The 72,089-nt window shown below is 45.8% G+C and overlaps 1 protein-coding gene and 1 pseudogene across 1 annotated transcript; both read right to left on the bottom strand.

The window, feature by feature from the left end:
* Nucleotides 1-45,996: 45,996 nt before the first annotated feature.
* LOC120837153 (long-chain-fatty-acid--CoA ligase-like) lies at nt 45,997-53,950 on the bottom strand. The gene is made up of 3 exons (XM_040206370.3): nt 53,894-53,950; nt 51,510-51,782; nt 45,997-46,251 (listed from the first exon to the last, which is right to left on the bottom strand). Exons 1-3 carry the CDS (start codon nt 53,948-53,950, stop codon nt 45,997-45,999), a joined length of 585 nt encoding a protein of 194 aa, XP_040062304.3.
* Nucleotides 53,951-62,766: 8,816 nt separating this feature from the next.
* LOC121836617 lies at nt 62,767-64,025 on the bottom strand (annotated as a pseudogene).
* Between the last annotated feature and the right edge of the window lie 8,064 nt (nt 64,026-72,089).

Genomic DNA, 72,089 nt, shown 5'->3' with positions numbered 1-72,089 from the left:
TTCTAGAAGCCTCAAAAAACATATTTTTTTAATTTATAATATATATATATATATATATATATATATATATATATATATGTGGGTGATTTCATCTCAACTCAAACACGAATTTAGGGTCGAATTTTTAATTGTTGTAAAAAAATACATGTTTTCCGGCAATTCCTATAATAAAAGACGCAAACGGCGAGTTCGTCGGATTTTTTGTTCTCAGTTATGGACCGTTGAAGCGGCCAACGTGGAAACTGGCTTTTTTCCAGCTTATCGGGGGTGCCATATTTCACTCCATCCTTATTCCCTACTTTTTACGTTACATCAATATAACTTTTTCGGAACACTCTCGAGATAGGATTTTTTTATGCTAATTAAGTGTCTAGGTCATAAGAGCCTTAATGTTTTTGTTATAATTTTTAAACCGCCTCTCTGCGACGATATTTGACGAAGTTCAGCAAGCTGTGCCGTGTGACCTAATCAACATATTTTTATGATTTCTACATCACCTTAAAGCTCCTATCAAGCTCTTTTTTTAGTATAATTTAAATATTTTGCGTTGAGTATATAAAGCGCAACAGGTGCCTGAAAAAACGAATATTTCGAAAAACCAAGTTTAAAGTCGATTTTCTAAAAAAAAAAAAAAAAAAAGCACACTTTATTTCTTTTAATTTTTATTTGCAGTTAAGTAATATAGTAGTCTATCAGGAAATACTAACCGAAATTGTAATATATTGTTTGAATGGCCGCTATTATGACTCGAATCTCGTGCTAGGAGTGTTTTGAGCGGGACTTCGCACAGACGCTCTGCTGAGCAGAATTTTAGCCTATGAAAGGTTTTTTTTTTTTATTTATCGTTAGCAGTTACCTGAATATTCAAGCATAAACATTAATAAAACTCGGACCAGTGACCTTAAAAAAAAGTTACTTAGAAGTCTGTATCCACAAGTGCGGGCATCAGCGCATACTTCCTCCCAATCCGAGGAACACTGATCGTTAGAGAATTCCTCTGGGGCCTTTTGCTTTCGGCTTTGAGTTTGAATTACCGAACTTGATGTGTTATTCTCATATTTTATGTCAAACAGATATTTAGTGCATATACATAAGCGCGATTTAGTATCTGACGTAAGGAAGTACGGTTTATTTTGCGCGCATACGGACCCTTTCGTGAGCATTTCGTAGCCTGTAAGGCTTCAAAGGAGTTAGTCATGTGTTTAGATTTCATTTCTATTTTCAGTTATTCATGCCGGGACTCTAGACGTTTCCCTCTTGACTTAAGTTTGGCCGGGAGTCTAGATGTTATAAGTATCTTCTCCGTCAATACATAGGGCGAAGCTCACACACCTTGCAAATCACCCCAGCGCCAAGTAAATAAATCTTGTTAGGATAAATATTGCTGCTTTACTGGCTTTTATGCTCAGGTGTTGAGGTAGGTACTAACATTAAATAGAAAACCTCACATAGGACAAAATTCTCCGCTCATAGCACAAGATTCGATTTCTAATAGCGGCCATACAGACAATATATTACGATTTCTGTTGGTAGTTCCTGACAGACTACTAGAATACCTAACTGTGAATAAAAAATGAAATAAATAAAAGGCGGGTTGTTTTAGAAAATCGACTTCAAACTTGTAAGTTTTTCTAAATATTCATTTTTCAGGCAAATGTTCTGCGTTATATGTTTAGCGCAAAACATTCAAATTATATTCAAAAGAAAGAACTTAATTGAAGCTTTACGGTGATGTAAAGATCATTAATATATATTGATTAGGTCACACAGCACAGTTTGCTGAACTTCGTCAAATTTTGTTGCAAAAAGGCGGTGTGACAATTAAAAAAAATACATTAAAGATATTATGACCTAGACGCTTTATTAGTATAACTCGCCGTTTGCATCTTTCTTTATTAAAGGAATTTACAGGTAGCTGCTAAAAATTTCAGAGGGGTTAATTATGAGTTAGTGCATTTTTGTGAGTCAGTTTTATTACTGGACGACAAGTTAGCAAAAAACAAAATGTAAGCTTTTATAGCCGCCATACAAACAAAATATTACAATTTCTGTTCATTTTACTTTATAAAATACTGCAATAGGTAGCTAGAGAAAAACAATTAGCAAAATAAAAGGTAGGCTTTTTAGAGACTCGACATCCGATTCACAAAATTTTTGAAATAGTCCTTGCTTTACGAGGAAATACTGCCCTTTCCCTTTGCACACAACATCAAATTTGTTATAATTAAAAGGATTATACTCTAAGCTTTCTGTAAATACTAAATATGTTAAGGTACCTCAAATAGGTCACACGGAAGAGCTGGTAAACTTTGACAAACATATCGTTCAAAAGCGTCAGATTATAAGTGTGTTCACATGTGCCTATTAAAAAAAATAAGAGGCGCCAATTTTGAATTCATGTATTTTTGCGAGTAAGTTCATTTAGAGACAAAACAGTCAACCAAATCAGAATTCAAGCTTTTGTAGCTGCCATACAAACAATATACTACATTTTCTATTTATATTACATTATAAAGCACTGCAAGAGCTAGCCAGAGACAAAAATATCAACCAAATAAAAGGTGTTTTTTTTTTAAATCGACCTCCAATTTGCAAAAAAAAAAATTAAAATATTCCTTGCTTTACGAGAAAACACTGCTCTTTCTCTTTTACATACAACTTTATATGCTTTATCAATAGAAAGAGTATACTCTCAGCTTTCTGAAAATACAAAATTTGTTACGATATCTTAAATAGATCCCACGGAAGAGGTGGTCGAACTTTGAGAATTATTGTCAAAGGGACACACTTTGACAATTTTTAAAACGAAAGTGATGATAAAAATTACAATAGAATTATTGACCATATATAATTTGTCTGTGACAGTGGCCGAAAAATTTACATTGTACTACCAAAAAATGGAAAAAAAACGTTGAAAGGAGTGAATCATGACAAAAGGTCAGTTTGCGCCTAGGCTGCTTAAAATGTCTATAACTCGAGAAGAAAGAAGAAAAAAATCGCGCGAACATGCGGTTTGCACTCCCTGTCACAAAAGAGTTTTCTTCAAAACATATATTTTTTTTTCGACAATACTAAAAATTCGACGCCAATCTGTGCTTGAGTTGAGATGAAATTACCCATATATATGACAGTCAAGCATATTGCCGCGCCCACAGTTGGCGAAGTAGGCAGCGCGGCCGTGGCCTGACGGTTATCGTACTTGCTCCCCTCGCGAAGAGCCAGGGTTCAATTCCTGGGAGCGACGCGTCTTTTATTTATTCTTGCAATTTAGTGTTCTGGTACATTCGAGAACTCTGTTGCATGCTCGAGGTACGAAGGTTTTATTCGCCGAAGCTTCTATGTGATTGTTCCAGAAGCCAGCGCGTGTACATAAGGGGCTCCGCGTGGCAATCCGTAGTCAGTTTCGCCTCAGCGTTCGATCCTGCTGTCTCGCCGACTTTGACGTTGTTATCTTCTCCCTTTTTGTTTTTGGCATAAGTTCGCCCCCTTAAACGTTTCGTTTCCCCAGTTATTCTTTGTTTCAGTAACTCTTCATCCATGACAAATTATATATATATATATATATATATATATATATATATATATATTGTTCGAAAGGAAGAAGTGAGGCTAAGCCAAAAAGGCCCCGCGCATCTCGAGCAGCAGCGGAAACGCTCGAGCTGCGCTCGGACGATTACTCCAACGATTCTCCTGACGACACCATCATAGTCAAATCTCTCTTCATTGTATTAATCTCATCTATTCACCAAGAGCCTGACAGATTGGTGGAGGTCCGTGGCTCCTTACCTCTTGTGATTGCCTTCAAGACCTGGAGCTTCGTAGCGGACGCACGGCCCGTCCACTCGCCATGCCCGATGAAGAAGGAAACGCGATCAGGCCCCGGGCTCCCACGGTAACCATCAAACACCGCCAGCGGGACCTTCCGATATTTACGGGATGTCCTGACTCGGACGTGGAGGATTGGCTAAAGAATTATGAACGGGTAAGCCAGCACAACGGGTAAGACGACTCATTTAAGCTCGCCAACGTTGCGTTTGCCCTCAAGGATACATCCCTTCGATGGTTCGACAACCACGAAGAAGCCATAAATTCATGGGACGGCTTCAAGACAGCTTTTGCGGAGGCTTTCGGTCAACCGGAACACCATAAACTAAAAGCACGAGATGAACTGCACCGCCGTTACCAATCGACAACCGAGACATCAACAGCTTATATTGAAGATGTCCTCCGACTATGCCGCCGAGTCGACCCCCACATGAGTGAAGATGACCAGATCCGTCATCTCGTCAAAGGACTTTCCCAACAATTATTTTCCATCGTTGCTCCGAAATCTCCGCAAACCGCGGTCCAGCTCGTCTCAGAATGTCGGAAATATGAGCAACTGGACAACGGGCGAATATTTAAGAGGCCCTTCGATCGTCTCCCTCAGGTGTCTCATGGGTCATACCCTGACACTACCCTTTCAACCATGATACGCACCATCATCCGAGAAGAGCTGAGATTTTTTCTGGGACAACAGCGTGGACCATCGCCCCCTTCGGAACCCTCCGGTCATCGCCTTGACATCCAGTCCACGGTTCGTGACGAGCTCCGTGCTGCTCTAGAGCCCCTGCCGAACGCCCCTTCTGTCTACACATCAGTCGCACCCCCTTCAACACCCCTGTGCGCATACCAGCCATGTCCACCTCCATCCGCCTCACCACCCTGGCAACCTCGTCAAACACGTCGCCGATCGGACATCTGGAGAACTGACGACAACCGACCGGTATGTTTCTATTGAGACACGCCCGGTCACGTTCTCCGGTACTGCCGACGCCGCATCGCCGACACTAGCCCACCAGCCCCTAACAACCAGTACACCAATAACTCCGGAGACCGCCGCTCTTTCTAAGAACACCGCCGCAATGATAACTCCTCTTTCCAGCCCTTCCCGGCTTCTCGTGGATCCTATTCAGAAAACATTAACGCCGGACAAGATCTTCATGACCGCCGCTCGCCCAGTCCCGTCACGCCAGCACAGTCCCGCCGTGGTCGTTCACCGTCACCCTATCCTGCTCGCCGCCGCTCAGTTTCGCCCTTCAATGACCCTTCCACCTCGCACCAGTCAAACTAAACCCCGCAGCCTGCATCGACAGTGGAGGTCAGGCTGCATTTTTACAAAATATAGAAAATCCTCCGTTTCTTGGACCGACGAACATAACTGCAGAAATTGGACGACAAACCTTTCACGCTCTGGTGGACACTGGAGCAGCGAAATCCTGCATTCCTGAACATGTTAGAAGGCGCTTGCGCAAGGTCCTCACTCCCCCCCTGGGGGGCACCTGTTGCGCATGGGAAATGGCGAACTGGTACAGCCGCTCGGATATTGTACAGCATCATTGCAGGTGGGTCGCAACCGATATGTGGTCATGTTTACCGTGCTCTCGACCTGCATCGCAGACGTCATCCTTGGATGGGATTTTTTATCTTCAACCGCCGCTTTTATTGACTGCGCAAATCGTGAAATTCACCTTAATTCCGCAGACGACCCCAGTCCCCATTCTGATGCGTCAATCGCTGCTCTTCACATCGACGATGATTTACTCCTACTACCTCAGTCGGCCGTCGCCGCGACACTGGTCATGACCAATCCAGTTCAAGGATCTGCTGGCCTCATTGAACCTATAGATACCTGTTTTAATAAGAAAGGAATCGTCATTCCCTATAATCTCGCCACAATCACAGACGACAGATGTCACATCTGGATAACGAACACTTCGACGCAGCGCCAAATCCTTCCCCGAGGTAGCCGCGTTGCCACTCTCCGGGTGCATGTTGAAGACGACTTTGCTGCACTTGCCCCCGCAATCTCCTGTACCAAACCATTAACTGAAAATAATTCCAACGAGGCAGTAGAGAAAATGATGGCTTCAACACTCGTCAAAGCCGAGCGTCACCAGATGCGCTCTCTTCTAACTTCATACAGAGATGTTTTCGATTTCGGGGGCCAAGTGTTAACCCGTACCACACTTGTCGAGCACCACATCGATACTGGAGACTCCCCTCCACTCCGAAGCAGACCATACAAAGTATCTGCCCCAGAACGTAGACTGATTCGAGATCACATCACCGACATGCTAGAAAAAAAAAATGATTGAACCTTCATCTAGCCCCTGGTCCCCCCCCGTGGTGCTTGTAAAAAAGAAAGACGGCACCTGGCGCTTCTGTGTCGACTACCGCCGCCTCAACAAAGTGACACAAAAAGACGTCTACCCACTGCCCCGAATAGACGATACCCTCGTCACGCTACAAGGGTCGTCGTACATTTCATCCATGGACCTCCGAAGCGGGTATTGGCAAGTTCCTCTTGCGCCCGCTGACAGGCCTAAAACAGCATTCATAACACCTGATGGCCTTTACCACTTCAACGTCATGCCGTTCGGCCTCTGCAACGCGCCTGCGACATTTGAGCGCATGATAAACGCCCTCCTCCGTGGCCTTACCTGGAACATTTGCCTGTGTTACCTTGACAATATTGTTGTCTTTTCTTCTACCTTTGACGAACACTTATCTCGGCTTCGTAGAGTTCTTGACTGCATGCGTACTGCTGGCCTGCTATTAAATTCCAAGAAATGTACTTTTGGTACCCAGAAAATCAAAGTCCTCGGCCACTTGGTCACCGCAGACGGTAAACGACCGGACCCAGACAAACTGCGGGCGGTATCGCAGTTCCCTGCCCCACAAAACATCAACCACGTACGGACATTCCTGGGTTTGTGCACCTCTTCAGAAAATTTATTTCGGGATTTTCCGATATCGCTGAGCCTCTCAATCACCTGCTACGGAATGGCATCGCTTTCACTTGGGGTCCCAACCAACAAACCTCCTTTGAACGCCTCAAGACGGCCTTAACCTCGGCTCCCGTTCTTGGCCACTTCGCCGAAGGTCAAGACACCGAAATCCGAACTGACGCCAGTGGCCATGGAATAGGCGCTGTCCTCGCCCAAACTCACAACGGACAGCAGCGCGTCTTAGCATACGCTAGTCGAACTTTAACCAAAGCTGAACGCAACTTTTCTACCACCGAGAAAGAATGCTTAGCCGTCAAATGGGCTGTATCCAAGTTTCGCCCTTACTTATATGGCTCCCCATTCCGTATTGTAACTGACCACCACGCCCTTTGTTGGTTGGTTAGTTTGAAAGATCCATCCGGACGTCTCGGCCGCTGGTCATTAAAGCTCCAGGACTACATGTTCACTGTCGTCTACAAATCAGGGAAGCGGCACCTCGACGCCGACAGCTTATCTCGATGTCCGCTTCCAAACGAAGCGCACCTTCCCCCTCATGCACAAGGGACAGATGACACAGCAACTGTAGACAACATCAATATGGCTACAGCGCAACTCTCAGACGATTCCCTGCAGCCATTGATTCATTATTTGCAAGGCCAACCAACATCGTGCCCTCAGCGCACCAAACGACGCGCACGTCTATTCACTCTTCGTAGTGACATTCTTTATAGACGAAACTACGAGCCCCAAGGACGACCATGGCTCCTTGTAATTCCAAGACACTTACAAAAGAAAATAATAGCGGCAAATCACGACGACCCCACAGCCGGACACCTTGGATTTGCTAAAACTTATTTCAGAATTCGTGAAATATTTTTCTGGACCGGCATGCACCGTACTATTAATAAGTATTAGCGCGCATGCCATTTATGTCAAGCAAAGAAACGACCAACAACTGCACCTCCTGGACCACTCAGGCCGCTTTCTCCGCCAAGCCATCCATTTCAGCGCATAGGACTCGACTTCCTCGGTCCGTTCCCCCAGTCGCAAGAAAACAGTCGATGGATAATTGTCGCTATCAACCACCTAACCCGATATGCCGAAACGCAAGCGCTCCCCGCCGCCACAGCTCTTCATGCAGCCCATTTTTTTCTTCATTCCATCCTCCTCCGACATGGCGCCCCCCAGTCTATTATCACGGACCGCGGTACGCCGTTTGTAGCAAGGCTCCTTCGAGAAGTCTGCCGCCTTGCAAACACAATTCATAACGTCACCACTGCATATCATCCACAAACAAATGGCTTGGTGGGACGGTTCAACCACACACTGACCGATATGATCTCCATGTATATCACAGATGACCAAGACAACTGGGATTTAATTTTACCATACGTTACATACGCCTACAATACGAGCCGTCAAGCCACCACCGGTTACTCTCCGTATCACCTCTTGTATGCACGCGAGCCACTGTCTACAATCGACACGCTTCTGCCATACATAGACGACTCTTCTCTGGATGTTTACACCCAAACCCTCCTTTACCGCGCGGAAGAAGTTCGGCAACTTTCCCGCGTTCGAACATTAGAATCACAACAGCAACAAACTATGCGTCACGCCGAGCACCACACTCCTGTTACCTACAACATTGGTGACGAGGTTCTCATTTGAACGCCCTCTCGCAAGCCAGGAAAATGCGAAAAGTTCCAAAAACATTTCCGAGGCCCCTTTCGCATCTCTCGCCAGCTGTCCACAACGAACTATGAAGTGACTCCAGTCATTCCCCCCCGGGACAACCGCTCCAAACCTACTGATGTCGTCCACGTCGCTCGACTGAAGCGCTACCACCGCCAAGTCCCCTAGCACCATGGCCGGCGGACCGGCCCTTTTTCAACGGGGAGGTAGCTGTTAGAAAGGAAGTGAGGCTAAGCCATAAAGGCTAAGCAGCAGCGGAAACGCTCGAGCTGCGCTCGGACGATTGCTCCAACGATTCTCCTGGCGAACCCATCATAGTCAAATCTCTCTTCATTGTATTAAACTCCTCTATTCACCAAGAGCCTGACAATATATATATATATATATATATATATATATATATATATATATATATATATATATATATATAATATTGATGTGATACAACGTAATATCTAACGACTATGACTCACGAACACAACATCACCTAGATTCCATACTATCGGGTGTCTCCACTAGCGGTCAGGCTCTTTAAATCGACCGCGAAATTCGGTTTCTTAACCTATCGTGCTACGATATCGTGCAGCGTTGCGCACAGGTGGTGCATTTTTTCTATAGACCTTCTCATTTCATCAGTTGCCTGACCGGCAGGTAGAGGGCGCTGACGCACTGGCCGACATTAGGTTGCTTCAATTAGGCTGTTTTCGGTTTGAACGTTCACGCGACTGTGCGCTAAATTTTACGGGAAACAATTTGGTGGGACATTTTTAGCGAAATGTAGCGGGGAAATTGTTCCGCTAAATGTAGCTTTTTTTCTGCTGAATTTAGCCACGGCCAACTCCACTGTCCGACGTAGTCAATTGAGTAGCGACAAAAGTACGTCTGCACGACGCTCGTCTTTGCGCGTTTGCTATTAACGGCTCAACCAGTCAGGCACAGTAAATCCGCAATAATCCTGCGTCTTCTTTTTTTTTTGCGCATGATTATTATTGTTGGTGATAGCGAGGGTTGTGACGACGTACGTTTGTCGCTACTTCATCGGCTACGTCAGATCGCATGTTGGCTGCGGGCGATAACCTTTTCCGGCGTTTATCGCCCAGGCGAAAACTGCCGAGTCACTGAAGTCTGGACGCACAAACGGCGTCTGATATTCCCCAGAAGAGAGCTATTGCGCATGCTCGGAACGCATTGCACCGCCCAGCATAGACGAAGATGGCAGGAATATAAAATGTCAATTGCCACCATTTGCTCCTCGTGTTCTTTTTTTTTTTTTTTTTTTATGCGAAAACATTATCTGTTTTATGGAGCGAAGCCGGCGTTGTCTGTAACCGTCTGTAGCAGAAAAGCGACACCTAAATTCCTATTTCAAATAAAACACAAAGAAAAGTACAGCAACGCAATGCTTCGTCACGGAAACCGTCGTGAAGGCGGCAGGGTTCGCCGCGCCTGTGCAGTGGGGGAGCGTGATATGACCGTCGCAGCGCCGTGTGCAGTAGGAAGACGTGGTGCGCTGCTTGTAGGAATGCTTTCGCATTCCAACATGCAAGCGGTCTTAAGTGTCTCTGCCGAGTTTTTCATCACTCGATGTTTTCGAAGTAATAGGCGCCGCATACAAGAATAGAGAGTGCCACTGGAACCAGCTTTGAGGAGTACGTAAAGACCGATGCTGGTGCTATGGGTCGCTTCAGCAGTCTGGGACCCATTTTGAATTCTGATTGACCGAGTCTGGCTAGCGGAAAACGGCACTTTCGACGGGAAACATCGGCTTTTTGTATAAGTATATTTACGCTCCCAACTTTCTCCTTGCAGTGATACGAAGGCGGTCGGCCAAAGAAATTCGGCGCTTTGCGAGGGAATCAAATGACAGAGTAAGCCACGCATACTGACCAGAGCAGCCTTGTCACCGAAGCGAAGGAGCTTCTGCTCGACGACGGCGTACAAAGAACAAGTTGGAATCTCTATCTTGGCGTAAGGCGAATACACGATGCCGTCTTTTATTTCCGCCTTCAGGCCGTCCTGAAAGATTAAAAAAAGAAAAGACGCTTGGGTGAGAGTTCGAAGAAGACGAAAATCAATCGGACTACGTTTTTATTACCATTCACCCTTAGAAGCGCTACAACCGTAGATTTGTTAGTTGTCCGAATGAAGAGACCCCGAGTCATCTTCCTGCTTTCAAACCCCGGAGTAACTGAGTACACCGCTATCTGTGACGCGTTCAATAGCTGGAGAACATACTAGGTAAATATTCTGAATTCGTATCTAACTCCTTTCTACTTTTACTACTTTTTTTACCGATTTAGACGAGAAGAATGGTGCCTGACAACTTCAGAAACAATCACGTTTCGTGATTGTTTCTTGGCGTCCCTATCGACTCAATGCTATTGCTGCATAACCGGTAAAAAAGCCCAAGATAAAAAAAAGAAGCTAGAGTTTGATTACAGGTGTTAGGGGTAATTCGTCGCATGTTGTTTCATCATTCATTTTCAAATCCCGCTTACGTTTAAATCTAAAGAGTATCTCCAGGCGGTCGATCACTTAAACTGGTCCGAACGTGTTCATCATGCATCTGTGCGTATGTTTATGAGATATTCATGTCTTGTAAACTAAGATTAATACTTTTTTTTGCTTTTGCTGCGCCTTATATTTATGAAACCGCCGTTGAGGCTAGCAGGACACGCCTTTCGTAAATCTTTTTTGCCAAATTACAACTTGCATTTTTCTGTTTTTTTTTTCTCCTTAATCATTTGGTGAACACACTTCTGTCGCTGCAAAATAAACTTGTAATGTCCTACAAGAATAAGTTATTATATACCAATCCGTTTTGCCCAGGTTATGCTATAAATATCCGTCAGGATAAAAGCAATATGTGTACATGTAATTATACTTCGTTCCAACTTAAGTCCAGGCGCAGCGGACGCTACGAGCTGATGGGGCCAAGCAGACAGCGTCAAATGGACACCATCATGGTGCTCGTCCTGTTTCTGCACATGTTCAATCATCGCTGAACTAATCCTAAGCAGAGAGGGCCCAGTGACTTACACTTTTCACGCTGCTCTTTTGGTCTCATTAGCTCGTAGCGTGGGCTGCGTCTGTACTTAAGTCGAAACCAGACTTGTGCCTATCTCAAATACTCTACTCAAGATAATGTATTTCAAATACTTTTTTAAGTATCTTGGTCTCTTGCAAAGACTTATGATCGAGAGTATTCAATACTCTGTTTTAATTACATTTCTGAGTATCTTGTACTCATTATCTCAAATACATTTTTTTACATCCCGCCATTTTCCGAGTTTTTCGGTATGAAGTGGCGTGGGCATGGCACGAGCAAACGGAAACATTCTTTCGAGCAACCAAGTCCTGTTGCTAACTCCGATTAGCTACGGTGAGTTTGATTGAGCTCGTGAAAAGTTCGCTTTTTTGCCGGTTGTGACTCCTATTTCAGCCCAAAGTTCGTACAAGGAAGGTTTTCCCCTCGCCTTCTCAAAGGCGCCTTTTGTTCCCTAGAGTTTCCCCTAAAAAATCCTCAAACAAAAAGGGTGGTTTTATGGAAGTAAAGATTGCCACAATGAGGCGCAACGCAGACCGGGAAACGACCTACGACAACAATGCAGACTTGAGTTGCAAGAAAATAACAAATAAAAGAAAATGAGGAGTGGACACACAAAAACAAAAAAAAAAGACATTTTTGTTTTGCTTGCTGTATATTTGACCCCGCTACGGCAAAACGCCGAGGTTTTGTTTTGTTTCTTTTCTTTTTGTTGCCAGTCTGTCACTTATTGCTCTCGCGAACACTGTCTGTAATCGAACATTGATAAGCAGAGAACAGGACAGGAAATTAACTAAGAGCTGGATGTCCTCTCAAAATACCAACAAAGCGTCCCTCAACGTTGAGTGCCTTTCTGAACACAACCTACTTGAAGAAGGTGCGACCACTATTATGAGGGCTCTCTTTGTTATCCATCCACTCATACCCGTATCCCAAGTTCGTTTATAGTGAACTCTCCTAAAAGGGAATAAGAATTGTAGTTAAACGATGCGTCTAAGGTACGCCGCAGGACGTGCTATTAGCGATGTCACTATAGCTAGGCGCTCTGTCCCGTTTGTTGTCCCCACACCTCGGTGTTTACCCACCACAGGACATGTGCACATGCCCACAGGCCTTGTGAGAATGTTCATGTCATTTCCTTCAATATAGCGCGGGGCACAGTGTAATGTAAAAATACCAACAATAAAAGAAGTGCCGTTAAGTGCCGCATCTCTCCCGGAAACAGTCGTCAGGGAATGCGAGCTTGACCCACTTCGGCTTTTTTTGCTGAACTGGGCACCGTGCATGCTGCATTGTTCATGCAGGCCGGAGTGGTAACAAAAGAGCCCCTCCCCGAACTCACCTGAGAACACGAACTCTAGCCGAACGTTGACGCCGCATTCGGTCATGTCAGCAGAGCGCTGAGTCATTGTATTTTTTGACTCCATTCGTGCAGTTCTAAAGTTAACCGCTTGGGGCGCCACGGTCTGATTTCTCTCTATATTGGGGTATTGCCACGCGCGTTATCGAGCGAGCTCGTGGCCGAATGGTTGACGCGCTTCGCCGTCGAGCGGAGGCTCCGGATTCGATTTCAGGGGGCGGACTCCTCTTTTTTGTTTCTTTCAACTTGACATTGTCGTAAGTTCGAGAACCTTGTCGTCTGATCGAGGTACGAATGTTATACGAGCCGAACGTTCTACGCCCAATGTTCCAGAAACCCACGCGGGTACAAAGGTGCTCCGCGTGGCGATCCGGAGACAGTCTCGCCCCAGCGCTCGATCCTGCTCTTTCGCCAACATCAACGCCTGCGATGCTAGCCTTTCTCATATGTTTTGTTTTGGTCACAAGTTCTCCCCATTAAACGTTTCGTTTCTTCAGTTATTCGCCGCCTCATCATTTGTCATTCGTGACAATATCCTGCTCCTTATAGTTGAAATGCATAAAAATGCATACTATGTTTGTTTTTTTTCCGTTTTGTTTTGTTCCGTGCTAATAAACCATTCTGGTAAACCAGATTTGCGTAGCTGTATAATTGTCGTTGTCAATGACGTCGATACAGATTAAGCAATGCGGAAGTATCTTCAAAAATAACTCAATTACATTTCTAAGTATTTGTACTCTACTCAAGATACTTTACAGTGAAGGTAACTTGTGTAGTATTTTAAATACTTTATGAAGCAGGTACTTAGCAACCTAACTTAATTTTATCGAGTATTTTGTCCAACACTGGCTGAAACTACGTATAAAACGATATGGAGTAAAGTTCTGCCACGGTCTAATGTCGTCAGCACGCAAATGAAAACAGTTTCAGTCCCGGCATCTCACCGAACGTGTCTCAGTTTTCTCCTCCAGCCATGGTTGCAAAAGTCTGTTGGTGGACCTCTCGGCCGCGGTGCGAGTAGACATCAAAACGCAAAGAATGTTGTAAGCGTCTGAAACAGGAAATGAATTGCCTATAATCAGCTTATTTCAATGCTGTAATCTTCGAAGGTGTAAACTACACGACATTGTTAGCGCGAACACGGCACTTTTTCGCAGTTTACTCGGACATACTATTGATAGGCCCCTAGCTTTAGAAAACTTAGGTTACTGTTCTAAACGAAGACTTTTTGCAACACCAGTAGTTTTTTTATGGCAGCCATTTACTTTTAAGCTAAAATAAGTTCAGTTTTGTATAAAGTTCTGTATAAAGTTCAGTTTTGCATAGAAATACTGTGTAAATATATTGATTGACACTATACATGATATCATGGCGATTGGCCAACCTTGGGGGCGGAATGCAGGACATGCGAAAATTGTCGCAAGCTGTCTTCAAGAGACTAAGGTACTTCCAGAACTAAACTAGAAGGTAGGGGTTTTGCTTAAAGGGGGGGGGGGGGGGGTGCAACGATTTTCGGACTTTGGTCAACAATTTGTGAAAGTTGCCCTTTGACACTTCTGGAGTAAAGAACAGAAAACCGATTTTGCGTTGGTGTCCTAGTTGTTGCGTAAAAAAAGACAAATATTGACATTTCTGATGCCCCTCAACTCACTCCTAGTCTTCAGGGTCGCACCTGGTCCCACTCCTAGTGACGTAATTCGGGGTGCCCTGTAGGTTCGCGTGTGCTCTCTCGGAGGACGCTTCCTCTTCCTCTTTCTGCTGACATTAGCGGGTGTTATGATGCAGCTTAGAGCCGAGCGAGGTCACGCAAGCTTCTCGCCGTAGTTCCTTCGGCTGCCACTCGCGGCTGCAGGTGGGGGGAAAAGCTCAACTTTTGCTTTGCAATTATGCAGCGGAATCGCGAAATTTGTTTTAATGAAGGAGATGTTCTCTCTATCCTCCGGGACACGATAAACAACGTAAAAATGAAGAGATGCAAATTCTTTTAATCTTCAAAACGATACCCCCCCTTTAAAGCATATTAAAGATTGTTGTGCGATGAACACGAGCCTGTGGTTTGTTCTTCAACCAAACGTATGGAACAATTTTTTCATGGTTCCAAATTTGTGCGATTTCTGCATAGTTGTTCATACATGTGTTCCCGCCGACGAGGTAGAGGGGCTTAGAGTGATAAACCGGAGTTTCAGTCTGCACTCGGAAGTGACCACCCAGGCCGCTGCGATTGTACGCAAATGTGGTTACTCGTCACGTGACCAAACTAAACCTGTGATGTCACAGGAAAGAAAAGATGGCAGCGGCCAGGCAGCGGCTGGCCCCAGCTGGGACGGAGCATTGGCCGGAACTTGTCGAATGCACTGTTCGTGGTCGTTGGTCTCAGCGAGTTGATTTCAGATGCAGGAGCCGTCATATGAAGCCGGTCGAGGGCAGACTTGTGTCTATCTCAAATCCTCTACTCAAGATACTGTATTTCAAAAAATTTTTGAGGTATCTTGGTATCTTGCAAATTCTTTTGATCGAGAGTATTTGATACTCTATTTTAAGTACATTTCTGAGTGTGTTGCACTCATTATCTCAAATACCTTTTTGATATTCCGCCATTTTCTTAGTTTTTCGGTATGAAGTTGCGTGGGCGTGGCACGAGCAAATGTGAATATTCTTTTGAGCAACCAAATCCTGTTGCTAACTCCGATTAGCTACAGTGAGTTTGATTGAGCTCGTGAAAACATCGCTTTTCTGCCGATCGTGACTCATATAATATTTCAGCCCAAAGTTCGCACGATAAAGGTTCTCCCCTCGCCTTCTCAAAGGCGCCTTTTGTTTCCGCGAGTTTCCCCCGAAAAATCCTCAAACAAAAGGGCTGGTTTTACGGAAGTAAAGATTGCCACACTAAGGTGCAACGCAGACCGCGAAACAATCTGCGACAACAATGCAGACTTGAGTGCCAATACAATAGCAAATAGAAGAAAATGAGAAGTGGACACAGACACACACACAGACTAAGAACATTTTTGTCATGCTTTTGGTATATTTGACCCCGCTACAGCAAAACGTCGAAGTTTTTTTCTGGTTTCTTTTCTTTTTATCGTCAATCCATCACTTTTCGCTCTCGCGAACACTGTCTGTAAGCTAACATTGATAAGCAGAGAAAAGGACAGGAAACGAACTATTTGCTGGTTGACCTCTCCGAATGCCAATAAAGAGTCCCCCAACGTTAAGTGCCTTTCGGAACCCAACCTACTTGGAAAAGGTGCGACCACTGCCGTGGCTATTATGTGGATTCTCTTTGTTATTCATTCACTCATATCCGTTTCCCTAGTTTGTTTATAGTGGACTCCCCGAATAGGGAATATGGATTGTATTTAAGAGGATATAGCAGTATAATTTCATCTCCGATAGGAACCTTTCCAGAATCCAGATGGAACTGGGGAGGAAGCCTTTCCACTCACCTGCTTACGCGGTATAGTGTTACTTCCACATAAAAATAGAGAAAAATCTTGTCTTTGTGTTCCGGTTATCAGCGGATGGCTTGATCCTGAAAGCCCCCCACTTAACCCACCCATCCCGTCCCTCCGCCCTGCAAGCTGCGAGAATGGGTTTGTGGGCCTACGAGGCCATCGCGAAGGGAGCCCCTTGTCCGATTCTTACCGGATCAGGAAGAAAAAAACGTGGTTAGAGAACGCCCCTGTTGCAGATTGGAGAGAATTTGAGGTCCAGGAGAAAACGACAAGAAAGAAGATTGAAACGACGCGAGCGGAACGAGGCGAACGACAGACAGAAGCCGGTCGAGACACTTCAGTGTATTAAAATCAAATACCTCCAACAATTTATAAGTAGACGTTTCGTCTCCTATGCGGGAGACATCATCAGTGCTGCCTAAGAACAACCCGACTAGCTCCCAGCAACTAGTCACTAATTAAGCTACGCTTTCAGGGTACCGCATTCCTTTTCTTTGGAAATTTGCCGACAATGCAGTAGCTCTATTCAACAATATTCTGGTGTGCTGCAGCATTATTGGAGAGCGGCAGTCACGCGAGTCGCTATCATCATTATCGCGCTTTTCAACGCCACCATCTTGGGTCTAGCGATCCGCTGCCTGCTGCTGTTTTACTGTTTACTGCGGGCGCACGCTGAAGTCCGTCGCTCAGCACGCACTTTTTCCTTCTTATGTCGAGATACAAACAACACGACCTTGATTCGCTGCCACAGCTGCGGCTACGGCAGCTGGCGCAGGCGATGTCTACATCTCGGCTTGGCTCAGCTACAGGCGCTCGTCCATCTCCGCGAGGACCCAAGATGGCGGCGCCTGACGCACTTCAGACGCGTAGTTTGAGAGTTTCGGTACTCTTAAAGCGTAGCTTCAATTAGTGACTCTATTGTTACCTAAAGCCCTTTGATGTTTTAAAAGTAGCGCAAGGTGCGTCGATCCACGAGGCACTTGTAACGTGCAGCCCTTGGGAAAATCGTGGCGGCACAGCACACCACTCAGCTGCGCTGTGCCGCCAAGAAAACGTAGTTACAGATGCTTTTCGTTTTTCTATTCTTCAGATCTAATAAGTTTTGGAACATAACGTTAACTAGATAAAAAATAAATGATATACGCGAATATTTGTTTGTTATCTTAGTAACAATATTCTAAATGAGGCATTATTTCAGGAAAAAAGGCTTGTGAATCCAAAAGGCAACATTGTTGCCTTTCTTTCTTGCAACCTGTTTGTTTCAAGAAAAAAAAAAGCCACACTTATCTTTTTATCTGGGTAAAGTCATGTTCCCATACTTGTGCACTCGATCTCCCATTAAGGCCGGTTCAAACATACAGCGGAGCGCTAAGTTGGCGCTACGTGAGCGCTCGACGGAGCGCTCATGTGGCGCTTCCTAGCGCGTGACGTAGCGCTCGGTTGGCGCTTCAGTAGCACTCTGTTAGCGCTTCAGAAGCGCTTTGTTAGCGCGCTCACTCTCCTTATACCGTGCATGCTGCTGCGGAATAGCGCGTGCACGGCGATTCCATCGTTGTTGTTTTTCCCTTGGCATTTAAAGAAGAGGAAGTAAAAGAGCCGCTCTCCAAGCAAAAGGTCCGGCAGGTGATCCAGAGTCATGGACTTGGAGCAACTAATTGACTGAGTACGACCACATCGCTTTCTATTCGATTCGTGACCCTGGTTTCAAAGACACGCAGTTAAAAAATAATCACCTTCAAAAGAGCTCTGTGTCTCGGTCCCTCAGCCCAGGAACAAGGTTCGGCGGGTACCCGTCAGTATCTCGGGCGAACGATTTCGCGCACCCAGAAGGCTCTTCTGGGCGTTAAGCCGTCCATACACATATACACTAATCGCGTATGTAAGAGCATTTGTCGCGTTTCTATTTCAGCGTCCCACATGTCCGCCATGGTGCTGCTGATGCACACCCAACCACATGGAACCGGAACCGCAGTGCACGCGTTAATCCGCAGCACCGCGGTATAAGAAGGGCTATTGGAGCGCTAACGGCGCTATTGAAGCGCTAACAAGGCGCTACTGGAGCGCTAACAAGGCGCTACTAAAGCGCTAACCACGCGCTATATTAGAACGTAGTCACGCGCAAGAGAGCGCCAGATGAGCGCTTCTTTAAGCGCTCATGTAGCGCTAACTTAGCGCTCCTCTGTATCTGTGAACAGTCCTTTATATTCAAGCAGGGTTCCGGATTTATTCAACACTCATATAGTTTACTTATCATGAATGACAGGGATATAAATTTTTATGGAGCTCATAAAAAGCGAAGGGCGCACCCCAAAAAGCAATCTAAAACGGCAAAAAAAAACAAAAAAACTTCAACAATTTATTAAGTTGATATTTTTCTTCATAGTTTTTCAACGGTATACAACATATATTTTAATAGTTTATTGTCAATCGTTTACATGGAGGATTTCTACCGTTTCGTGATTGTTTTAAAATTTGTTTTAGATTGTTCTTCGATAATTATGCGAAAGTCCATAACTGCAGTTCTGTTTTTCTTCTAGCTACATGACATTTCCTGAACGTTCTCCGTTCGCCATCTAATAAATGCTCATCGATAGCATTACGGTGGTGGGATATTGCTAGTTTCTCGATATTCGACTATACACCATTTCAAGAGAGTCGACTATTGATAGTATGCTATCGAGTTTTACGATAATCGACAATTGATAATATACTATCGATAGCTGTATCGATAGTATACTCTCGATAGAGAGTATACTATCACTACCAACCACTAGGTTCGCTGATCTGTCAATGTCTGGTGCGGCACCCTCGGCAACACGATGCTTCCTTAGCACGCTCCAGACGGAAGTGACGTAGCTGCCTCACCAGGCGCATGTCTCTCGGGTGCTGGCGTGGGGGGGGGGGGGGGGGGGGGGATTTTCACGTAGGCAAGGTCCTCAATTTCATCATTTTCACTTAAGACAGCGGCCTTTTCGCGCCTTCTGTGATGCATAGAAACTGTATTCCGAAACTTTGTGAAGACACTCATAAACCGGGCATGTCGGGGAACCCGACAATGCTGGAAACGAGCAGTGTACAGCTGTGTGACCAGTCGGGAGTTGCCGTTCATCTCAGCGCATTCCAGGACCATTCTCACTTTTCTTGTGACTGACCGCCTAAAGCGCACCGGGGAAGCCGTTGCAGAACCGTTCTGTGGTACACTCAAGAAAGGACAGCTGAGCTTACAATAGCGACCATGCGTCGAAGACCTCAGAGCAAGAAGTAGATAGAAGCCGCCCTTGTCCTGAGCAGCACGATTTGCGACTATGCCACGATCATGGAAGGTCTGAATCACATCTCTGGAATTGAAGGCTTTCCGTGCGCATAAACCAGATATTCATGCGGACAATACGGGTGCGTCTGTATAGCGTCACTTTCCCGGGCTAATAAATGATTTCTCACTTTAAGATTATTCGCTTTTGTCTCGTTTAGATACTGTAGGCCTTTTCTAAATTGGTAAAAAAAAAAGTTTTTCAGGGATATTGCGCTGCAATGCTAAGCAACTTATCGCGGCCGCTGAGGTGGCTTATCGCTTTAGTTCGTCAGCCACGAACACCGACTAAAATCAGCTCCGGCGCACTTTTGACGCAGAACTGACGCAAATTTCGTCATCAGCATGGCGGCTTTCCGCCGTCAAACAAGGGTTTTCCTTCCCGCGGGCATCGCGCGTTTGGTTTTGGTATCGACAGATTTCCAGAAACAAAATTGGCAACGAATAACTCGAACTGCGTGCTGGATCCAGGATTTTTAAAACTGGCTGGGCTTCAACATTGAAGCATTTTTTTTAAATATAATGTCCGCCTGAACGCATAACTATTCAAATACCCTATAAGTGTGGCTTTCATAGCTTTTTCTAAAAAAAAGTATATTCGATTAAAAACGCATCCTGTATTTAGACGCTTCTTTTTTTCTTTCGGGGTTCTACTTAAATCAAAAACTTTGATAGTTGCGGCTGGAGCATTCAACGGCAAAACATCCGGCCATTTTCTAAACAGAACCAAGAAAAAAAAATAAACGGATGTCGGTAGATGAAATAACATTTGGTCCGGCATGCCCGCGGATCGGTAATGGGATCGGTAATGGCGGACAGGCGCGCGTCCGTCGCATGGCGTCTTCCGTTGCTAGGTGGCCGCTAAGCGGTTGCTAGGGGGTTGCTGGGCACGACGTCACTCCTGTGGGAGGAGCCAAGAGGCAGCAAGAGGTCATCGAGGACAATAGATGACCAAACTCTTCCCCTATCTATGGCTTTGGTGGAAGGGTGGGGCTCTGCCCTTCCTTAAGGTGCCTACATGTCTATGTCTCAAGGAGAAGACATCCTTCGTTGCACTGAGTGGGCCAGCAAGTGATGAGCGGGCGCACTCAGTGTGTGACTTAGGCGGTAAAATGGCGTCTGAGCGTTAGCCATGGCTACGCGCTCGAGCTGAATCACATTGGATTGCACGCACTTTAAAAGGCATGAAAAGAAAAGATTACGTAGAACAATGTCTGGCATGTCACTACTCAAGCAAAAGCGCGTGTGTGTATAAAAATACTGCACCCCATGGATAGATGGATGTATGGATGAAGCTAAACCCTTTGCATCGGCGGTGGCTTGCGCCACATAGCCAGTGTTTTGTTTAACATATATTTAACATTGACGTATATATTTAGATATTTATTCTTAACAGCTAAGATCCCTACGACGCAGGCGCCTCTATACAACCGGGCGAATACACCTTGCACCCTAAAGCCTGGTTCAGACAGTTGCGTTTGACTGCGTTTGACTGCCTTGCGGCAGCGAGAAACCAGGACATTGCTGCTGCTTATATCGCGTGCCAAGATGATTGCTTGAATTGGATTCCACGCTTCATACGAAGCACAGATGTGCCGGTGACTCACTTTCGCTTCTCGACGCAACGCAGTCAAACGCACTCAAACGCAAGTGTCTGAACCGGCCATACGGGTGACCCGATAGGGGAAAAAAATATTCATCCTTCCCTCGACCTATACACATCCTCGTCTGATGACGTCATATAGTGTCCATCTTTTAATACCGATTTTAATAGAAAAATCGTCCACGCATGTATGAAATGTTCGTTTTGTTAGTATGCTTAGAGCCCATAGATTTCGTTATGACCATAAATAGACTGTTGATTTCAAGAACTAGGAAACAGCGGCAACATCACGAGAAACTGAGCAGCTTTAACTCCTAATATGCGTTCGTATCGTTAGAAAACAATGGTAAAACAAAAAGAGCACGAGCTTCACTCTCACCATCAGCGAGCGCAGGCCCCGATCTCGTTTCCATGCTTGCCACACTGCTGCTCTCGTCATCGCTGATACTCGACCAGTTTCGTCTATTTTCAACACTATTCCATCCGTGAAATGAGTCACGTACTGACTTACAGTGAATAAAGGCGTTGAACTGGTCGCTCGGTAATTTTTCTATTGTGCAGCTTTATTTGGCAGGACCGTATGTTGTCGTATGTTCCTATGTGGGTCTTCAGCACTCTTCCCATTCGCCACCATTGCCTCGGTGGATTACTATCATGGAAAAGAACGACATCGTTCACGCTTAGGGGTGACGCATTAGCTTGTTGCACATGATGCGCCGATCGAAGCTGCACCAGGTATTCATGCTGCCAGTGTTTCCAAAAGCTGTCCGTTAAGCGTCGTCGATACTTGGTCCTTTTAAGCAGCTCTGTTCTTTTGGATTGGTGCTCCGACTACGCAATTTCATTTAATTTCATTTATTGGTACCCTCAGGGCCGGAATGCATTACAGAGAGTGTGGGATTATAAAGTACAAGTTAATAGAACACTCAAATCACGAACCAAGTTCTAGTAGTATGAATGCAGCATTTTTAAAATCGACAGGATTAACAATTTTGGCGATGGATGTGGAAAGGTGATTCCAGTCAGCAGACATATGAGGTATGGATAATCTCTAGTAGGTATTAGTGTGGCGCTGCGGAATTTCGCCTTTATGTATGCGATCATGGGGTGATGATATGTAGGATGGCTCCAGTAAGGGTACAGTCTTAAGGATAGGGTTGTGAAAATATATTTTCTGAAATAAACTTAAACGGTAAAACTTTCGGCGTGGGTCGGGCAAGCACGTCAATCTTTTCCCAAGCAAGATATTTCCTGGAGTTATCGGCTTGGGCTGCGTGGCATCCGTGCTGTCCATTGTGAGACGTCGGGAGTTGACTACTCCTTCAACTTCGGTCAAAACAGTAGATAATTCTTCAAAGGTTAGACATGCCCTCCCCAGCACTTCCCGTGGGTTGGCCTTTACAGTTCGTAAGAGCCTCTCCCACGAGCCTCCCCACCATGGGGCACTGTGAACAATGAACTTCCATGCTATTCGCTTGTTGGCAAGATGAGACGCAAAATCTTCTTGCATCGCTCTAAACAACGCATGTAGGTCGTTCGATGCCTTCTTGAATGCTAGTGCGTTGTCAGAATAGATCGTTGCTGGCAATCCTCTCCGTGTCGTGAAACGCCGAAAGACCAGTCGAAAAGCTTTTGTAAACATTGCAGATACAAGTTCAAGATGAACCGCTCGAGATACTGCACTAGGGAAAAGTGCGACATCTTTACGCTACCGCTTGCTGCCCTGACGTAAAAGATAGCTGCAAACTCTATGCCTACTACCTTAAAGTCGTGCCTTGCGTCAGTCGGTCAAGGGGAAGTGGAGCCGTTGGAGCTGTGTCAGCAGTGAGGTGGAACATCTTGCATAAACAGCAGCGGAATATCACTATTTTTACCAATCTTCTCCCTCCTGTTATCCAAAATCGTTCTCGGAGTGGCGCCGACGTGTCTCGTGCTCCTCCGTAAAGAAGCTGGAAGTGTGCGTTCTGCACAACCACGGTTCTGAAGTAGTGCTCACTTGGCATTATGATTTGATGTTCCACGTAGTGCAGTGCTAGCAGCATCTCAAGCCGGCCTCCAACCCAGAGGACATTTGTCTATTTACAAGAATGGACTCATCCTTGCTAAAGACGATTGCGTGCGAAAATGTGCCTCCTCCTAGAGGCGTTTTATCTTGTCTGGGTATGTACTGTTTTGAACGTTGTTGATTCAGTATAATTCTGCCCCAGCTATCTCTTCGGTACTCAGTGACCCCCACTTGATAGTTTGCAATTTCGACAGTTCTTCAGAAATCTAAGACACCATGCCGTCACTGTTAATACCCGATGAAGTTCACGATACCTTGTCAGATCAAACAGCGGTTCAGGTGGTGTTGTTTCCAAGATCATATGAACTACTTTTTTTTTCTTCTTTCAATAAGTCTGTTTCGTCTTTGTTACTCAAACTGAGTTCAGATCATGCATTTCCGTGTTTAGTCAGTTATTCTGGTCCTGATCACCATAAATCAGTCGGCACTAGTCGGGACCCTGCGATACCAAAAATAAGCAAATCCGCTGGATTGCCACTCGCCGGACAGTACCTCCAAAGAGGAGGATCAGCGTCCCTTTGTCTTTCCGTAACTGGGCTGATCACGAAAGTCTTCCACTTGCTGAGGTCGCTCTTGATTCTTTCGAATGTGATGAGAGAATCCGCCCACAGTGAATATTTGTACGGAATGTCTGGGATGGTGTTCTCAAGATATTGGTGCACTATCGACGCAATAAGGGCTCCCATTAATTCCAGGCAAGGAAGCATCTGCTTCTTGATTGGAGCAACCCGAGTTCTTGCCAATAAAGCGCAGGTCGTTCAGGGGGCGATGATTTCTTAGTTACGTACTCTGCAGCTTAATATGCACTTGAGCTTGCGTCGCAGAAATTATGGATCTGTGTGTCCGTTCACTGTTGTTCACTGTCCTCCCTCGAACACGAATCTGAACATGACAAGTACATCCATTTTCGGCAGGTCACGGCAGCCTTCTCGTCATTCGTTCTTCAGTTCCTCGGGTAGAGCACTGTCCCACGTGATTCCTCTCCCCCTCTGCTTCCGAAAAGGGCGATACGACTTTCAGGTGATCTAACATCCTAGAGGAGGCTTGTAAAACAAATAATTTAGTGCCATCATTCAACTGTAGGAATTTTAATAGACTTGGCAACGTAAACTTCAAGACAACCTTCTCTAGATCCCAGTAAATTCCCAGAATCTTCATTGCCATTTGTTCAATGATATGCGTGGAGTTTTCTGGCTGTGTCTCTTCTCCAGGTAGCACATCGCTCAGTGCTTGTGAATTCGTCGTCCACTTTAGGAGAGCCATTCCTGCGTCCTGAATAATAAACTTGGCACCACGGTATAACTTGATGGCTTCCTCCTTGATATATGCGCCAGTAACCAAGTCGCCCCCATAGAAGGAGACACGAAATACGTCGGGCAACTTCCTTCTTTTTTGTGGGCAGATTTTTCAGGTGTTGGAGGACCATGGCAGTAAGAAAAAATGGACTACAGGTAGCACCAAAAGAATTCCTCGTCATCCTCCACGTTTGTACTTCTTCATCCTTAAAGATAAGAGGCGGCAGTTCTTGAAACCAGTGAAAACGGAATAAATCTGACTTATTTGGTTACAAATGTTTGGAGAAATGTCTTCTGGATGTCTGAAGTTACGGCGAAGCGGCTCACCCTAAATCGACGCAAAAGTCAAAGAAGGTCTTTATCAAGGTTGTCTTCTTTCTCCAAACATTCGTTCAGACTTGCACCCAGCTGCGTGCGAGGATGCATCAAAAACGACTCCAAGTCGTGTCGTCAGCGCATTTTTTTTTGACGACTTCAGTGCCATCTTGGTGTAGTCAACGCACTTAAACTGAAACGTCTTGACAGATCCTTGGTGACAAACGTCATCTCGCTGCCTCCAGGGATCCCTTCTAATATACCCGTAGGCATGGGCTGTCAGCGGTACGTTGACAGCCCATCCCCGGAAGGTTTGCAGAAGTACTACTCTGGAAACCCTGATGTCTTTGTGGCTTGATTTAGTACATCCCATCATGCTGCATTTTGGGTCGGATTTGCCTTCTTTGGTTTTTGTACATGCCGAGTCAGCCATGAACCTAGCATGTCTCCTACCGCAAATGGCACAGCTGATCTTTCGTCTGTAGTCTCTTGCTCAATGACCACTGAGGGTGCATCCGAAGCACCTCACAACATAAAACCGAACGCCGTTTCTTTTGGTACAGGGGAAAAGCGGCAGAACAGTCTAGAGTTCTAAGACTTGTTACATCGTAGAAACAGCAATTGGTTTCATACGGAGAGGGTCTATTGTAGAGCATCGACATGGTCGGTCTAGAGAATTCACGTCGAGCAATGTTGTCCTCATATCTCGTGGTCTTTATGGCCTTCGTTTTTGTGGTCTTAAACTCGCTCTTCCCCCAAATTTCGACCCCGATAGATAGAAAATCAAGCAGTCGGTCCAGATCCGAGCAGTCAGTCTGACAGCTGGCGCCAGGCATGGCAGTCGCCGCAGACCAATGAGCAGTTCTGCGGCAGTTCACGACGAGGTCGCGTGGAAGAGCTCGCATCAAAATATCCAGAGCATCGGTGAAAAACTTGACGTACTTACGCCCCATGTCTGGAGACCTCATATATTGATTTGCATCTTATCGAACATCGTTCGTAGACCCGAGGTATCCTTGGCTGACTTAACATGTGAAATAGACCTCAGTCTAGAGAAAGGGTCCTGCTTCAATCGTTTCTTGTTTCCAAAACAGCGAATGAGGATTTCTAATTGCGTCCACGTAGCAAGCCTCTCTAATCCAGCAACAGCTGCTTCCGCTTTTCCGTCCAAGTACATTCGCAGGTAACCGAACTTTTCGCTGGTGGACAGTTAACAAGCCGGACCAAGCAACCGCCTCTTTGGCAACCCCTGTCCTGTCCGCGCTGTCTGCACGTGGGTAGCGCAGGAACGTGATCACGTGATGAAAAATAGTAGCATACCTGGGTCCCACAAACACGTAGCTTACACCGTATGGCAGCTTAGGTTTGAACGGAGTATAGTGAAAATTATGGTTGCGTCAGCAAGGACTAAAGACGTGTGGTTTCGAACGAGCTTAGAGTAGCAGAGGTCTGAAGGCGGGTTAATTGGCAAGATAATAACAGTGTTTGTCACAGTCCAGTAATAAGCCCTCAGCACTAAAAAAATCTGATCAGAACATTGCTTTGTAAAATAGCTAGCATTATCTTGACGGCTTGTTTTATTTTTTTACACTTGGGTACAAGGTATACTATATTGTACCTTGTAAACCGTGTATAACGACTAAAAATTGGTGGCATGCAGAAAATCAATACTGACTTAGCCGTTATAACCTATTGCAGCATTTGTATTTGTTGCGTTATTTTAGGTCTTTAGTTTAGTGAATCCTTAAGAGTTTTGACTGGCGGCATGAGCACTAAAAACACGTCATTAAATGTAAAATATCTCAAGATATTTTTTTTGCGGCCAATCAAATGCTACGATTTCTTTTTACGTATTTATTAATTAATTAAGATCATGGCAGAAGTTTAAGTCTGAAAAACTCACCTGAAACGTGGGGACGTGTCATGCACACGTTTAATGTTTAGAACAAGTGCAACGTTGTGAACTGTACGAAACCTAAAAACCTCTACATACCAAAAGAATCCCCAGGTGCTTTTTAATGCGAAGAGACAGTGCAGTCACCCCTTTCTAATATTTTAAGCTGAACTGTAAATATAGTGCATCCTGTTTATGACACACCGCAAACGGAAGGGAGTCCACATGCAGATAGCTACGGTTAATGTCGGATGGCAAAGAGCATCCGGTGGATTGTGCAAGCCGTGGTGGCGTTACGGCTCCGACTATTTTGACAGATGTCTTACCTGCCGTAACGTGAAATCCCAGGACAAGGGATGCAGGTGCCCATCGTTGGTTTGGCGCGTAAAACACTCATATTTCATTTCAGGGCTATGGATGTGGCGAACTTTCGTCGCATCTGAATTCAACCGGTTCGGCGAACTTTCGAAATTTTGGCAAACTTCAACGAAGCTCGACGTGCGGACAGTGCTGCCTGACTTCTACACAAATTATAGAAGTTTGGGATAGAAATAATGTACGAAGTATATATTTTATGTTTTATAGATTGATTACAAATATTTACAAGGTATAAAAGCAGAAATATGCATGGGTGTTTTCATCTCAACTCAGAACGACAGAAGGCACTCACAGCTTTTTACGGCTTTCTGAAAAAAAAGAAAAAAAAACCCACAAATTCGACGGGTTTTTAAGTATCGGTTTGCAATCGGAGCGCTTCTCGGCCCCAACGGCACTGCGCCCCATGGAGAAATAGTGCAATCAACCTCTGCTGCGCTGTCCTCGCGCAACGCAGCAGAGGCTGGTGAGACTATTTCTCCACGGGGCACAATGCCGTCGGGGCCGAGAAGCACTCCGATTGCATACTGAAACTTCAAAACCTGTCGAATTTGTGCGGTTTTTCAGAAATCCGTAAAATGCTGCGCGTGCCTTGTATCGTTCTGCAATTTGTTGATTTAGTGTTTTTCGATGATGCTGAGCCATTTTCTAATTTAAACCATGCCCTTAACCACAATATTAAAAATAAGATAATTACACAGAAATATTTAACAACTTAATCATCCTAAGCTTTAATAATTTTCCTAAATGGTCCCCTGGCCCAGGACCAAAACGATACAAACCTTTTTCTGTTGTGACGCGTAGTTTTCGCAATATGTCATATGTCCACGTTTCTTGAAACACCCTGTATAACGCGCGCTACAGCGATAGCTGATAACGGAGCGGACCGCAGCGGATAGCAGTCCGGGCAGCATAGGACAGCGGAGCAGGCTACATATGGATGGAGGACCGGGGGCAGTAGAGGATACTGGTGCGGACCGCATCGGCATCCGATATATGAGTGGGTCACCGCATCGCATAGCTGAACGGGGAATACCGGAGAAAAGCTCACCGCAAAACCGGCGGATGCAGATAAAAGCTCACTGGCCAATCAGCGTGTGCGGAGAAAAGCACCTCATTCGCTCGAGTGAATGAAAAACCGTTTTTTACAGCAGCCTCCGCAGATTCAAAAAAAGAAAAGAATCAGAGAGGCTGTAAATAGTCCTGACGCACGCCACGCAAGCTGTAATGTGAAGATCGAGGCTTGTTTTTGAATATTTTAAAGATTTTTTTCGCCTTTCTAATTTCTAATTATATTTTATAATATAAAAATCAACTTTGAGGCGCTGTTATTCATGAAAAAGATCAGTCACAAAAACGTTAAACACGTCATTTTTTTTTTAAAGAAATATTTTGTTTTTAATCGGCATAGATGCGAACTAACATATCCACTTCGTGCTTTGACATACATAGCGCGTCGTCTGCTCGCATCCTACCAGCCGCGTCACAGGAGGGCGCCCGCGAGGTGGCGCTACCAAAACATCTACAGTCGCCAATACGGCTACCGCCGTATAATGGTCCCGAACATTATGGTCCCGGACAAACTGGTCCTTAAAGGGGTATCCCCAAGTGCTAACCCGAAAACAATTGGTCCCAGTGAAAGTTTCCGCATTGTCTGCATGATCTTCGCCATTTTTTTTAATTATTTCTAATTCCCCCGTATTGAATATATCATACTGAGCATCTGAATACGGTATTACAAAACAGATGGGAATTGACAAAGACTAGACGTTTTAGTTTAGTTATTAAATTTCAAACGCTGAAAGCCTGTGGATTGACGAAGCTGAAGGAAACAAACATATCCACATGTTAAGGAGGAAGTATTAGCGCCGAGATGTTTCAGTGGCGCCCTCTCATGGTTTCCCTCCGTGACGTCACGACTGGGATTCGCCTCGCCGTAACGTCACCAGTTGTTATCCTGGCTACTTACCATCAGGTGCGACGACGAGTTCGATGGTGTGTTTAAAAAGCACATTGGAAGCTAGAACCCATCTCGATCCGAAACTAATGGCGAATTCCACTGGTCGTTTTGGAGCGCGCCGGGATTGACTTTTCTGGAGCGAGCCTATTTCACTAGGCGATCGGGATCGAGCCCGACGTGTTTCACTAGTCGTTTTGGATTAGCTCCCGCTCTAGATCTCGATCTGGATCCGAGAAAAGTCGCTCCCACGATTTCGGCGGATTCAACCGGAAGCCAGCCGGGCCAGCCCGCGGCGCACACACGTGACTTCCTTTCTCGTGGGGCATCTCGCCTCATCTCGCCCATTTCGCCTCAGAAGAAGCACGTTGCGGGCTGGGCTCCTAGATTGTCTCGACATCAGAAGAATTCGTAATGGCCGCTTGCTTACCCCTTGGCTCGACAGCCGGTTCGTTTTCCACGAAGGAGAAGAGAAGGTATTTGCCGCGCTACGGGCATTCCGGCAATCTTTGCTAGAAGCGCCTGAGCCTTTCCTGCCTCTCGTGCGACGAACTCGTGTTAGCGCCGCGATTGCGAAAACGTCTTCGAAACGACCGCGGCGGCCGCGGGAAGGGGATTCCCGGGCAGTTGAATGATGGGAAGGCATCCGGCGATCCCAGAGCAGTGGTCATCTTCTACTGGGGATCCGTAGGCGGCGCGACCCCATTCGGATCGTGCGCTCCAGTCCGGATCTGGTCAACTGATCCCGGCGCGCTCCAAAACGCCCGTGGAATTCGTCATGCCACCGTCAAAGTTGAGAGTCTGACAATGCTCATATGCCCATGGTTTGGCCAATAGTGGAAAGATGATCGCAGCGACGCTCTTGGTCACGCACATCGCTAATAGACCAGTGTCCGGAAGTGCTCTTTTTAGCCTCGACTGCAAGGAGCTAAAGCGAACAATAATCTCGAACCCAGACGCTCACGGGGAGGGGGGCCTGCGTCGGCCTGCGCCGCCGCTTCCCGTTGAGGGCTTCTTCGCCGGTGTGCCGACTGCCGTTTCGCCGGCATCGCTCCTGTTTACCGCGGTATGTGAGTATTAGCGGCGAGATGTTTTGCTGGCGCCCTCCTATGGTTCCCCCTTGTTACGTCATTACCTTGCAAACAACAAGTTCGATGGTGTTTGTAAATAGCATGGTGGAAGCTTGAAATCATTGAGCTCTTAAAGGAACTCTGCCAACACCGTCAAAATTAAAGTTCTTTCATTCCTCTTATTTCCGTCGATGATAGATCCCCTTTCCTACGTCATAGTCAGCGTTCGGCCAATCGTGGAAGGCCGACCACAGCGACGCTTTCGGTCGTGCACGGGGCTAATAGTGCCCGTAATGTGAGAGCCGTGTGTCCATACGCCACTTTCCCGCTGTTGGTTTCCATCTAGCCGAGCCAGAAAACACATCGCGACGAGTTGACCGCGCCGCGAGTGACGAACAAGAAGCAAACATGGCGACGGTATGTGCGATTGCTTTGGTGACTCCGGTGTTGAGTGTCTTCAACGTCCTCGTGAGAAGATTCCCCTGCCCTTCGAAGTTATTGCAAGCACCACGAGTGGCACGAAAGATGTGGAATCATCGTCTCAACTACAAATAAGCAGGCCTTCACGAGCAACAACGATGCCGAGCAGGCGCTCGGCACAGTTTTGTCGTTAGATGTTCTACAACGCCGAGGTATTTTCATTTATCATTTGGAATGGCTTCAAGAGTGGGAAATTAATCTATTTCGCGGATTGTTAACGCCGAGGCGAGTGCCCTCCGTTGCAGTGCCGTTGCCGCGCAAAGTGGAAAGAAAACCGGGTGGCGATGGCGGAGGTGCTCTTTGATCACTTTAATCTTGCGCCGTCGGGTTCATGGAGTCCGGAGTAAACGTACAGTGCTAATCACACTTGTCTATAACGCGCGAGCGTGAGGCTTTCTCCGGGGAGCGCTAGACTGGTGGCATTCGCGGAAACCAAGCTAGTCACGTCGCGCAACATGGAAAGGCCCGCTCGAGGGGTGTCCTGCCCACTCTATCAGTTTGATAAGCGATAAAAGTAAAGTGCTTTATGATATATTTTTGTTTTTTGATGACGACATGGTTGATACGCCTTCATGCTCTAGTTCGTTTATTGTTCGAGCAATCATGTTTGTAAAAAGCGTGCGAGCATCCTTCCGCGTTCACCGCCAGCTGATAGAGTGGGCAGGACAGCCCCCGAGCGGGCCGTTCCATGTTGCGCCAAGTGACTAGCTTAGTTTCCGCAAATGCCACCAGTCTAGCGCTCGCCGGAGAAAGCCGCACGCTCGCGCGTTATAGACAAGTGTGATTAGCACTGTACGTACGTGCGTCTGCTGGATCGGTGTTTTGGACTGCCTCAAAACTCGTTCTCACGCGCATTTTCCTTCTGAAGCTTATTAGCTCATCACACCTCGTCGTCGACTGCGCTCATTTGACTACGACGGACGAGCCTGCGTCATGTGAATTTCATTGCCCAAGATCCTTGGTGTGCTCTAACGAGGGCTAATAAAATATCACCGCGAACTTCTGAATAAACGAGTCGAAGTTTTGTCTGTTATCATAACTGATCGCCTGTCACAATATCAATCAGTAGCGTTCCTAGACTCCGCCCCCCACAGGCACCCTACTTCGTTGCCGGATAGTAAGTGTCTCCTAGTACCTCGTAGAATTCCAGCTCCCACTTCAAGTAAGTACAATCCTTTAGAACTGGCAATTAATAGTTTCGAGCCCAGACGCTCGCAGCGTGTGTGTTTGTGTGTGTGTGTGGGGGGGGGGGGGGGGGGGGGGGGACGCGTGCTAACATACTCGGAGCCCTCGTTTACGCCGCTTCGCGGCGGCAGACAAGGCGGCACATTACAAAAGAAAGCCGAGCTAGACCCATTCGCTAGTCATTCGATGAAACGTCGTGGTCTCGTTTTCATTCGCTAAAACGGCGTTCGATCGAGTGAACGCCTCCCACTTATTTCGGCTCGGCAGAGCCGCGCTGCCGCAGAAAGGCAAGCAGATCGCGAAAATCGGTCTCAAACGTGCCACGAATGTAATGTTGTATACAAGAAGCCAACAATCAAGCATTTGAAAGCTACAAGAAAGCGGTAGCAAAATATTTACTACGCAATGAACCCGGACTGAAACGCGGATGTCAAGGGTCAGCAGACACCGAGAACATTTAAGACAAGAAAGGTTTTCTCTTGTTTTCTTGATCGAGATGGGTTCTCGAATGTTCACGACATCTTATCTGTTAAGGTACGGGCCGCGGAGGCTTCTGGTGAAGACATCTTTCACGATGTGCCGGTGCATTCGGACAGCCTGCCGCATCCAGCTCCCCAAAGCAACGCCGCCATGCAGCCCCCCCCCCCCCCCCCCTTCCTGCCTGCCAGTTCTCTGCGCGTGGTGGCGCGAGCGTAGATAAACATGGCGGCGCCTTGGAATTGGCGCAGACACTGGTCTGTAGCAGGCATAATGTAACTAATATCTACAAGAGCATGCAACACAAGCTTTCTACCATTCCTGCTGCTTTCTGTAGACTCATGCAATATGTAACTAATTTTAATGCATACACATTTATACTGAAATATACACACTCTTCCTTGAATACAGCGAATCCGCACATTGGATCAGAGGTCGTTCCATTCAATGAGGTGACATGTGTGCGGATCGGTGCATACTGCTCACCCTCAAAACGTACAAGACATGCAATCCAGTCTTTGAGTGATTCGCGAGCTAATCGGGAGCTCGCGCACGTGCCCGCGGTGCACCCCTGAACATCACTGCCGACGTCAGCGCGCAGATTGTTGCCCGCTTGCCACACACTTCACCGAACGCCGTTTCATCAGATCGATTTACACCATTTTGTCAAATGCCGTGAAGGCTGGCATTTTTACAATATCAGAAAGTTAACTAGTAGACCTTTATTTTGTTTTAATTACCATAAATAATTGATTCCGGCGGTAAATTTTTCATCACAACTTTGGTGAAATGCGAGACACAAGTAGAGTGGGCATGTAACTCATTGAAAGCCATGGTCAAAGAAACGCGCATATTAGTTTGATAAGATATACGAAGAGGCACTTGAGTACAGTAAACGATATATTACATGTGTGACCTGTAATCCAGACTTGGGGGCGTGGGGAGAAAAGAGTATTTTGTTGATACGACAACAATCTCCAGAGAGCTCGAGGCTACCAGCTGACGCTGTAAAACCTAAAACAAGAACGTTGGCACAATGGAACTGTGGGGGCACGGCGCGTCCGTAGAAACATCTTTTAGTTGTGCAAAAAGTAATTATATGGCTATATTTTTCTAAGTGTTTTAAGTACCTTCGTACTTTTGAAATGTTTGCATGTATGTCCTCATAAAGGCTTGTGATGTACAAATGTTAATATATTTTTATTTACGGAACGTTCCGGACCTCTTTTTTGTTTAAATAAGGCAAATACCTATATTGTTGCAAGTAACAACTAAACATTTATATTTTTTTATATTAATTTATTTAGTGTAATATTCTAAAATACAGCAAATGTAGGTTTTAATTTGCCAGAATAATTGTTGTCATAAATAAATTATCTGTCTCGCAAGCGACTAAGGTAGCTAGAAGATATCAATATTAAAAAGAATACAGTATTTGTCTGACCCTTTTTTGGCCAGATGCGGGTTTGTGAGTGCTTCGGTGTGCACTTGCCTTGATGCTCATATCTGAATGAGCTTAATTGCCCAGTATTGGTACCGAAATAATAAAGTTAATCGATTGAAGAATTAAGACGCTCACGTGAAATTAGTGTCCTGCGTGAGTCACTCATAGCGTTATCATAAAAGACGCCAACATGGAAAGACTCAAGCTTTACGTAAATGCCTACAGTATATACATGCTTCCTATGGGTAGGTATACCCTTCCTTTTTAAGCGACAACTTGGCGATATAAAATTAAAAACTAGCGTCGCCTACCGTGTTATTAAACGGCCCTACGCTCACAGTGCACGTGCCACAGATATGCCATAGCAGCGATTGCTACGAGTTAAATGTTCAAAATTGGCAGGAATTGTCACTCCGTGAATAATAAATACATTTTAAACTTGTTTCTTTCTATCTGTACTGCCTATTTTATGAGTCAGGCGGAAGCGTGTGACCCTCCTCGAAAACTATAGTGCGAGTATGGAAAAAGAGAAAACGGAAAACAACGGCGACAAGGTTAACATGAGAGGTTAGTCACTGCTTGCAACTTTTTACAGGGGGAAGGGGAACAGGCAATGCAAGTAGCGATGAAAACGACGCTAGCATTAATCCTTGGCCATGAAACAGCCTTCGTGCTGTAGTTGTCGTTCTTTATTGCCAATCCAGCGAAGACGATAAACATAACTTTGTGGTGACCAAAAAAAGAAAAATGAAATCTTTTTGAGATCCTGTGTCCTGCTCACTTGGCTACAGAAAAATCTGACTCCGGTAGAGTAGATTTTTTTTCTAGAGCCTGTAGAGTCCCTTTGACACACTTGCAACCGAGTAGGACCGACTGAGACAAGACCGGTTTTTAAGTCTCTCGACGGCGTAAGAGCTCCGCAGCAGCGCATCCGATTCTACGACAACACAAGAGGTTAAAAAAAATACCGGCCTTGTCTCGGTCAGTCCTACTCGATTGCGAGTGTGTGAACGGGCCTTAAACGTTTCTGCTACCTTCAGCCTGTGAGTTCTTCATTTCATTGATGTCGACGGTGGCGACGAAGCGGGTATTTCAAACTCGGCGACATCCCTAACGGCCAAAGGAGCGCCTTACCTATTTGGGTCAGCCTAAAATATGTTTTTGTTATATTTGGGTCAACCTGTTTGGGTAAAACTTGTCAGGTTGACCCGAATAGAACAAAAACATATTTTAGGGGGCGAACCATTGTGCGACGGGTTGCCCCCTTGACGAATCATCTTATGACCAATGTTCCGCTGTGACCAACGGGCCTGTTACCAGTCGTCCTGTGACAAATCGCCATGTGACGAATGGACCGTATCCCTAAAACATATATACCTGCAGGAGAGAACAAAAAAAAAGTGAAGACTGTACATAATTAAAAAAATTTCTCTCGAATGTTTAGTTTCAAGTCTGTATATAGCTTCTCAGGAGGGACGTATAGAGCAATCAGGGCGGACGTTCTGCATGTTGCGATATGCACTGATTAGGTTGTCATTTTGTTTTAAAATGTCTAGAAGACAATTTCGCCGCATCCATCAGGTCAAGCACCGGTTACAGTGCCGCGATCCGATTAGTTCATGCACTTTTGGAGAACATGAGTCTTTGCGTTGTGCTGGCGTCGATGTCAACCTTGCCGATGGTATCTATTAGTGCCTTTCTGTGGTCCTCGTACGTTGGTTATGCCCGTAAGGCATGTTTTATGTCTTTGGGATGACTGCACGAAAGTGCGATTAGCTGTGTTCTTCCGTATGAGATAGCATTATGACGAAAACCCAATACGTTAAAACTCGATGGACTAGTTGAGAAAGCAATTAGGCATGGCCGGGATGAAGACATTTATGTACATGGGACGTTTGCGAGGTAGGCCAAAACATTGCGAAGTAGTATATCTCCTTCACAAGAAGAAATGGTACCACCAGGAATCTTTTTGACTCGTGAATGAAAACGCTCCGCTGCTGCATAAATAAAAAAAAAAACAAGCTTGCGCATAAAAATTTTATAGCGGTATAAAAACAAGCCTTCGCGCAGAAAGGCCCCGCATAACGAAACGGTATAAACCGCACCTACCATTTTGCGTCCTTCAAAGAGATCAAACAAGGTGTGCTCAGTGCTTGGAGAAAACCACCTCTCTATTCGACAAACGCATTCTTCAGATTATTTTAAGTGCATAAGAACAGAGCTGCTTAGTGGTGCATCTGCGGAGTTTCCAACATATAAAACGACCTGAAAATATTAACGAGACAAAGGCACTGAGACCCTTTGAGCACATTTAGTAAGGAATGTTTATTATTTGCGTTTAGATATATGGGTAAATATGAAACTACAATTAAAATACTGCATTTTATGTTTAAATGTGGCCTGGACGCATGACAGCGTAGTCTTTAGTGTATTATTAAATGTCCCGAGAAGCTCGTTGACGCGTGACACCACACCTTCCACTGCGGTACCGGCAGGTTTCTGACACCAGCATGGCAGACGTCCTGTGCAAGCAATATTGCCACGAATGAAAAATGATTAGGCGTTGACAACTGAAGAAACTAAACGTTTAATGGAGTGAACTGGCGCCCAAATCAGAAAGGGAACAGAAGAAAACAGCAGAGCGCCGCGGGCGTCGATGTCGGCGAAACCGCAGCATCGAGCGCTGGGGCGAAGCTGACCCCGGCTCGCCACGCCGAGCCCCTTTTGTACACGCGTGGGCTTCTGGAACATTCGGTGTAGAAGGTTCGGTGCGTAGAACATTCTAACCTCCAATCAGCAAGACGGTTCTCGAATTTACCAGAACATCGCTTTACAGATTCAACAAAAATGGGTACCCGCGGCTATGAATCAAGCCCTGGCTTTCTGCGCGGAAGGCAAGCGCGATAACCGTTAGACCACGGGCGAACTGCCTACTTGGTCAACTGGACGCGCGGCATTATTCCTCCCTTAAAAAAAAAAAAACAAAAAAAAAACATTGTTTTGCGACATCGGATGCACGCTTAGCAGCGGCATCCGCTGCCTGACGCTGCTTTCGCAGTTCACCGGTTTCCCGCGCGCGCATTGGCTTCCACCCTGTGACGTCGCTTCCCACTCGCTTCTCAACTTCACTACTCTCCTTGTCTTTACGTTCCTATGCGGAGGGCTTCCCTTTCCACTGTGTTGTCCGCAGAAGGACGGCGTTGGTTTTTCCCCTTGTCGTGTAAATACTAAATATAACGCATTAAAAAAATAAAGTGGTCCGCTGACTTGCCTAAACGACAACAACAAAATGTGTTTGTTTTTTTAACGAAAGAGGATTAAAGGCGTTTTGAGACATGCTCCACGCGTGTCGTAAGAAAAAATTACAGGAAGATCCATCGGTGGAACCGCCGGGAATGAGTTAGCGTGACCCATGGGAACGCCACAGAAGTGTCCCCCTTTGGGAAACGCGAACGCTGACCCCTTCACTTTTCTCATTCCGCTTTCTCCTTTGCTACCTGTATTTTTGCTGCCTTTTTTTTTTTTTTGGCCTCGTTACGAGAGAATTCTTAGCGTTTCCCAAAGGGGCACGTGGCGTTTCCCAAAGCTAATGCTAAGAATCCACCACTGGATCTTACTTTAATTGTTCACACCCCTTTCCTGTAATTTGCCTGTTTTTAGTACGTCGACGCCCTTGGATACAGACATTCATATCATCGTAATTCATATCATTCAAGGAAACAACCGCATCTGTACAACTCGTGAAAGGAACTGCATCCGTGCCACCCGCGGAGGGGAACCGAATCCAACGCTTTAACTACATACACACATCGTCATCATCCACGCATCCACGCATCGCTACTACAGAAACCCAGAGCGAAGAATAACCGACGACGGCAGAGCGGCAACTGAGCACGCCCGCATTCCACCGCGCCGCGGCGGAACACCTCTTAGACAAGAAGGCCGTATTGCTAAATAAGAAAGCATCATGAGAGAAGGCCAACGCTGGACACGGATTGGACACGACGATTGCGTCAACGTTCCGCTCAAACTTGACTCGAAGCCGAGCGCTGACGCTGCACTCGTTTCCAATCTGTGTCCAGCGTTGGCGTTTCTGATTAAGCCATTTCATTCAGCAGCACGGCTTTGTTATCTAGGAGCTGTCGGTCGGCGCCTCCTCCTCTTTGGCTTCACGACAGCATTGCGCGTGACTTTGACGAAATCGAAAGGTTTGTGAGCAGCGGGGAGAGAGGGAGAGGTTGACGCGTACGGACGTCAGCGCTTCGGACCAATGGGAGCGTCGCACGCGTCACCCTCTCCCCCTCCTTCTCCCTCTCTCCCCGGCGCTGACAAACTAAAGGACACCGCCGGGTTTTCGTAAAAACGAGCGTTCTAATGCTAACGCATTAAAACGATAACTGATTTTCTCTACCTACATCGCCCGCGTCTGCCATCCACGCAGCCCCTGACTGGCGGAACAACCAACAGAGGACGGCAGTTGTGCCCGGCAAGGATTACCAGCCGGTCGCGCCAAAAGTAGACGACATGTAGCTGAAATTAGTCGACGAACCAACAGTTTTATTTGTTTTCTGTCCAGTTCATGTATTTTGTTCAGCGCCTGCCGTTTTTTATTCAAAACACTCGTCTGCTTTCGACGCAACCGGGCGGTAAGCTTGCGCCGAATAGCACCGGGGCCACGGCCGCCATCTGTCGGTTGTTCCGCCAGTCAAAGGGGGCGTTAATAACAAACTGCCGCCGTTAAAAAAAAAAAAACCAAAAAAACTTACTGTTTTTTTTTTTTAATTTCATGCGATGCTTTCACCAGCTTTCAGCACGCCTGTGGTAAATCGTAGCGTGATACGTTGTTAAGCCGATTTATGCTGTCACTCTAAAGGTTTTAATTACCGGGGTCTGTATGAACGAGACATATTCACAGTCTGGGGAGCGAGTGTTAATGAAATGTTATATTACAAAATGCTAAAGATATACACAGTTCGAGGTAAACCTTGCAGAAACAATGCTCTCTTGGCTCACCTGTTTTGACGGAAAATAGCGGAATTTTACTTCCAAGGCGTCTGTAATAATTAATTTTATTATGGACGAAATCCGTAGTCTAAAAGGTTAGTCTTGCTCCACTAATTTATGTGTGGATTACCATATCATCATAAACTTTGATAGAAAACTTTTTTTTAAAATCTGAACACAAGATAACAATGCAACAAACAGTATATTTTTATTTAATTAATTCGTCTTCGACGTTTTTCCAGTCTCTTTTAGTTTCTGCCTCTTCGCCTTTCCTGTCCGCGTTTTTGGAATGGACTGGACGATCACGACTCCTCCGTACAGGTGCTTGAAAAACGCAGTTCGAGCTGGAAAGGGTCGATACATATGCGTGTAAGTTTCTTCACTTTGCTACTGTGTGAGGGTAAAATCTTGACATTGTTCAACGTCCGACCCCAACACCTAAACAACGTTCATGAAATATAATTATCAAATGTTACGTTACCTTGATTCTGCCGCTTGTCTTTTTAAAATATGCCAAGAGAACGTGACTTTGTGGAAGCCACGTGATGAAGGCCCACAAAAAGATGAAGGCTTCCGCCGTACAAATTCAGTGCTCCTTGCCGCTTGCACAGCTATCTGTGCTGTGTTGCTCACACATGTTTAATCCCCATCACCTCTGAATTTACCTCTTCGACTCGGTCCAGTATTAAATAGATAGGTACCCGTCCATAGTGAAGGCGCACAGTTGGCGGACCGCCAAGGAGACAGGCATTTCTCCTTGGCGGTCCGCCAAGGAGAAATACCTGTCTCCTAATTGTGCGCCTTCACTATAAACCGAGTCGAAGAGGTAAATGACATGGGCATCAGGCCTATTGCTTTAGTTGTATATTTCATGCCGGAGATTTGTGCTTCAACCGAAAACAACTTATCAGTTTGCAGCTTGGAGTAAAACGTCTGAGGTTGAGAACACATAGGTATGAACTGGAAGCCGAGTTCAATTTAGACACTGTTCAAGGTATAATAAAAGCTTCATATGTTTTGATACTTTCATATATTTTTAATTAATTAGCTGTTCATCCTCAAGTATGGCTATTTTATTAATTACTTCATTTATACATGCTGCCGGCAGCCGAGGGGCAGCCAAGGTAAGAAAAACATTGTTGAAATTTTACTACCAAATATAAGTATATAGGTGCGATTCCAAGGAACCCATGATTGGTGCACAACACAAGCCTTAAAATAAATAAATCTTTTTGCACAAAGAGACGCAAATACCCTGTGATGAACATTTTCTATACTAACAGAAAAACGTATCACATTACTAATAACAATTAATCCCGACACAAAATGTACAACAACATGCATTTTTTATACCTTAAATATCAACATCCCGGAAACTGTCTCAATAAGTACAAAAGCGAGGACACGCATCAGGAAGAGGAAACTGTTCTGGGGAGCGAGTTCCCTTCCTGAACAGTACGTGAAAAACAGGATATGTAACAGTCTGCGCTGCCCATGACCTATGTAAATGTTTCGGAATGTTGGTTTCTTGTTGCCCTGGATCTATTAAAGTGGAAGTAGTGACCAAATGGGTTCCCAGAGGACCCACTTTCAAACAATATTTAAACGTGTAAGAAAGTGGCTCCGTAAGTTCATAAGACATTATGCTTAATATACCACGAAACAAAATTAAAATGTGTTATACCGCTGAAAAAAAAAACGCCCACCAAGTGAGTTGCGATTTTAACTTTTTCGGTCTAAGTTATGTATCTTTATCACCTCGAATTTTACGACAGGCAGGAAAACAGCTATCAATTATATCGTTCCAGTCGAACTCCAGGGGCAGAAACATTTTAAATTAAACAGAAGTTTGAGCTCTATGTTCCTCCCGGGATTTTAAAATAAACAAAAGGCTTAACCAAAATGGGCTCCAGGGAACCGCAGGCATTACGTAAGCCATGACAACTCCCACTTTCTAGCGACGCACGCATAGACACTCGAAGAATACATTTATCAACACCCGACAATTCTAAGAACGCACTCATCTCTACAACATTCAGGTGAAAAAGCTGGGTAAAATTGTAGCTAAACGTTTTTGCGTCATATTGTAATTGCTGTGTAGATTGACTTTCGTTTGTGCGATCTTCAACGAAAATATTCTAAGAACCGTGATCATGTAGACAAATGGTTAGGGCGCAAACGAGCTGGTGATTGTTTAGCGTTATTGACTAAAACCCCGAGAACGGCTCGAGAAGGGACAGGCAACCACTAAGCCTCAACTTATTGTTTAAACAATTTAGTTATTATTCAGCAAATAAGTCTGATCAACCTATGGCGGATTTCTAAAAAGTTAGTTTCAGCTGAGTTTGTTGTGATGGGAACTAACTCACCTGCTACGAACTCTTGAAGTTCCTCGCTTGTAGGACTCATGCCTGGACACGCTGAATCCTTGAGAGCGACAAAGGCTTTCGCCACTTCGCCAAACTCCGGATGAAGGACACCGACGACCACGGCCTCGGCAACAAAAGGATTACTCAGCAGAATCTCCTCCAACTCGGAAGGGGACACTTCGTAATCCAGGCACTTTATCAGGCTCTTCATCCGTTCGTAATAATAAAAACGGCCATCCTCGTTGTAGTAAACAAGATCGCCTATCAAGAGAGCAGAGTACAACTACTATCAATTTAATCGAATGCAAAAAAAAAAAATTTCACTATCACGCTTGCTAAGATTTGTTACAAGTTCTCGGCGAAATAATAAACATACATTTCACAATTTCCCGCCCAAACGAACATATTTCAAGCTAAAATAGTAGCTTAAATTAATTTACTAAAGAACTATGTTAATTTTTGTCGGATTTGAAGCAACAGTGGTGTCTGCTAAGAATACACGTTTGACAGAACAATGAAAATGTAGCAAGCTTAGGCTGACTCTACACTGCAGTAGCTAGTCAAACACATTTTCATATAAACGTTCAGGATATTCGCAAACCAGTTATTTCGGCAAAATAATGCACTAAGCAAACATACCTGCAAGATTTTTTGTCTTGTTTTTCGCTTGACGTGTGCAGTCACGCGTGTTGGAAATGTGTACTACATAAACAAAATACTTTCATGGGTCAACTTTGAACGAGAGGCATTTCAGAGTCGCTGAAATTCCTCTCGTTCACACAATAGCCTCGATGTTAACTAAGCTTTCTCCCGTTAGATAGCACCGGAGGGATTTGTAGGGACGCCCTCGGCTGGGCTTTTTCATATTGTGCGCGCCTATACTTACCTAAACGTGTCGACAATGCTGCCACCAGTAAATGTATGTAACAACTAAAAATAGCTTCCATTATCTTGAAAATCCTCAAATGTACTGTTGAGGTGTTTTATAATGCCCCGGTTTGGGAAAATCTGAAGGAACTCTAGAATTTTTTATCCGAATACTTTAGAAGTTGCAATAATGTTTCGAGACTATGCGTTTGTTTTCGTTTCTTGTCGGACATCCAATGAGCATATCCTCGTACGAAAGGAGCACGCCAACGGCGTCGCCTATGTCGCCTCTTGTTCTCGGAGAGCCTGGATTGAAGAGAGCGTGCAACTCAAACCATGGGGAGCGTTTGCAGCTTAATGGCGGACGCCTCCATCGGAGATTGGTCTCAAGTGCGCATGCGCTGCTTTATCATCTGGCTAGGAGGAAAGAAGGCGGAAAGGTGAATAAGCGCGCTGTCGGACGACTAACGCGTTCGTCACCTGTAGCTCGCGTTGCAAGCGCGGCCCGTAAACCACGTGACCCTGTTCGGGCAGTTGGACATTCTCTGTAATACAGGCTCTCTAATCTTTCGCTGCCACCTGGCGGTTGTCGCCGCCTACTCGTCGGGAAGCGATTGTGACCAATTGCGTGGGCCTATTGTGCCCGTCATTATTACGACGGGATTTAAGGTTCTTACAAATTCCGCAAGCTTTTTCCGATGCGCAAAACTTAATCGAACCTCATCTGAGTGCAGCCGCCAAAGAGGACCTATGATCTGTTTAGTGCTAGGGGCGACCTAGTCGGGGCTCGAGTTTTTGTCAGGTCCTTTCCTATACTTGAGTTCGGCAAATGACAATTTTCATTGGAAAAACTGTAGTGGTTTCCAGGTAAGATTTAACTATGAAATTATTCGGTCGCTTGCTCAATGCAACCAAGTCTAAACCAAATATCAAATAGTTTTTTTTTTTCTTTTTTAAGACGTGTTTAATCGTAAATGCATCCCGGAATCGTAACCTCCAGACCAGATTCCAGCTCTAAATGTTGCATCTGCATAACTCCATAATGGAGACTCGAATGAATAACTTTTCTGCCGTTTCTTTCCCCGGTTTTTTTTTTTTTTTTTTCATTTCATATTTTTGCCGCTATGCTGAGCTTGTTTCCACCTCTCACTCGGATAGGCGGTAGTTTCTTTACTTGGAGTCTTTTCCGCTGGGTGGCGTCGCCTCCTCTGGAGTAGCGAATATTGTAGGATTTTGTTTAAAAATGTCTCAGACATGTAGCAGCTGAAATATACCCAATAGATGTTTGTGTTTTTATTTACATACCTCTGCTTAAATAAGCTTCTTAGGTCATATTTCAGTCTCTATTAGCGCCGAGATTCTTCAGTGTCGCCCTTTTATGGTTTCCTTTCGTGATGTCACGGCTAAGATTTGCCTCCGCATCGCCATTCATTCATTCATTCATTCATACGTTTGTTTATTTTCCGTGCTCATGAACAGCGAGTAGCCTGAGTAATTATGCCCATAGTCAAAAATAGCACGCACAAGAGATCTACGGCACCTGCAACAAATTATATCTATTATGGGGGAGCAGGAACTGGGTAACAGTTAAATATCAGTCACTGGACGCCGAAACGCTTGTCCACGTGAGTTGAAAATGTCGATGCTGGTTGTATTGAACCTCTTTTAAAAATGTTGGATGCGGTTTATGGGCCTGGAAAGGCTGATTTTTTTTAAACTGAGGAAGTGGGATTTACCCTCAAAAGCACTCGCGGTACATATATATTAATAGCTGATGTGAGAGTTGAACAGTCAATTCGACAATAAGCGCATTTATACGAAAATACTAGATCGCGCTCAAGTCTTCTGGAGCTTAGTTTAGTACAGCCTCATCGTCGTAAAAGCCTGTTATACTCATAATAAACACTGCGACCAATGTATCGATCATAAATAATACGAAAGAAACGTCTCTGTACGCTTTCGATTTTTGCCTGGTTTGCCCATACCAATACAATTCCAAACGCCCGAACTAAATTCAAGCTTGCTACGTACTAATGAAAAATAGAAAATGAATATACAAGCTGACGAAGGAAATTCACGCGTTATTCTCGAAATAACACCTAGCGTGATGCTGGAAAGATGTTCTTCAAATGGACAATGATGAATCAATATATGCTCCTAAATCTACTGTGCATTCAACCCGCAGAGGTAGGTTCTCAAGATAGTAACAGAAACTTATGATTTCCAATTTCTTAGAACAGGACATTACTACAGTTTTCTAAGAATTTAGTGTTAACAGATTGCTGCAACACCAATGGTGCACAGCATTAACATGCTCGAGGATCATTTCACAGTCATAGATGGATGACACCATTTTGATGGCGTCAGCATATTGCAAAATATGTGGATGGCGGACACAATGCCATAATTGGCAGAAATTGCCTCGCCGTAGGCCGGCGATTGGGCAGGCATTACCAGTATACAAGACCATGGTTGGACCAGTCGCGAAAAACTTCTACAACAGCGGCGCTTTCGGTGGCACACGTCGTTAAAACGTGTAAATAAACATTCCGCATAAGTACGTATTTTGTATTTATCAAGTTTGAAGAGCTGTTTTTATTAACAAAAAAAAAAAGTTGAATAAAAGGCTTTCTCAATTCATAGATATTACAGGTCCTTACAAGTTTAACAGAAAATTTTTTGCGAGGCATTGTTTTAAGTAACTCTCCAAAAATTTCTTTCACAACTTCAATTTTGGCTGCCTTTTTCTCACGGACATAAAAACTCGAGAAATGTTCGTGCGTCGGATTTTTTTTTTTTTTTGTGTAAAACTACTATATGTGTTTTTAAACCCTTAAAATTGGGGATTCGTGCACCAAGTGTTCCTAACTCCGGCCGCATGGATTGTGCTCGGTTCTTTCAAAACCGCCTGTCGTGTTTGCAAATTCACGTATTAATATTGTATAATGTTGTTTCCAGGATATTCATAAAACTAAGAAAGATAATACCACAAAAAAACATTATTTTTGTTATTTTCACATATGCAGCACAGTTACTAGAACTTCAAATTAAAAAAAAAAAACAGTTTTCATTATTCAAATTTTTTTGTTTGTTTTTTCACCAGCTCGCGTCGCGTTTTCTACCGCTCAGTTGCAAAGTGGCAATTGTAAGCCCTGTATACAGAACAATTCACCTTAGTAGACCTTTCGCTGAATAACCCAAGCACCAAGCTGTATGCTGGGATCGTAGATACACGCGCTGCGAGCATCCGACTTATGAATGTAAAATATTCAAAGTAAAGAATCAAAATAAGGCGTGGAAGGGCGAAAGTGAGAAGTGCCATTTGTTTTACATTTTCACTTTTGAACAGTTAATGCTGCAGATTCCAGCACGCGCGGCGCATATATCTACGTTCCCGGCATTCATGTTGGTGCTTGGGAAATTCAGCAATAGACCCTTTCCGAAATTCAGTCTGGCCACTTTTATCACAATCATCATCATCTGAAAAATGGCATATACGCCGAAATGATGGCGGCCTTCGGTTTACTGTTGAAAGAACAAGTTGAAGATACTCCTAAGCTCAGGATTCGAGGCCTATACACTCGAGACGTTAGCACGTTCCAAGCAGAAATTGAATGCAAGAGCTGCGTGAGGGTTCATTTTTATAACTGGGGCCCAGTTAATTTGTTAGTAGCACAACATCAACTTAAAGCCCCTTGAAGTTGATATATATAACTTTATCAAGGCGCCTATCTGGGTTGGCGCTTCGTTCTGACTGGTCGCATGTTTGTGGCCATCGACACTGAAAGAGATGATCGAGAAAGAATTGTGGAATGAAGAGCACATTCTTGTTGGCCGTTTACTTGCGAAAGTGACGGTGCCCAACGAAATACAGCAGTCTACAGGTTCATTGCCGCCATCAGTATGGCAGAAGTTAAACCGCCATTTCAGCTACCAGATAGCACTGAATTTTGGGAGGGGCTATTGATCAGTTGTTTTCCTGTGCGTGTTCAACTGCCCACATGCGACAACAGTGGCACTATTTGCCGGTCTCTCGGCTCGAATAGGGAACCTTTTCAAACCGATGTCCTCACCAGATGCCAACCAGCCACCTTCGTCGACTGCGCTAACGGTTCCTGTTTTACGGCTGTAGCCGCGAGTGACGGTCGGAGCCTTGATGTGCAACTCTCCTGTCCTGTACGGACCAACTGGCAGACCGGTTTCCACGTCCACAACCTGCGTGGATGAATGTCAGTGGCGAACCGTGTTGTATTGGGCGGTAGCTCGCGCAACTTAGCCTAGCCGACACCTCCTCAGTAAGAAAGCCTAAGTGCTTTCCGGCCTCACTAACGAAGACCACCGTAGGCCAGAGATTGTGACACGACTATACGGCGCCAGCGTAAGGCTAGGAGTCCTGTTCTCACTATTTGGACACGAATTCCTGCCGAACGCTGACGCGACACTGTTGGCCAAAATGCGGCCTGGGATAACCTTCATTAGTGATGCAGGAAAGGATTTAGGCTTTCTTCTCTATAGGAGGTGTTAGCTTTGCTACATATGCACCCCTTTAAAGTTTCCTTTTAATTCTGTCCCCATGGGCGTACCAACCGGGGGAGGCGGGGCAAGGGGGGCGCTTGACCCCCCCCCCCCTGTTCTCAGAGTGGGGGTGGCAAGGTATGTGTTTTGCCACCCCCCCCCCCCCCCCCCCCCCCCTGAAACGGCCGCCACTGGGAGGGCAAACACTGGCCGGCGGCGCCCAAGGAATACCAAGGGCACCGCCCCACGACCCACGCCGGGATATTTTTAACGCGCAGGCGATGCATACCCTAGCAACGGCGCTCACGCCGGATTGGCTGGTTCGTGGAGATAGGCGCTGCCGCCGTCAACATAGGCAGCGGATACAATGCGAGTTTCCGAAGCGGCAGTATAACTTAGTGGTACGATGTCTACCTCATACGTATCAGGCCCGGGTTCTATCCATGATGTTGGCTTAGTTCTTTTATTTTTTTTTTCCTCGAGCATTTTGTTTTGTTGAGGCATTTAACAATATTTACGGCATTTTTTTTTTTTTTTTACGATTAACACTGAAAAAAACGAATGTTGTTGACGAAACATCGCTCAACTAAATCATAGGGGACTGTATTTACGGAAGTGCATGGGGGACAGCAGGGCTTAGGTTGCCGACAGGACGCCGCAAAGCGGTGTGTACGGGGGGGGGGGGGGGGGGGTTAAGTGGGTGAATAGTTTTGTAATTAGCAGTCGCACACTGTCGCCGCGAAGCGGCTTGGACGCACGCGCGGGCGTGGGTTAGCGCGCTTCGAGTGATACACGCGCCGTCCGAATCCGAAATCTAGGTTGCCGCGCGTTGGCGAGCAGCCAATCCGGCGGGAGCGTCGTTGCTAGGTGGTCTATCGCCTGCGCCGTAAAAGGAGACAGTGACCAAAGAGCCTGGTGCGCATACGCAACTGGCCCTCTCCTCTCCCCCCTTTCCCTATTTTACAACACCTACACACACACAAGCCCTAAAAGTTAGTGATGGACCGAATCTGTCGAACTTCAGATTCGGCAAAGTTTCGCACATGCCGAAATTTTGAAAGAAAGTTCGGCAAAGATTCGGCAGAAATTTGGCAAATGTCTGCGCATGCGCACGAAGGCGATGGGGTCATGGATCGCAAATGGACTCCGCGCAGTCGCGCGGTTACCATCGTACAGTTTACTACAACCAGTGGTTACGGCGAGGTGTGGAGTAGGCGACGTGGTAACTTTGCGTTTGTGAGTTTTTGCGAGTGTGGTTCTCTTCAATATTTTCTGCCTCAAGAAGAGAAGATCGACCAGTTATTTACGCAGTCCACTGCGCAAGTGCCAAATGATGCGGTGCATTCTGGATAACGTGATTTTCATTGGACCTTTCCATTGATGCAACGAGGTAGTTGAAACATTGACTGACAACTGCCTCATATTACGCTGAGTTTGCGGAGCCCACTGCCGTCAAACGGTGCAGATTCATGAGAGCTTGCCAGAATGTATGGGATGCAGCTAGCATCCTCGTCATAATTTTATACATGTTTTCTCCCTTCCTTTCTTTCCTTTTTACGTACTTTCTGTAGTGTGTATGTTCTGCACATTTATTTGTGTTTTTTTTATATGTGGTGGCGGGCTGGCAGCAGACATGCACAAGCTACTCAAAAAAAGTAATTAAGTTAAGTTACCGAGTATTAGCCTCAAAAGTAATTTGAGTAGAGTAGAAATTACTGAAATGGAAAGTAATTAAGTAAATTACTAATTACCGTAAAAAGGGAGCAAATTACTTTTGAAGTTGCTTTTATTTTTTCTATGCTAAAAAGGAAATACTTACAAAGGTTTTGATGCGTTAGCGAAATTCTGCTAGCCGAATATAAAGCGGCTTGTGTTTTCACAGAAACACTTTAATAGCTGGTTCTGCTTCTGCATGCCTAATTGTTGTGTACTTCTTTTTGGTCAAGGATGTACTGCGGATATATCATTTCACCTTTGAGGTTTAGCACTGCCTGAGCTTAATTTTGCAGACAGCGTTTGATTGCTTACAGTGTTTGTTTAATGTACGTCTAAAAACTACTTGGAAGTACAAACTTAATGAGAGATTATGTACTTCAAGTAAAGTAGTAAGTACTTTGGGTTCAATGTACTTGAAGTGAAGTACTATAAATACAATGTACTTCCAAAGTAAAGTAGAAGTACTTTTTAACTCACTCTTTCAGAATGCCCTCTCAATCCCTATACAGCGTTTATTTATTTTTTTTCTTTAACATGCCGGTGTGCATAGCTTCAGGGGAAATCGGAGGTGCATCAGTTTTTTCTTTTTCTTGGAAATTGCGTTAATCAATACGCCATAGAGTAATTGCTTTATTTTCGCTGACGAACCATTTAACACAATCAACTTACAAGGCACTTATTGGTATGGGTATTGTAGCCGCCATTTCTTCACTCAGAGAAAATGACGTCTCGAAAGACAGCACAAACTATAGAGGACCAGCAGATCAACTTCAGGGCGGGCGCTGCGCTTTGTTACCTCCTTTGAGTGAGGATGTAGTGTGTATACCTCCTGTAGTGGGCAAGAATTTCTACATTGAGGAAAAACGGGGACAAGCCCTTTTTTCAAATGCGTCAAGTCTCCTTAAGCTTCGGTATACAAAGAAACGCTAGTTTTCGGCGGTAATCCCAGTTACTCGGCCTCTCTTACATCGTGTATGTTCGTTCTTCGCGTCCTATAGCAGTGTCTTTTGCAGTGGGGGGTTGGTTAAAATTTTGGGGAATTTTGGACTATCCAAATTGCTTTTTTCCACCCCCCCCCCCTTTCTACGCCACCATGCTTCCCCCTCTGCAAATATCAGCTGAACTTCTAACATCTTATCTCTGTTGATAGGCAAAACAGCCACTCAGAAAAGGGGTTAAACTACTAATTACCAAAATAGAAATGTAATTAAACGTTACTAAACTACCCAGAAAAGTAGTTAAACTACTGTAACTTGAGTAAAGTAGTTGAACTACGTACAAGTCTGGCTGGCAGGCGCTGTGCGTAAGGGTTTGCACCTATCTGTCTAGCCCCGCACACCACATGGGCACCTTCCAGTATGTGCAAATAAAATTAGTATTATTATTATTAATTTTATTATTATTATTAACATTATAACAATCCTGTTTTCGGCTCACAAGTAGTTTGTGCCAAAACAGAATAAAATTGCTTTTTAGTTCGCGTTATTTCGCGATTTTCATGTATCTGCATAAAACTAAACACAGAACTGTCATGCCCTTGACGTTGCACATCCGACATTCCTAACTCTCCCCATCTTCCTAAACGTCCGTGTGTGTCCTAACACCAGAAACCGGAATTTTAAAGGTTAAAAACGGCACGTTGCGAATATGGAACGCACACTTTCATGCAAAGCTGACGTCAAGTGACTCCAAATCGAAAAACATGCATATTTACAATATTGTTATCTCTTCTGGCGAAGGCTTAGTAACCGTTGCATTCGTTTTCGCGCATGAAACGGTGACTCCCAGAGAAAGTAAGAACGCAGCGATTGTCTTCATTCTAACAATGTAAACACGCTTGCATGAGTGCGCTGATGAAGCCTCAAAATCAAAACTCTCCTAGCGTGATTCGTGACTGCGCCGGCTACCCAACCTCGTTGTCAAGCCATTTTCTGCAAGCAAAGACTAAAATTGCCAGTAAACATACAAAAACGACATCGATACAATTATCTTGTAGAAGATCACCTTATTTAGTCATAAATGTGTCAATAGGCACTACATGCTCTATTTATGTTAAGAAAAAAATAAATATCAATATTAAATCTATTAACAGTGTATTTTTGCCGAATCATTGCCAAATCTTTAGAAAAGTTCGGCAAAAGTTGCGCCGAATTTGCAATTCGGCAAAAGTTCGGCCCATCACTAGTAAAAATATGCGACCCCAGGGGGGGGGGGGGGGGGGGGGGTCTGGTTTGCCCCCCCCCCCCCCCCACTCAAAACCAAGTTGGTTCGCCACTGTCTGTCCCTGTTACATCGCCCAACCCACCAATCTTGTGTAACGTCACGCTTCTTCTTCGAGAAATGGAGGAGAGTGTACGGAGAAGGAGTAGGGAAATGACCCTCCCCTCCGTGTTCTCCCCCCCTCCTCCTCCTCGAGAGCTGCGCTCTAATTTCGCATTACAGGGATTTGTAAACGTCTTTCGTCTTTTTATTAATTCAAATTGCGATAACGCAGGCTCCCGAAAGACGCCACAATCACAAAAACAGGCAATGTAACCAACATAGTTTTAGAGGAAGGTCTCATCTCTTAGCATATGAAAAACTCTGACATCGTTTTCAAGCTATCCAAAAACACAGGATGTCATATACAGTTACACCCCTCTAGCGTGGAACTATATAACAAATATTTTAAGTGTGTGGATTTGACACGTACGTCAAAAAAATTAATGCTGCGCTAAAACTTTCTTAGCTCAATTATAACGTTGTGAGACACATTATGAGTTAGAAGTGAAACCGAAATTATCGTCCATACGGAGACATTAAGGAGTTTTCGTAGTCCGTTTTCCCACCTCCGCTACGCTCTTCGGAACAAAGACGCCGCCACTGCGCATGCGTGGCGCTAGCTTTGCCGGCGGAGTCCTGGATCTTGTAGCAATTTAAGGAGAAAGTTGCGGGACGGCGAAAACGACCTACGAGAACGCCTTATTAACTCCAAAATAGAAGTTATTTTCGGATTCGTTTCTAAATTAAAATCTGCCCTCTGGCGTTAATATTACCCTGAACGCGTGCGTAACATGCCAGCTTTCTCGTAAAAGCGGGATTATTTTCTTTCATTCAGTGAAGCCAGCACACCAGACGGGCATACAGTTGGTTTCGTTCCTGGAGAGCACTTCTTTTCTTCTAAAGCTCCGTGCACGTCAAATGGGACACCCCGTATACACGCCCGCCGCGCTTACACGTTTACGGCTCTTCTACGAGCTCACCTTCAGCTGCACCAAGCCCGATGGGAAGCCGATGTTGTTGCAGTCGGTCTCGTCCCAAGACGGCATGCAGGCGGGACTGAGCGCTTCCGAGAGGCCGTACATGTTCCGGAAGCATTCGAGGGAGAACTGGGAACGGATCTTCCTGCCCAGTGTGGTCGGAATGCAGCCTCCGGTGAATAAGATCTTTTTCACCGTATCCAAGGTAACGCCTGTGAGTTCAACGTGCTCGGAGAGTTTGCGTAGCATGAAGGGAAAACAGACAACAGCTGTGATCTGAAAACACGGACAGAAATTATTAGTATACACGTTATTAAAAAACAAGTATACAGCTTCTCCGTTGTCATCGAAAACTTAAGAAGCGCATTACCGCTACGTGGCCAATCAGAGAGCGGCATTATCCGGTAGGAACCTCGAAGAACCAATCAAGGAGCGAGGAGCGGGTTGAGTAATCCACACCCTGCAGTCTTCGATCCGTCGGTTAACTACATGTCGTTCCGATAACTCTGACAACGATAATACCCGATAGCGATAATATGCACGCAGGAAAGTGCCGGCTGAATATTGGGTAGAGGCCATTAGAGTCATCGGAACGATCTTACTTGAACTCCCTAATGTCATGCTTCGTGGCTAGAGCCAAGACAATGTCGCTTTATTGCGACGTGCGCGAATAGAGGAAGCCGCAGGCTTTGTTCATTAACTGTATGCTCCGTGTCACTAGCTGCGTGCAGTGCAGGCGAAGGCAACGCCAGGCGAAGAGAGAAAGGGGTGGAGCACTGAGATTGCGGGACAGGAAAGGAGGGAAATGGAGGGCGAGAGCAGTAATTGGTGTTGAACAGAGAGCACTAGGCACGTTAGAGAGGAGGTTTTTCTCCTCCTCCTCCCCGGCCTTCCTAGCGTTTTCCCTTTCTTCCCTCGCTTGGCGTTGACTTTGCCCGTACTGCACGCAACTAATGACACGGAGTATGGCTTCTACTTATCGTCTGCCAAGAACAACCGTCCTGGTTGGGTGGGATGCACGTTCAACGCGCAAAATCCTGCATTCCTCCCAATGAACATCTGTGTTCTTCGTATGAGACAAATGGAAGCTAGTTCTGAGCGTCCTCTGCAGACAACCACCGACGTTTTACGTTTACTGCAGCTCTTAAAATATTAAACTGCCGGAAGAAAAAAATATACGTTTTTTTTTCCTTCGAATTGTGTAGGTTGTTATGAAATTACAAATGACTTATCTCAAATGCACATTGAAGTTTCGTCATCAAGCATGTAAAGAACATATATTTTAACGCTCCGTGAGGAGTCAGAACTTTATTTTTCTTTTACGACCACGTTGGGTGTAAACGAAGATATGAAGTCTTATTTCGCCTAAGTTGTCCGCATTTTATTCGAACTTTTGTCTGGAAAGTATCTGCTGCTTTTGTTTCAGTGAAATATTAGGCAAAGCCTGGTTTCCCACATGTTTCAACTAAAGTCTCTAAATACTCGAAGGTAGCGCAAACCATTGTCCAAAACGGGAAAGAAAATTTCCTCCTCTTCCACGCCTTCTCTCTCTAAAATTTGACTGCCTTCTCATCTTCACTTCGATCGGGCTCGACACGTGACTCTAACCTTCCTATGAGCCCGTGCGCATGGGAAGGTTAGGGCTGGCTGTTGATGTTCATATTTCATGTCTTGTGATTCGTTCATCGGCGTCTTTATTGGATAATGCCTCAGTCTGATTTGCTGTGGAGTGATAAAGAAGGTGTATGGACTCAGCAGGTTCTGCGTTCTCAGCCGACCTTCCGCTGTAAATTGAACCAGAAAATTCGGCGCCTCCACATAGAAATCTCAAATTTTAACCGGGCGTGTACTGAGCAAGTTAATTTTATCGCGTGAAATTTGAAGGCGCAGTTCCTTTCCTGTAAGGAATGAAAGCGAAAGACTTGTCTGAGTCAGGTTTTGACGCAATTGCAGTCGATCGAGTTATTGACGCCTATTTACTTCTGGCTCCATCTCCCGATAGGCGCAGTGAGCGGACGACGCACTTTGTTGTCTGCTCACCGCGCCTACCGGGAGATGACACCACCAGTAAATAGTGGCGCTAACTCGATCGTCCGCAAACGCGGCCAAATTTGACTTCGCCAAGTTTTTTGCTCTTATTTCTTACAGGGAAAAAACTGCGTTCTGAAATTTCGTACGGAAAAACACACCTGCTCAGTGCTCAATCACTTAAAGTTCGAGCTTCCTATGTGCAGAAACCGATTTTTCCGACTCCTTTTACATCATGTAGGTCCGCTTAGGACACATTATAGTTAAAACATTTGTCGCTTTTCGCTTAAAATAATCCTTTTTTCTTCTTCTTCAACCCCTTTTAAAGCAGTTATGAAGAAAACTACAGGCGCGCGTACCTTGTGTCTTTTTATGGCCCCGGCCACTTCCGTCATGGGTGCATCCGGCTTCCACATTACTGTGGTTGTTCCAGTGCAGACCCCAAACATTGTGAAGAAAAATCCGAAGGCGTGCGTGATTGACTCGCAACCTAAAAACACATCGCCGGCACCGAAAATTCTTGATGACCTGCAATGGAGTGGCAAAAAATAAAATCTAGGTATTTTGATTCACTTGGCTCACGCGAGCCTGATAAATTTAGTGAAATTGTTTACACATGGCTACATTTTTTACTCGTTCCTCTGGAAAATAAAATCGGCTTTGATAGGTAATGATGTATCTAAACGACGAAAAGCTTACGTGAAATAGTCTCATTACTTTCGAAGTGTCCCTCAAAGTGTAAAAATATATGAAAGGTGTAAAGATTATTTCTGTTTGTCGAGCTAAAAGGTAGAGCTCGGACTGTATAAAAGACACTGTTGCTTCTGACGAACAGTGCGCAGAGTGATGCTTTTATAATGTAGTCGAAAGATTGTAATATGACTTAATTCATTAGAGGTAGAAAAAATTCAGCTTCTTAACTTTTTATAACAGTCGCAGTTTCAGAGTTATAACATTTTAAACTTATGGCCAATTGCTACGCAATTGTGCTAAATACGTGACACGTTCCAACATCGCGCACGTTTAGCGATACTCTGAGTTTCCAGACGTCAGACACCTACGTTCACGGCGCACTTCATCGATAGTTTTACACGAACCATGTGTACACTCGATAGTTGTTTTTATAATAATGAGGTGATACTACCGCCAACCGGGCTGATGAACCTGGTGATCATGCCGAGACTTCCAGATACTCTCGAGTTCGTCCCCCTTAACGCGCACAGTTGTCGAGCTCCTCCTTGCCTACCCCACTCCTCCTCGCCTATCCGTCTGGTCACATGACATCCCCGTTAACCCATCAGCTTCGAGCACCTCACTCCTCCTCTCCACAGATCAACCAATCAGTGTCGAGCCTCGCGGCCACGCTTTTATCTGGGCTTCACAAAATGCCGAACCCCTAGCCAAAGAACGTTTCACGTTAAAGGCAGAGTCAATATAAATTATAATGCTAACAGACTTACGTTACGCAAACATAAAAAAACCGAAATGGTCAGCAGTTGCAGACAAATCGTCAGCAGTGGCTAAAACAAAATTCCTTGCTCTTATAACACCTACGTTAGGGACATCATCCCAGCAATGTAGCTGTAGTGGGTGATTTCCACGGCCTTGGGGGATCCCGTAGTACCAGAGGAATAGCATATCGCCGCTATTTCGTTCCTGGTGTCAGGCACAGAGACCTCTTGAAACGACGTGTCCGAGATATCCTGGAATGCGGACACTGAGAAAAATCCCGGCCAGCTGCCCACCACCATTAGCTCCTGGGAAACAAAACAAAAGGTTATCCGTTAACTATTTCTGCGCGTTTTACCTGTGATATAACAAACGGCAATATTTGTTTCACATTGAGTCACAGGTGATTAGAGATTTATAATTAGATTTAATGCAATGCTTCAGTTGTGGCGATCATTTCTATGATAGAATATGCTTAAATGTTTTTAATGCTCTCCCTTCGTTCTGTACGCTGCATTAATAATAATGCATAATATCTTTTTCCGTTTCATACACAAAGAGGAAGGCCAGGCAAAGAGCTGATACACTTGCAACTTGGCGAGCCTTTACTTTCTTTACACATTACGGCAACAAACGGAAAAAAATATTTCAAGCAACAACAAAAGAAACAAGTAAACAACGAAGCATTAAAAGTACTCAGCTAACAAAGAGCAGCATATACTCTCTGATTGCCTACTAATATTCAGGTGTTTACTCGCATGTTTATTAAGAAGTGATGGAAATGTATATGTTATGGATGTTAAACCATAAGTAGTGCGCGTAGTGATAACATTCCAACTCTCGACATGTCGTGTTGTGTACGTCTGATGTGTTCTTGTCGAACCTGACAATACAGAGATAGAAAAAGTGGTTATTGCGTCTTATTGCAACATTATACTAAACTCTCATTAGACGATAGTTTTATGAGTGATCTATTGTCACGACTTCATGTTTCATAAAAAAAGAAACTTCTTGTAGGAAACATCTAAAATAAAGAAAAATTGGCAGCGACATTTACCTTCTAAGTCCTATAAATTGCAGTTTTTAGGACCGATTGCTCCAATTCTTCTGAAGTCATTAAACAGAAATTTTGAGAGCGAAGAACCTATGTTTTATTAATTTTGAAGAAATTGAGATACGTCACGGGGGGGAAGGGAGGCAAATGGGGAGGAAGAGGAAGAGGATAGAAAGAAGAGGGAGGGGAAGGACGGGGTGGGAGGAGATTGGAAGGGAAGAGAAGAAGATGGGGAGGGGAGCATTGTAGGAGGTTGAGATGGATTGGAAGGGGTGGAAGAGAGAAGTTATGAGAGAAGAACGAGGAGTTGGAATGCGTGAGTCACGTGACGTATTTTTCCCGCTTAATCTAGCGGGGAATACGAGTTCCTGTGTCACATGACCAAGCAGAGGAAAGTAGGAGGGGAGGGGGAGATGAGAGAGCTGGCGTTGTAGGAAAATAAGGGAGGGATAAATAAGAAGGAGGAGGCAGATGGGGAAGACAGCGTAGGAGAGGGAAGACAGGGGGAGAGAAAGGGAGCGAGAAGCGAAGATGGCGATGAGGAGAAGGAGTCGGTGTGTCTGGGGACATATTGCCACGCTAAATATAGCCGGGAAACTGAATTGTTGTATAGGCCACGTGACGTCGATTTTCCTCGCTAAATTTAGCGGGGAAACTGAATTGGAGATTAGGTAACGCGACATCGACTTCCGCACTTTATTTAGCGGGTTGACTCAATGCGTGTATAGGTCATCGGGACGTCAATTTCCCCGCTCAATTTAGCGGGGAAACTGAAGTCGTGTTTAGGTCACAACACTTGAATTGTCTCACTAAATTTAGCGAGGAAACTGAAGTTGTACAGGTCTTGTGACATCCATTGTTCTACCAAATTGAGCGGGGTTGACGTCTGGTCACTACCAAATTTTGAGGGGTGGCGATTGGTTTCGTGAGATTTTTGATATCACGTGACCTAAACACTATTTCAGTTTCCCCGCTAAATTTCGAGGGGAATGCATGGGCGGACGGTCAACATTTTGGTGTTGGAGGTGACGTTAAAACTCGTTTAAAGAGAATATTTATACGTTTCTTTTTTTTTTTTTTTTTTCATTACGATTAAAACCTTAGTTTGGCAACTGGGCTATTTATTGAGTTTTTGAGGAATGCATAGCTGTTTTATTGTTACAAAGTTTGTTCAAGTAAGGCATTGACGATCCAAAGTGTCATGCCGAGAAGTCTAGTGTGCCTACACAAAGGGTTGCCCGGTTGAACTTGGGCAAAAGCCACGCACCCAAGTTTTTGGTCTGTGAGCACGGCATCACCTCACACCATCGAAGAAGATTTCAAATTGCCTATATCTGTAAAACATATCATATACTTCAGAAAGTAACGCGTTATTTGGGAATCTCTCAAACATCTTTACAGGACACGAAATAGTATGTGAAAGCTCTATTATTAGTTATGTTGTTCCAAAGATATACGTTAATAAGAGGACAAGAGTGGCGTGTGCAGTTACACAGAACCGAAAAGAGCACATGCAGGTAGGTATATATATATATATATATATATATATATATATATATATATATATATATATATATATATATATATATATATATATATATATATACATATGACTTCATCGCACGTATACGCACCTTAATATCAGCTCGAGTTTGTAGTCCCCGAAACTTTGGCGCGTTCTCAGAGTCGGTTAAAATGTACTTGGATGCAGAGTCTGTTACTTGAAATGTCAGCTCATCTGAAGAAATGAAAACCCCAAAAACCTTTATGTGCATGAAATCCAAGCCTATAGTCAGGCTCTCCAAAAATATTTGTAGAAACTAAGAAAGGAAAGGAGATGAGATGGCGCGGGCACGCCGTCGGAATAATTAGTAACTGGACGCAAGCTAGCTTCCTCTGTCTCAACTCGCCGTTTAAAAGTACTCGAACTCAAACGCCGGCATCCGGCTTCCGGCTTCCGTGTTCAAACGCTTTCGGACGCTTTTTAGAAACAAAGGCATCTAACTTCGCGTCTGCGCACTAATCATTCGAATCAGAGCTCGGCGTTCCGACGTCGCCGTGCGCTTTCATCTCCTCCTCTCCCGCAGTTTCTACCCGTATAGCGACCACGGGGGTCTTAAGCTCCGTATTCATATCGCCATTTTGTCTATATTAGAGAGCGGGGAGTATAGAAGATAGAAAAAAAAAAAGATATCCAGGAATATAATTTCGATCTAAATATTTTACCGAACGTTTCCAGAAAAATGTTCACGTCAGTCTCAACCGACGTAAATGCCATTTCAATAATAGCCTTTCGCGCGCTTCCGTCTTTGTATAGTGGGTTTTTGAACGAATTCTGAGCATGCGCAGTTGGCTTTTTCTGTGGAGTATTCGACCCGGCACATGCGTCCACAGTCCAGAGCTTCAGCATTTTTCACCTCACTGATAAGCGCTGGAAAGGTCTATACTTAGTAATGTTTGGAGGTGCTTTGTGAGCTGTTTCAATTATATGTTATACATATAGGCTGGTTTAATTATATATTATGCATATGCGCTGTTTTGATTATATGTTATACATATAGGCTGTTTTAATTATATGTCTATACATACACTAACCTGTTGTTTTTTTTCTAGTCGTACCGCGCTCGAGGTGTGTGATGCTGCGGCGAACAGAGGTTCTCCAGCTGAGCCAACGCCCCCTTGATAGCAGCCGTGGTACTGATTTTTTTTACATCGCGTAAGCGAAGCAGAGGCACAAATCGTACCATAGTTTTGAATAGGCGTTCGTCTCGCATCCTCAATGACTCAACCGAGCCTCAACGGGATGCTGTTACAGCACTCGTGTCCAATATCTGCTCTACAATAGCCTCATTTATGTGACGGATAACATTAGGTACTATGGCCTTGCTATCTTGGAAGCGTTGGCTGAGGATGAGGTCTAACAAGATAGTTTAAACGGTTCGACATAAAAACTCGAATATTTGCGAAACGTAATTCTCTGTGGCGGAAGGTATGAGAACGTTCCCGAGTTCTACAAGCTCTTATTTGTGTCCTAAGCAATTCTTCGCACAAATTACCTGGACGGTGGTTGAATTTTCGCGCACCGCCGAGACGGCGAATAAAAAAGTTTTTTTTTCCTTTCTTTTTACCAGTACGTGCTGAACCTATAGCTTGTCCACTACGGGCGGGGTTTTGTCTTTCCCACGGCGGGTCACTGCCCTCAAGTCTTTCCCTTACCCAAGGACCGGGGCATCCAGGTGTACAAACCTATACAGAGCCAGCATAACCCATAAGTGCACTTGTCTACGGGCAGGCCGTTTCGTAAACTAGACGAAGTGCCGTGGACACAAATCTCGGGCGCAGGCCACGACAGTGGAGACCGCGGATCATGCTCCAGTGGTTATAGGGGCTGGCGGCATGCGGGGGTCCCAAGAGCGCCAGAGGTTTACGCACAGACGTAGACACAGCCTCGGGTGAACCCACCCGGGGTGGTTGTGTAATCTTGGAATCCGGGGGGATCTTTCGCCGCCCTTGTGCTCGCTAGACGCATGCGTCTTGTGTCCGGCAAGTTCTCTGTTTATCTATTCGCTTTAACGCACCTAATGTTCACACTCCAAGTGAGGGTTTTACCCGTGAGGCACGTCCTGGCGATTCTCGCTGGAATCATCGGAGTGAGTTTATTTTCTCCGACCATAAACAAATTACGGCTCGTGTGTCAATGTTTTAACTCTAGCCGTGGAACCTGTCCTTGGGAACTGACCTTTGGACTCGTGGCGAGGGTGGTTTTGCCCGTCCGATTGGTTAAGAGTGTGTAGGGACCTGTTCCCAATGGGATTTTATCCAGACCCTGATTGTAGGGGACGCGCTTTTCCTTCTGCAATGCTCTGACTGACTGAAAATCGTCGAGTTTGAACGTGCCCGAGTGGCCCGGCAGTTCTCTCCCGCGGTTCACCGCGTTACTCGGCGACAGCTCCTGCTCTGCTGTTTAGCCACCGTCCTCACCGTGCGCGGGAGGACACTTGACGCAGAGGCGTCCGTTTTTGTAACGGTTTAACTACGTAAGGCGTGCACGGAAGTTAGTTACAGTTTCTAAATATTTTTACTGTCTTCCTGCAATTGTTTTACGAAGCAGTAAGGTTTAGTTTCCTTTGCTGTAATCATTACAACTTAGCCTCCAAATCCGTCAACTCTCCGCCGTCGGCCTCAACAAGAAGATGTCTTCAACTCCAACCAGCACCCGGCCCTATCTTCCACGATCACTTCCGGTCTTTGACCACACTCCAAGGTCCGGGACCTAAAGAACCTAATCTCTAATTTACGTCTATTGTATTTTATATAGCTTGAAGGGTTCCGGGCATGCAGAAGAGTATTTCTGAGGCACGAACCAAACCCAGGTCCGAAAAAGGTATCGAAATCCTGGGTGGCAATGGAGTTTACGCATCGGGTTTAAGATATAATTAAGAAAGTCGCCCGGTACGCTAGAACTATTACATAGCTACTATCCTACAATGCAACCCTCCCTCGCGAGGGAGGATTGATAAGGGGGGGGGGGGGGGGGAGGAGAGAGGGTTGCTGTCAGCGCACCCCTTACCCTTCCCCCCACTCAATCTGCGCGGCACGACCCCATTGGTCGCGCGCGCTATGACGTCAGACCAACAGCTGCACTCCTCTGCTGACTCTCTCTCTCATGGCCTCGCTGCTGTGCGACCAACAGCAACACGACCAGGCAATGTCCGCACAAGATTCCAATATAAAGCTATCGCTTTCCCATTTTATGACTAAACAGAGAGGCCAAACCAGTACTGTAATAAAAGCGAAGTTTGACATCGTTTCAACTTTTAAGTACAGGTTGCTTGCGTTCCCGTCTGCAATGATCAGTTGCTGCGTGTTCCTATGGCTCAAAGGCAATGCGCGTGCGCAGAAACTCGCGTGAGGTGAAGCTTCTGCGCATGCGCCGACAGCGGTGCCACCGCGGGTGCGTGATGTCAGAGTCGCGTCTACGGTCACCGACCGCTTAAAGAACGCAGGGCGTGGCAATTGAGTCCCAAGCATGTTATTATGGCTCGGCCGCCAATCGAGTTGCGGCCGAGAAAAAACCGAAGAACGAGAAGCAAGGAGTCATTAAGCTCCGCCCGGCGCTTCTTAGGCCGAGACTAAGGTGTCGGCGCCCGGAAGAAGCAGGACTCACCGGACGTCAGCGCAGGTTCGGTCAAGATGGTCGTTGCTCCAGCAAATATGACGCCGAACAAAGCCACGAAATTTTCCAGTGTGTTGCACAAACAGCAGGTGACGCGGTCACCGCGCCCGATGCCTCGCGCTTGAAATCCGGCTGCGTAGCGTCGCAGCAGGCTCAGCATCTCCAGATACGTGAGGGAATCGGCATGCTGCACCTGGAAGAGACCGTCCCATTTCGCGGACGCTTTAGCGCCGGAAAAAACGATCCGACTCTCGCCGAATTGTGATAGAACCTTTTTCCGAAATTTAGTCTGATAAATTTGCTCCCTTACATCATCATCTGGGGAGTGGCCTTGGTGTCGTACTAATGGAGGCCTTGTGGTCGGGAATCGAATACAAGAGCTGCGTAAGCGTCAATTTTAACTCAGGTCCAGTTAATCTGTGGGCGGCACACAATCGGTTTTACAGACCCTTGATGTATAAAATTTCCTCACGGCTCCAACGTGGATCGGTACTTCGTTCTTACCCGTTGTGCATCTGTCACCATTGCAACTGAGAGATCCAGAAATAGTTGTAGGGTAAAAACACACGTTCTCGACTGCTGTTGACTAGTGAAAGTGATGGCGCCTTGCAAACTACTACGGTGTGCAGGTCAATTACTGCCATTAGTATGATGAAAAGTAAACTGCTATTTGAGCCACCCAATGGCGCTGAGTTTCGAAAAGGGTCTATTGCTCAATACTAAATGGGCCACATCAATATGGGCGTAAAGTCTTCTTTAATAGCCACTGACAAGGTGATCGTCTCAAAAAGAAACAAATTTGGGGGTGTGCTAAACCAATGAAGGGCATCTGGCACGCCCCAGCGGAGGACCACTTGGGGATCTCTTGACGTGGAGCCGAAATACTAGTTGCGCGGCGCTCTTTTCGCAATAAGCCCACCGACAGAACATCGGCCGGGATTTGAACCCAGCACCTGGCGATCAGCAGGTCGGTGGTTTGCCTCCGAACCACCGAGACTGCTGACAAGGTAAGTGATCAACAGTTACTTAATGATTACTCTCTGCGTTTCTTTAATTGTAGTAAAAAATGGTAAATGGAAATTAACTCTGACAAATCTGTATTTGTGAGAGTTACGAAGAAGAAATTCCCTCTGGATTTAATCTATGGCGTCGATGAGATAGTTTTGAAGAAAGTTAACAAGATTAAAGTGTCCCTGCAACTATATTGGCTGGGAAGAACTGTCGCTCTACACGAGCTTACTGGTACTAGTGGGACCTAAGTATACTCACCCGCAACGGCACTGACCATTTGGTTTGGAAAACCTTTATTGTCGGCTAGAGTTACAGGTGGGCAGTGGCGTCACAAGGGGGGGAAGGGGCGGATCGCCCCGGGCGCAGGGCTCAGGGGGGTGTCGCGGCGGGCCACGAGAGGGGGGGGGGGGGGGGGGGGGGAGTCGCGGCGGGCTACGCGACAGCGGAGGGGGGGCTGGAGGGGGGGGGGGGGGGGGTGTCGCGGCGGGCTACCGCCCCGGGTGCCACTGATCCTCGTGACGCTAGGTCTTGCTTGGTGGCCGTCAATGGAGATCGGCGGCGACCTTTTGGGCTCTAGTCACGGCCTGGACTTGGGTGTCCAGGTCGGAGCTGAGCAGCAAGTTCTCCCACGGGCCCGGGTGCGCGAGCCTCTAGAGCGATATTGGTGGGGAATCTGTCGGACAGTCCCAGAAGATGTGGTCTACGGTGACTTTGCCACCGCATTTGCTGCACTCCGGTTTAGATCTATCTGGGTATGCATGGCTTAAGAACGCGGGGTTAGAGAGAGTTTTAGTTTGGAGCTGTTTCCATAGTAGCTCCTGTTCTTTGGTTAAGTTTTTATTCGGAGGTGGGAAAGTTGGCCCTTCGAGCCTGTAGTGTGGAGTGATCTCGTGGTACGTGTTAAGGCCGTCTCTCGGTAATCTGACGACCAAGTTATCATCCACAGCTCGGCCGATATATCCTCGAGCTTTATCGCGGGCTGTCTCGTTCCCCGGGTTTGACGAGTGAGCCGGCACCCTGACCAATTCCACGTCTTGCGTTTATTTTGGGTAATTCTTGAGAATTGCCAAGGAGATGGGAGGTATGCGGCACTTGGCGAAATTATCAATGGCTGCTTTTGTATCACTGACAATTACTCTCGCTTGCAGGTTTGTTAGCGCCAAGGCGATTGCCGTTTCGGTTATTTCGAGAGAGTTTGTAGGTACAGTCGCGTTTGCTACGAGTTGGCCCTCCTCGGTCACAGCGGCGATCGCGTACGCCCTTTTAGGGGTTGGGTAAGCGGCCGCGTCCAACGGCGTCCGTTCGGCCCTCAAGTTTCTTGGCTAGGGCTCGGACCCGGGCCTTGCGTCTGCCTTCGTGGTGGACGGGGTGCATGCATTTCGGTGATGGTTTTACCGTGATTGTCTTTCTGTCGTTAGACGGGATTATGCGCGTGCCCGCGTTGAGTGGTGCCGCGTTTATTCCTAGTCTTTTTAGGATCGCTCTACCCGCAATGGTGCGAGCGAGCCTGAGCTCTTGCATTCTGCGATGGGCCTCAGTCAGCTCGCCTAGCGTGTTATGTAGACAGAGTAGCAGTAGCTTGTCGGTGGAGGTGTTGAAGGACTCATCAGGCCTACCTGATGAGTTTTTCGATTTTGAGTTTCTCGGCGTCGTATAATTGTAGATAAGGGAAAGCGTAGGTCATTCTACTGATGACAAAGGCCCGCACCAATCGGCATAGATCGTTTTCCTTAACGCCTTTTCTCCTGATCGCTATGTGACGGATCAGTCTAATGGTCTGGTGGACCGAGACGTTTAGCATTTCGATGACTTGGGTATTATTTCGGTTCTCTTGGATGATCATTCCAAGGATCCGGATGGAGTTGACTTGTTTAATTAATGACTTTGCCTTGCACACGTACGTTTATGTCGGCTGGCGGAAGGCGGGATTTTTGTCCCCTTGGATTGCCTCTTTTAATTAGGCGCTTCGATTTGGGATGAGAACAGACTAGTCCTACCGCTTTGACGTAGGCTTCTATGGTATCGACTGCCCTTTGTATGGTCTCTTCTATGTCCCCATCATCTCCTGTGGTGATCCAGACGGTGATATCGTCTGCATAGAAAGTGTGTCTGAGATTTTGGATAGCCTCGAGTTGCTTCGGTTATTCTCCGAGTGCAAGATTAAACAGAAACGGCAAGAGTACTGAGCCCTGCGGGGTTCCCGGACACCTCATGCGAAAGGGATCCGAGATCGTCCCGCCGATCGATATTTCTGCCGTCCTCTCGTCCAGAAACGATCTTATGTAGTTGAAGGTTCGGGATCCTGGATTTAGCCTCGACAGGTTAGTGAGGATGGCCTCATGTGACAAGCTGTCAAGGGCCGAGGATGACTCTCGTGCTCGAGCTTTTGGTGATCACTTCTTCGCCAAGTTGGAGCATGACGTCCTGCCTGGACAGTTGGGCCCTAAATCCCAGCATGGAGGGGGTAGGTAGTTGTTATCCTCCTCATATCCTTGGAGTTTGTTTGGAACCACGTGCCTCATGAGCTTCCCTGAGCAAGATGAAAGGTGTAAGGGAGGTGGGTCTTAGGTTTTCGGTTTTTAACTTCTTGCCTGGTTTAGGTATAAAGATGATTCTGGCGTGTTTCCATCCTTGGGGGATTTCACCGTCCTGCCAGTACTTGTTGCTCAGGTCATTTAGGGCCATCACAGACGTGAGGTCGAGATTTCTCAACATCTTGTTTGTGACGACGTCGGGTCCCGCCGCTGATGTTGTTTTGAGTTGGCTCATGGCAGGGGTGGGCAAAATACATGCAAATATGTATCGAAATAAAAATACAAAATACTTCGTCAAAAATGTATTTAATTACAAATCTAATTATATTTCTAAAAAAGCATTTAAGTACACGATACAAATACCACCAAATGTATTTGGTCTCCTCCAAATACTTTTCCAAATACATTCCTCAAAATTTGCGGCAGCGACTTCAGGACACCTGCAACGGGTTTCTGGGTATCTCATTTTAATTTTGCGTCGCACACTCGGGAGTTAGTATGGGAGGCTCTAGTAACGTAATAGAAATATAATAATAAAAAATGTAATCAGCTTGGACGTAATGGGTGAAAAAAGTACAGAGCTTCAAGCAGCTTTTTTTGCCAACCACATTTTGGTATAGACCAACAAAGAACCCAGACGACCAAGACGCGCAGCACTAGCTAGAGAATTTTTTATTCTTGTAACTCGCACCAGTTACGAAAATCTGGACGACCCGCGCATTTAGAATGTTGCAGGCAAAAATATGGATGGAAATCAGGCTGGAAAGCATCACAAGTTGTCACAGGCACTTATTTAGCCAGTCTGCCTGTGGACATCGATTTCGTCACTATTCTTGCCCTGGACTAGCACCGTAATCACAAAGTCACTAAACGCTTGTGCTTGATTGAGAGACACTGCATTCGGTGCAGAACGTAGTTTTCTTCCTACTCTGGACGGTGCCTTTAAAATAAAGCCGGAGGAGAAAAAGAAAAAAGCCCCACGGCCGAATAAAGGATGGAGACTATATCTAACCATTCTTGTTTTTATGCATGTGGTTGTAACTTTGGTAATAACATTTATTTAACGTAATAGAGGCAAGTGCCGCGGGCGCCCGGCGTGGCCGGGCGCCCGCGGTGAGGGAGACGCGAACTGCCGCAGGACTGTTGTATGAAGAGATCAGAAGTTTCTTGGTCTGTTGTTGCCGTTGGCGTTGAGATGAAGAAAGAGCAGCTTTGGACACGTTTGTGATGAGCAAAATGAGTCGTGACAATAAATTTCAGGGTTGTGTTTTAGCCCACAAAATTGTATTTAATAACAATTGTACTTAAAATACCCACGTTTTAGCATTTAAATACACACGTCAAACACATTACCCAATTTGTAATTAAATACAAATGCAAAATACACAAAGTATTTGAAATACGTATTTCAGATACTTGCATTTGAAATACTGCCCATCCCTGGCTCATGGCTTGCCATATTTCCGTTGTGTTAAATTCCTGGTCTAATTCTGGGTTTGGCTCACAATTGTACTGGGGAAGTGGGTCGGTGGATTGCGTGGTCATCTATCCATGAGTTCTTTGATTAAGTCTTCTGTGTTGCCTTCATGTTGGTGTACTATTTGAGCGAGTCTATTGCGTTGAGCCGTTTTGGTCAGTGTGGGATCGAGTAAGTGTCGTAGCAGAAGTCACGCATTTTTCTTACTCAGATGCCCGTTCACGCTGTCGCATACCTGTCCCCAGTGCTGTTTTTGAGCTCGAACGCGTACGCTTCTATTTTCCTTTCTAGCTCTGTTACCCTCTTTCTGAGATGCGATTGTGTTCTTGCTTTTTGCACCTTAGTTGTAAGCTAAAGTGGGCTTCCACATATGTTTCAATTCAGGGTCGGTCGTGTGTTGCGAGGTTATCGCCTCTGTTTCTTCTGTGGTGGCTTTTACATCTTCTTTCAGGGCGCGGGTCCATTCATTCGGGTTGCCAGTTTCCTTTAGAGCGGTCTTGTCCCTAATTTTACGGAAGTTGTTCCAATCCGTTAGTCTCGTTTTTAAGGGGGGAGGTTTAAACGGGGCCATCTGCAAGGTCGTTTCCACTATAAAGTGGTCACTTTCCAACCTGAGGCCCGTATTTGTCCATGTGGCTGAGTTAATGTTTTTATTCAGGGCAAGATCGGGGGCCGTTTCCGTGGTGACGCTATTTCCGATCCTAGTAGGCTCTTTGACGTCGTTTAGGATCGTCATTGCTGCCGCGTAATTTCAAGGCTACAAGCGCGCGCTTCCTTTCATTCTCTCCTTCGCAAAAGTTTATGACGAAATTGGGTGGATCGCTCTCTTGGCATTGTCAACAATGTAAACCGAGACATTTTCTCATTAAGCTTTGCGATCCCTGAGGCGGCGATATTTAAATGCAGTTTCTGTGAACATGAGAACCGCTTGAGCAATCAAGTTGGGCTCGTGACCATCAACGCCGTGGCGTGAATTCGGGTTCGTTCCCAATTTCGCTGGGATGGCGGGAATAGCTGAACTAATGTCTGGAACTCAGCGTGTGCCCTGTGCTTTGCCAACTCCAGCGCGTGGCTGTAATAAACATTCAGCTCCAGATCACGTGGCCGTTTGTTTCAGGGTGCGAGACGAGGGGGTGAACCTTGCTTTTCTATAAATTTTTCTTTCTGCGATTGCCATTGCGCGGGGAAAAACTTAACGGGTGTTTCTTAGGTAATGAACGTCAAAGAATATTTGTAAGCTGTATTTCATGAAATTATAAAAATGGTAGCATCGCCCCTTTAATACTTAGGCATTTTATTTTATCCCAACCTTAAAGGGCCACTAAAAATAAGTTTTTTTTTTTAATTAGTCTGGTTGGGACACGCGTGTCACAAAATAAATTTTGCGCTAAAACAAATATTCTTTTTGTTTCAGAAATATCGACGGCGCGAGACGCAGTTTAGTTGGTAGTAACCTTCTTTCCACTTGTTTTTTCTCTCGGCATTTTGGGCGCGTGGAAGAGAGGTGGAGAAGCTGGGGCCATCACGTTGAGGTGGAGATAGTGTGTGACCATCTCGGCTCAGGTGAAAAGAGTGTGTGATTATTCCGTGACGTCATGGACTTACGAACATAATGCAACAGGGCGTGATCGCGCGTTGTATTATGGGAAAAGTTTCCCGCTAAATTTAGTGGGAAATTTTTTCGCTAAATTTAGCGGGAAAATTTCCCCGCTAAATGGGAGGGGAGCAGGAGAGGAGGAAGGGAGAATACGGAGGGGCATGCCCTCCGTTACGCTGTGGAAACTGAAGGAACTGCTTGTACAGATGCCACGCTTTTTTTTTTTTTTTGCAAAAAAAGTTCTTTGTTTATTTCAGTGTTTGATTTTTCCTGTGCGAACTAAAGTTTATTCAACGCGCTCTGCTACGTGAACAGACCTTGTCGACTGGCATGGCTCGAATGAACGACGAATGAGTTCGCATTACCTGTACTCATAATGTGCATTAGGGGCGTTCGAGCTTTTGTTAGAGCGAGGCCACCATCTGGTTGAATAGCCTTCCAGTGAAAAAGCAGTCTGCAGTAGACTGCGACGTGTGCACTCGATGCGCAGCGCCAGCTTTTCTGCTTTTTGCATAGGGGTTGCGGTAAAGCCAGAAAGACGAGCTCTGAGTAATCCCCCTACACCACCTGTAACGCTTACTACTACTACTCGGTTTGGAAGGATAGGGGTAGACCTCGGGGCAGCCTGCGTGGAGGTGCACCCGCCATCCTTTCACTCCGAGCCAATCAAAACGGACTTGCCCTCCGCATAGAACATTCCAAGTGCGGCACGGCTGGCATGCAAGTAGGTACAGTTATGCAAGTGGGTACAGCTTGCGAGTGGGATTTACCTTAATAAGTTAGCAATTTCTCGTGATTGCTCACACGAGCCTGTACTCGGGACAACATTTCTTGGCCAAGCTGCCAAAGATATAGGCACATGTGCCCTCTCTTTTGAGCGCTGATCAAAGCTGTGCGAGTGCAGTTCTCCTCTCATTTGAAATGCCAAGAAATGAGGTTGCCTGATAGAGACATGGCAGCGACTGGATGTCCTGCTTTGCGAGTGGGTGATGTAGTCTATTGCAACATAAGATATGCAGAAGTTCCTCCCTCATGTAAATTCCGAGACAAAGCTTTTTCTTCCAATCAAAACTCTTTTTTTTTTTTTTTTTTTTTTTTTGCGTGACAGGGTTGTACATTGAACACAAGCATTTCTAAAACCACGCAGAGTGGTCTGAAAATAAAACACATTGGTAATGTATGAAATTTTCAGCTCGATAGTGGTCAGCACCTGATATTGAACGGTATTTAAGAGAAAAGAACACCTGCCACCACAGCCCTCTTCTGTGCTGGCGGAGCTTTCTCAGAAGAGGCAATCAAGAATGACCATACAATGGTCAGATAAGCCCTCCGCGACCACACAGTGCTCGTTGGCTACATAAAGTTTCTAAATAACAAAAGAAATATCAAGAATGGAACTAGTAGATTTAGCTATGCGAGTGGGACTTTACTCTATTTTTGTTGGGATATATCCGAAAAGCAATATCTATGAAGGCATCGGAGTGTTCACATGGGGCCACTGTAGTCATCGGAGGCCAGTCAGTGCTTGGAAGGTTGAAGTAACCCCTCATAATTATTGTTGTGAAACTCTTAGATTGTTCCTAGAGGAAGTCATGCAATTCGTACATTATCTCATTTCCAGCACTTGGTGGCCTATAAACAGCTCCGACAAGAATAAAGAAGTTATAGAAACAAAATTTCACCCATCCCGCCTCAGCCATGCCCTTCGTATTTAGCTGAAAAAAAAAAAAGAAAATCAATGCCATCTTTGGTTTACCATTTCTTAGACCACCTGGGACTGGGTGGAAGAAACACGACGACGTCTCTGAGACGTCGCCGTCGATCACAAGCGCGATAAGAAAGCGAGCCACCACGGCAGCCGCGTGATGGCGCTGATAGAACGGACCGGGGATCGGTAGACGGTCCGGAAGTTCACCTTCATATCACCTGCGGGTGTACGCCAATGTGACCACTCGTCGCGTGACCAAACCAAATACGTGACGTCACAGGAAAGATGGCAGCGCACAAGCAGCGGCTGGCCCCAGCTGGGCCGGAGCTTGTCGGTTGCTTTGTTGGTTGTCGGTCGTCTCGGCGAGTTGATTTCAGACGCGGAAGCCGTCATATGAGACCGGTCGAAAGCGACCTCAGAGTTCAGCGTGGGGTCTCATGTAGGTATAACGTGGAAATACGGAGGAACGGTGTGTATTTCGCTTGTGAACGACGGGGATATGGCCACGGAAGAGACAAACGGCCATGCGTTGCTCGGACTCCGATTGATTCGGATATCGCTAGGATAAATTTTTAGGCGACGTTTCTGCGCTCTCGTTGACCATCGAAATCCTCGAGGTCTGCAGTGAAGCGTGTGCAATTTATATGGATACACAGTTTAGTGACGGAAATTGCGTGAGGCGTGCTCGGCAGTGTGCAATCGCGGTGCCGCTTCGTTCAAATAACCGAAGGCTCACTTTGGTTGTGCGGCGCACCGGAGAGCTGCCTTGAAGCTGGTATTGCCCGTGCCGTGCTAAGTGATGCTATGCTGCTTTTCATATTGTTCCCGCGGAGGCGGTCACTTTCACGGAGCGCAGGTGTGCGGCGTACAAAAAGAGCTGCCTTTAAGCTGGTAGTTCCTGTTCCGTGCTTTAGGTGATGCTGTGCTGCTTCCTAAATTGTTCTAGAATAGACGTACACTTTCACGGAGCACAGGTGTTGGAGTTGGTATTAAATCCGCTGGTCTGTCGCACGTTTCGTCGACAGAAACGTTTCATATACACTTGTTACGCGAATTGCAAGCTGTACAGACATTTCATCGAGCGTGTTACCTACCCAGCTCAACCGTTCACGCAGCTTTGCGGCGACAGTCTGCAGTAGCCCATTACGAGAAAAGTGGTCCCACATCCATTTCAGTTCAGTTCGTCCACGGTAGTCACCAAACACCGAAGGAGAGGATTTATTCGGACAGAATGTCACTAAAGCAATGCAGATTCTTTGGTGGTCGGGATAGACTCTCTTCTGTAATTTTTGTTATATAATCACGGATGCTTGTTCCAGTCCTACCTTCTATCAATATTTACTATTCTAGAAAGTTCCAGGCCATGCTCGGCTGTCATCGTATGTTCTGGTGGAGGTGCTGGGTACTTTACCCATAGCACTTCACTCTGTGTGCACCCTGGCGGCTCCTCAGCTGAGTTGCCCGATAACGGACACGGGTGGCGGACTACCCCGCATTTTAAACTCCTGGCGAGCCGTGAACCAAGTCCTATCCCAAGCCCGGCAGAAAAACCGCAAGACGAGCGACTACCAGAAGAACGAACCACGCAAATACACCCCGAAGAACCTGAAATCTGAGCCAGTTGCTGCTACCAGAAGAACCACCAAAATTCGGTCTTTTGACAAAAAAACCGAAGCTGACTAAGCCAACAATGACAAACCTGTAGCAGCACACCGCGTCCACTCCCACCATAGTTTGCATGCCTGTCGCACCTCACACTTTGACGCCCTTTGACGCAATGTGTATGAAGACGTCGAGGACTGGATTGAACAATACGACCGTGTTGCCCGCCACAATGGGTGGACAGACAACCAGCTCCTGCAGAACCTATACTTCTCGTTGAAGAAACTGCCAAGCACTGGTCTGAGAACCATGAATCCTCCTTAACGTCGTGGGAAGTTTGCAAGATCGAGCTGAAGCGCACGTTCGTCAGCCATCATCGACGAGAGACAGCCGCATTCCTGATTCTGTACAGGACACGGCCTCATCGAGAGCGTCACCGCCTTCGTGGAGGATGTTTTGCACCTGATCGACCGCCCACGCCGACCCTGATGCTACCTAAGACAAGAACCTAAGAATCCCATGTCCCTTATGTGAGGGACAGCACCTATGGCAGCCCTATCCACAACCCCCATGGCCCTGACAACAGTCGAAGCGTTCATATCACCGAGGCGGCCAACATTAAACGTGCACTGCACGCCCGAGCCTGTCACAATCAGCAACTTCCCGGCGTCTCGACACTCGAGTTGTCCAGCTGCTACTTCAACGCCAGCCTCCCAGACATCCGCGACATCATCCACCACGTTGACTGGGAGGAGATCAGGAAGCTACTTCCTGCCATCAGTTGCTCGGCTTTTATTTTGATTGCCGAGATTGTTTGGGAACAAGTTTGACACGCATTTCAACCGGAGACCTCTGCGAGAGAAGCTGCATCTGACGAACCGAGGGCAACTTACGCCACAATGGCTCGACGACCGCCACCGGCTGCCCCTTAGTATCCAATGCCAATT

Source organism: Ixodes scapularis, unplaced genomic scaffold (genome assembly GCF_016920785.2).
Source record: "Ixodes scapularis isolate PalLabHiFi unplaced genomic scaffold, ASM1692078v2 PGA_scaffold2__306_contigs__length_199485367, whole genome shotgun sequence".
NCBI classification, from domain to species: Eukaryota; Metazoa; Arthropoda; class Arachnida; order Ixodida; family Ixodidae; genus Ixodes; species Ixodes scapularis.
This window is presented reverse-complemented; position numbering and strand designations above follow the sequence as displayed.

Coding starts and splice junctions, on each gene's coding strand:
- LOC120837153 (XM_040206370.3), bottom strand. CDS start 53,950: ATGTGGAAGCCGGATGCACCCATGACGGAAGTGGCCGGGGCCATAAAA. Junction 51,783..53,893: donor GGGCCATAAAAAGACACAAG/GTACGCGCGCCT, acceptor CCGTGTTTTCAG/ATCACAGCTGTTGTCTGTTT. Junction 46,252..51,509: donor CGGGCTTGGTGCAGCTGAAG/GTGAGCTCGTAG, acceptor TCATCCACGCAG/GTTGTGGACGTGGAAACCGG.